Source organism: Opisthocomus hoazin, chromosome 1 (assembly GCF_030867145.1).
Source record: "Opisthocomus hoazin isolate bOpiHoa1 chromosome 1, bOpiHoa1.hap1, whole genome shotgun sequence".
NCBI classification, from domain to species: Eukaryota; Metazoa; Chordata; class Aves; order Opisthocomiformes; family Opisthocomidae; genus Opisthocomus; species Opisthocomus hoazin.
In genome coordinates, this window is record NC_134414.1 from 101,738,774 (window position 1) to 101,810,694 (window position 71,921).

General features: G+C 45.1%; 1 protein-coding gene across 3 annotated transcripts; it reads right to left on the reverse strand.

The window, feature by feature from the left end:
- Positions 1–19,356: 19,356 nt before the first annotated feature.
- Positions 19,357–44,247, reverse strand: NDP (norrin cystine knot growth factor NDP). 3 transcript variants are annotated; one of them, XR_012765066.1, is made up of 4 exons: positions 43,049–43,363; positions 32,293–32,647; positions 20,483–25,143; positions 19,357–19,429 (listed from the first exon to the last, which is right to left on the reverse strand). XR_012765066.1 is itself a non-coding variant. In XM_075430912.1 (3 exons), the coding sequence occupies exons 2-3, from the start codon at positions 32,464–32,466 to the stop codon at positions 24,916–24,918; spliced, it is 402 nt and encodes a 133-aa protein (XP_075287027.1). In that variant the 5' UTR covers positions 32,467–32,647; positions 44,121–44,247; the 3' UTR covers positions 19,712–24,915. The 3 variants fall into 3 exon arrangements, 2 of the variants coding, with proteins under 2 accessions (XP_075287027.1, XP_075287012.1); XM_075430912.1 differs by lacking the exons at positions 19,357–19,429; positions 43,049–43,363 and adding an exon at positions 44,121–44,247 and having other exon boundaries at positions 19,712–25,143; XM_075430897.1 differs by lacking the exon at positions 19,357–19,429 and having other exon boundaries at positions 19,712–25,143.
- Positions 44,248–71,921: the final 27,674 nt, after the last annotated feature.

A 71,921-nucleotide genomic window follows, 5' to 3' on the forward strand; every position in this document is an offset into this window, starting at 1 on the left:
TTGCAGACTGTGATGTGAGGGGCTAGTTTATAGCCATCTGCAACTTCTGCCACATTTTTTTGCTTGGCATATTGCTGATCACCAGTGTATTTTGTCGTCTTGTTCCAGTGACTGTCAGAGTCAGCGGAGAGATTCATGCTGGTGTCAGGGACTGTTTTCTGCGAGCCTGTGTAATGATTTTTATTGTTATTCTAAAACTCCTGAGTTTGAAAAAAATGGTTTGCTTTTCAGGCATGATTTTAAATGAAAAGAACATTAACATGTGCAATCAGTTCACTGAAGTTAGACAGACTTTTGTCTAAGCCACAAAGGTTTCTGGAACTGGGACCTGTCCAGAGATGTCTGGACAAAAGTACAAGAAATATCTCATCTCGTAATTCTTCTGACAAATAAATGTGACTTTTAAGTTATGTCAATCAAGTGAAGGAATTGAAGCAATTCTGCCAGTCAGGTCTTAGGAATTCATAGTCATAAATGCCTTAGCACTAACGTAAGATTTTAATAAATGAAGTATATTTGCATACTGTCATACTTGGAGAATGTGTATAGACAATACCAGAAAGAAATGGCCTTTTTAATATTGGTTGGTGATTTCAAATACCCTGAATTCATTAGAATAGTCAGCATTTCATCTGGAATTGACTGACCAATAAAAATAGTAGAGATAAGCAAAGTAAACACACTATGATTAATTGGCAAATACACGTGGTATTTCTGAAAAGAATCCTGACATTTTCATAGGAGACTCTGGGTTTGTAAACATTATATAGCCATGAGGCTTGCTGAGTGAGGGAATGTATTCTGAAGCGAGATTCTTTGATGTATCTGTGTCTTTTAAAATGGCACTTGGCAGCCGTATCCAAATGAATACTGGCTTTTACTGCATCATGGAATATCATTCCCTTGAGAAACAGGTATAGATTTTACTTTGAAGATGTTGCATAGTGTGGATTAGCACTCCCTAGCACAGCTGCTAGGCTCTGGGCTCTGTAGACTTGGTCCCATGGTGAGTGGTGAGACATCTTGCAGAACCTGATCAGTAGCCACTGAATTGTATACCCAGGACTCAAACTCTTAAAACCTTCTGTTCTGCCCTTGAGCTGTCTCCCGGGGAAAGCCAGCATCATTTTCACACCTCTAGAAGATCACGATGCATAAAACTGTTTTCTAAGTGGCAATGCTATTGCAAACTGTGTTGCAGAGCTAGGCTGGCCGGTAGTGTCTGTATTTACTGATGTTGATCAAATGCTCAGAGTTAAACTTGCAGGATTCACAGGAGCTCCGTGTTGATGGAGGCCAGAGAGACCTCCTGAAGCCAGGATGGCGGCTGCATGCACACTATTTCAGGTGGTACAGATACTGAACATGTTGCTAATCCACGTGAGGAAGTGGTGAGACTTTGGTCTAAGAAGATGTAGAGGATCCCAGCAAAATAAGCAGTGCTGTTGTTCACTTCAGCGTTCTTTTCAGCCACTCTGAATGGGAAGGGAGATGGCAGTCATGGCTTAAACCACAACAAACTCCTTCCAGGGAACTCTCCTCTCTCTGAAAGTTTGATTCATGTCTCCCAGGATCATGCCTGGAATTTTCCATGTCATGTTTTCCTTTGCATAACAGTTTGGAAAGTAAACAGTGTTCATGCCTTGTAAACTGTGTTGTGAATTTTCATGACTAGTTCTCATCTTGTGATATGGCAGCATTGCCATACCTACCTTCACAGTGGTTTCCTATGCTTGAAAAAGAGGTTGCAGAACAGTACACAGCGAAGTGCAGATACATCTTAGATGACGGACTTCATGGTGACAGGAGGTTAAGACAGCACAGATACTGGCACAGGTACTGTGGAGGGGTGAATTTAGTGACATTTAATTGACCAAGACGTGGAATATTCTCATGACAGCTCTTTGGTGGTGTTTGATTTCTTCATTAAGAATAGCTGTAATTTGTTTTCACTTCCCTCTGAAAAGTATTTGCAGTAACAGCCTACACAAGTTGTGCTGAGCTCCAGATGAGTGCTGACCAATGACTGCAGAAACAGGTATGGCACCTGTGGATAGGACACGCTCTAAAAAGCTAATCCCAGGGGTTCTGCAGACCCAGAGCACAGTTCTTCTGTGGATAATCTTGCTGGCATACAGTCAGTCTTATGTGGCCAGGGAACTCACTGTTGGGTTTGAGGACCTTTTAAAAAAAGGGGACACTGGAACCTGGCTCCGGGGTTTATGTCTTAAGATGGCACTGCACATTCAGAATAATCTTTCCCCAAATGACCAAGGTTAGATAAAAAGATGCCATGGGCAGTAACTGTAATTTCTTTAAAACAGTTTTGTAGCCTGCTGGTGTTCATCATTCCACTGACTATAATATGCATCCTGAACACGGATGTGTTCCAGAGATAATGGTGTGGCTCATTAGCTACCAAATAATGTCATTCTGAATTTTAAAGGAAATTACTCTTCATACCCTATAAATGAGTCTTGAGGAACTGTTTGTCTTCAAAGTATGGTGTTCTGTGAGACCATGGCAAGTGATCTGCAGATGATTATGGAGCTAACATCACCTTCTCAATATTTCCAATTAAAACTATGCTGAAGATGCATGGTTGCCTACAGAAATTCTGAGAAGTGACATGGGCCTGAGGGTTAAAAAATCAAGAAATCACCAAGCAAAGAACGCCAGACTCCATAACCTCTGGGTGTTATGGAGGAGTGGAGATAAAATATAAAGGAGTATTAATGTCTGGGGATAGCTTAATGATACAGCATAAAATTTAAATGAGGTCATTAATTCCTCAGTATGGAACAACATTCTTTCTTAGAGGAATTGTTTTGATTATGATTAAAAATGTTTTAAAAAAGAAGGTTCTTCTGTTCATAAATGTCTGTCTTTCTTTGGCTGGTGTGAAATGCATATCCTGCTCTATGCCCTAGAAATAGTGTGAGACTTGAATCTCTTAGTGTGAAGAGACACTTCCCGCACTTACAGATGCAAGGTATATCTCAAAATTCATCCATGCCACACACAGCATCAAATGGTTTATTTCAAAGGCGAGCTGTCACTGCATATATTCTGCAGTTAGCATTTGTCCCGGCCTATCCTGCACTAGTATTATTCAGAGACTGTAGTAATTTTAGTTGTATTTCAACATTATTAGTGCTTTACAAGAGAAATTCTTTGTAAGTATTTGTAGCAGAAATAAAAAGAGGAATATCATAAGATAAACAATTTGTATCACAGGCCTCATTATTGGATAGTTATTTCATCTTGTTAGCATTTTGATCTGTGTTCAATGTAAGACAAACTGTATTGTCACTATTTGCTTTTGAACAGGCAAGCAAAAAGGTGATGTGTCTCAGCTGTGTTATGAAGTACCTGTTCGTTCTCTTTCATGACAAACTGTGGTCTGTTATTACACTCTCTTGACATTCATTCTGTTCTAGCAAGATTCCTCTTCATTTTCCGATATCTAATCATGCGCCCATCAAAGTGTCAGTCCCCAGGGGAGACGGAAGGAGGGGAGAAGCACATATGTTGCCTGTCAGGAGGCAGAGGAGCTGTTTATATTTATAATGAAAGTGATAGAACAACCTGGTTTAAATGTATGAAGGAGCAAAATGGATAATCTCTAGTTTTATCAACAATGAGGTTATTATTTCCTCTATGTGTTTAGCTTTGGTAGATTAGTCTGATCCTCAAAGGTGATTCATACTCCAGCAAAATCAGAACGACACCTCAGAATACAATTAGAAATTATGTTCTGGTTATTACTGTAGTCCTATGAAGCCTCAGAGCCTGAACACATGTCCTATACTTAGATCTCAGTACAGAAAAATTTTCAGTGCTGGCATTTGAAAAGGCCATGGCAATTAAAGGAGATAGAGGCAAAGCATTCAACTAGCTGGTGTATACTTCTCCAGAAGGTTCATAACCTTGGTGATTTTAGGTTACAGATGAAGTAATCTTCAAATAAACTATGAAAATGTCACCCTGTCTCCCTGTTGACGTTGGTCATACTCCTGATCACAGTTATTGTCCAAAATGATCCATAGCATGTTCATGAGCTGTAAGGGGTATTTGTGTTCCCCAGCAGACTACGTAGCGGCGGTCTCTTTGTGACTGAAGGATTTACACTTGGTACAAAAGAGAGAAGAGCTCCCCACAATCGTCCTGTTTCCACACTGCCTCTTGCACTCCAACCAGCTGTAAAATACAGCTGGATGGTGCTAAACACCAGGCAACATGGAGCTGCTCATTGCCTCAGGTGTTGAAAGGTAGCAGAGGAGCCAGTGTCCAACAGGCTCTTGCTGCTGTCTCTCAGAGCAGACAAGGGAAAGAAATATCACAGACCTTAAAAGTAGAAAAAGTACAGTGGGGCACATCTTTGTATTGTATGTTGAGGTACTCTGCTGAACCCAGAGGACGAGGAATTTGGCCTCACTTCTTCTCGGCACAAATGAACGTCTGGTTTTGTAGGGTTTTTTTCCCCCGCTAGCTTGTCTTTGAATTCAGGAGGGGGCATTTTAATGTTGCTTCAGTTGAAAGTCAGCTGTTCCAGGAGCACAGATAAGCAGTTAGGAAAGCAGGGAGTATACAAACATAACTCCCTCTTCTGTTGGGTTTGAGGGAGTGGACAATAGGAGGAAAGGATCATCAGCTCGTCTTCAAAATGGGAGTACTTGCTTTGATCAGCTCTAGTGAAAAACAGGGTTAGTAAATGTGATACTGCATTATGACAAGTCAGTGAAGCTTTCCAGGAGCCTCCTGAACTGGGATCTCAGAGCTGTAGTGCTTTAACAGAGGCAGATACACAGAAAAGCTCACTCATCTTCACTTAACCTTTGCTCTTTGCTGCTACCAGAGACTCCCAGGAGATGACCACCCTGATAGTCAGTGTGGCTTCAAGTGCCTATTCTCTGTGAGACCAGTGTTTACATCTTTTTTTTGCATAGTAGTTACAAGTCATATCCCTGTGCCTCACCACTGCCTTCTCCCCTCAAAATATTTTGTCTTGGGCTGTTTTCTGAGGTTTCAAAACATGTTTTTCCCTGCCTTTTGGCCATCCACTTTCCTAAGTACCTTCATGGCTGTTCCTTTATTCAAAAACAAGATATCTTCTTTTTTACGATCTTGACGCTGTACTTTAGACCAGTGGAATATCTGTTCATTGCTGGAGCATTATAGTAGGGAAGCATTAATGTTGATACTGGCTGTGTCAAAGACCTGACTCCAAGCTTCAAGAGATTTCTAAGCCGCCTGGCGAAGTGACAAGTGTTTTAAGGTCTTTGGAAAGTGCAGAGTATAAACAAGAGCTGGAGTAAAAATGTAAACCAGGAGAAACAGAATCCTGTCATTCTTGGAGAGAAAAAGTGGGGGCAAAAAGAGTAAAAGCAGATACAGAGGTATGTTCAAGACCTTGGGTTAAATCTGCCTCAGCTCTACCAGACATCTGCAGCAGGCACTGAGAGCTCATGCTCACAGCTGCAAGCTGAAACTGGATTTCCTCTCACTGAAGAACAGTCAGGACAAATAGGCTGCCTTAGCCTACACTTTAGCAAGCCAGATGTTGCCAGGCCTCTGCAAGCTGCCCTGCTATGTGAAACAAATTCATGATGTATTTACTTTTTCAAAACATTGTGGCTCTGCTTGCTTTTTAGCTTGGTTTTGATGGCAGCTTGCAAATAAAACTCTCTTCTTCCTGATCAGAGAGTCACTCTGACATAACTTTTCTGCAGCAGCCTCTGCAACAAGGATACACACCTCGATCTCCTCTGCCTAGTTTAGTGGCACAATTTTTTTAAGCCTCTCCTCAGGGGTCAAGCATCATGAACTTACCCAAGAGAAAGATGTTGTGACAAAATGGTCTTGATACACTGTTAACACACAGGGGCAACAGAAGAGACCCGAGGAGATCATATAATTCACTACACCATCCGGAGGCAGGGTCAGCTATACCTAAACCATTATGAATTAGTGCAGGCTCAGGGCTGACCTGCTGGAGAGCCGCTCTGTGGAGAGGAATGTGGGAGTGCTGGTGGGCGACAAGCTGACCATGAGCCAGCAGTGTGCCCTGGTTGCCAAGAAGGCCAGTGGGATCCTGGGGTGCAATAAGAAGAGAGTGGCCAGCAGGTCAAGGGAGGTTCTCCTCCCCCTCTACTCTGCCCTAGTGAGGCCCCATCTGGAGTGCTGCATCCAGTTCTGGGCTCCCCAGTTCAAGAAAGATGAGGAGCTGCTGGAGAGAGTCCAGTGGAGGGCTACGAGGATGGTTAGGGGACTGGAGCATCTCTCCTACGAGGAGAGGCTGAGGGAGCCGGGCTTTTTTAGCCTGAAGAAGACTGAGAGGGGATCTTATAAATGCTTATAAGTATCCTAAGAGTGGGCGTCAAGAGGATGGGGCCAGACTCTTTTCAGTGGTGCCCAGAAACAGGACAAGGGGCAATGGGCACAAACTGAAGCATAAGAAGTTCCATCTGAACACGAGGAAGAACTTCTTCACTCGGAGGGTGCCGGAGCACTGGAACAGGTTGCCCAGAGGGGTTGTGGAGTCTCCTTCTCTGGAGATATTCAAGACCCACCTGGACACAGTCCCGTGCAGCCTGCTGTAGGTGACCCTGCTTTGGCAGGGGGGTTGGACTAGATGATCTCCAGAGGTCCCTTCCAACCCCTACCATTCTATGATTCTGTGTAAACATTTACCTAAACTGTTCTTAAAGGCAGCTAAGGATATACCTTAATGCCCACCTACTGCAATTTTTTCCAATCCTTCATTGTCTTCTGTGTAAGAATTTTCTTCATTATGGATATTAGGAATTTTATCCCTGCAACTGCTTTTTGCATATTTTTAAGTTTTCAGCAGATTTCCCCTCAGCCTTCTCTTCTCTAGGTTATATAACCCTCTTCTTTCAATTCTTTCTCACAGGCTGTGTTTTCATGCCCTCTGATTATTCGACTTTCTCTATAATTTCTCCACTTAGGGAACATCTGTCTTGAGCTCAAACCTGATCACGCTATTCTGGCTGAAGCTTCGCTAACACTGAATAAAGTGGAAGGATTGCTTCGGGTGCCTCACAATGCCACCCAGTATCACATTTAGTTTTCTTATAGCAACATGATGCCATTGATTTATGCTCTGCTGTGACTCACTATAACCCTCGTATCTCCTCCTAGTGAGGGTTTGTATTTGTGCAGCTGCTTATTGTTTCCTGTCTGCTGCATCTTTCAGGTCTCCCTTCTGTTCACTTTGGGTAGTACCTTCAATTTTTCAGGATTGCTTTGAATACTGATTTTTATTTGCTGTCCTGCCTGCTCAATGCCATATGAAAATACAGTAAGTATCCTCCTTATTCCGTCATGTTGGTCATCAGTGAAAATATGGAGGGCTTCAGCTGATGTAATCTCCCACTTTGACAGTGTTTGCTAGTAGCTGCTCTCTGACAGTAGTTGCTTAGTCACCTCTCAGAAGTTCCACCTAGACCATGTTTTCTCATTTATTTGTGAGGATATCACTAGTGAGACTATGTTAAGACTGTGACTTCTATTGATTTCCACAGCTGCTGTGGGGTTGTACCTGGATCTGGGTTCTTTGAGTTAAAATTGTCTTTCTTTGTTTGTTTGTGTGTACGTGATATTGATCTAAACGTGTGTCTTTCTGCAATAAGAATGATAGTAAAAGTAATAAATAAATTATAGTAATGATATTGGTCTTTTTTTTTTTTTTTGAGGAAAGAAATGGGTTGATTCAGCTTGCAGATTGAGACCGGAGAGGACATGTCTACCTATACAATATGTGTCTAACCTCCTGTTATAATCCATGGGCATCTAGTCAGGGCAGTCAGTTCATTCTAGAAGGCTACTCAGCTCATGCAGAGGTACACACTAATGTCTACTCAGGTGAGTTGACTCTAGACTCATTTGTCTCAACTGGATCTCCACTGACTGCAGTGGCAAGTTAGACATAGGGCTGGTTCTGGGTGCCTTGATCTGTGAGCCAAGTCCTGCCTGCTAAGTTCTGTGTGACACACAGGATTATATGCTGTATTCAGTATGTTCTAGTCATGTTTTCGTACACATTTTTAGAGTGCAGAAAAAAAACAGTGAGAAGGGTAATATTTACAGTGCAGATAGGAGTAATGCTGCAACACTGGAATTTGTTAGTGCTGATCTCAGTAAGTACTTGCAGTGGTGGGTAGTAAGCTTTCCTCATCCTGACCTATGAGAACATCTCAAATTACTAATGTTGCTTACATCAAGCTGTGGAAATCAATAGGAAGCCATTGTACAGCAGGACAGCTATGACTTGGTCGCCATCACAGAAATGTGGTGGGATGACTCTCATGGCTGGAATACTGCAATGGATGGCTATAAGCTCTTCAGAAGGCATAGGCAAGGAAAGAGAGGCAGTGGAGTGGCTCTGTATGTTAGGGACTGCTTCGACTGTGTAGATTTCAATGATTGTGCTGTCAATGTGGAGTGCTTATGGGTAAAGATGAGGGGAAAAGCCAACAAGGCAGACATCCTGCTGGGAGTCTGTTATAGACCACCCAACCAGGATGAAGAGGTAGATGAAGTTTTCTACAAGAGGCTGGCAGAAGTCTCACAATTGCTAGCCCTTGTTCTCAGGGGGCACTTTTTAACTTGCCAGACACCTGCTAGAAATACAACACAAGCAGAGAGGAAATAGTCTAGGAGGTTCCTGGAGTGTGTGGAAGATAACTTCCTGACGCAGCTGGTAAGTGAGCCTACCAGGGGAAGTACCTCGCTTGACCTGCTGTTTACTAACAGAGAAGGACTGGTGGGAGATGTGGTGGCTGGAGGCCGTCTTGGGCTTAGCGACCATGAAATGATACAGTTTTTGGCTCGTGGTGAAGTAAAGAGGGGGGGTCAGCAAAACCACCACCATGAACTCTCAAAGAGGGCAGACTTTGGTCTGTTCAGGACACTGGTTGAGAGGGTTCCCTGGGAGAGAGTCCTGAAGGGCAAAGGGGTCCAGGAAGGCTGGACATTCTTCAAGGAGGAAGTCTTAAAGGCACAGGAGCAGGCTGGCCCCATGTGCTGTAAGATGAACCCAACCGGCCTGGCTGAACAGGGAGCTCTTGCTGGGACTCAGGAACAAAAGGAGGGTCTACCACCTATGGAAGAAAAGGCAGGTGATTTAACAGGAGTACAGGGGTCTCGTTAGGCCATGCAGAGGGGAAATTCGAAAGGCAAAAGCTCAGCTAGAACTCAGGCTGGCCACTGTTGTAAGGGACAACAAAACATGTTTTTATAAATACATCAACAACAAAAAGAGGGCCAAGGAGAATCTCCATCCCTTATTGGATGAGGGGGGGAATATTGCCACCAAGGACAAGGAAAAGGCTGAGGTACTTAATGCCTTCTTTGCCTCAGTCTTTAATAGTCAAACTGGGTGTCCCCAGGGTATTGAGCCCCCAGAGCTGGAAGAAAGGAATGGAGAGCAGAATAAACCTCCCATAATCCAGGAGGAAGCAGTTAGCAACCTGCTACTCCACCTGGACACTTACAAGTCTGTGGGGCTGGATGGGATCCACCCAAGAGTGCTGAGGGAACTGGCAGAGGAGCTGGCCAAGCCAGTCTCCATCATCAATCAGCAGTCCTGGCTAACAGGGGAGGTCTCAGATGACTGGAGGATCGCTAATGTAACACCCATCTACAAGAAGGACTGGAAGGAGGATCTGGGGAATCCCCAGGCCTGTCAGCCTGACCTTGGTGCCAGGGAAGGTTATGGAGCAGTTCGTCCTGAGTGCACTCACCAGGCATGTGAAAGAATATCAGGGCATCAGGCCCATCCAGCATGGGTTCAGGAAAGGCAGGTCCTGCTTGACCAGCCTGATCTCCTTCTATGACCAGGTGACCCATCTAGTGGGTGAGGGAGAGGCTGTGGATGTCATCTACCTGGTCTTTAGTAAGGCCTTTGACACTGTTTCCCCCACAGCATCCTCCTGGAGAAAATGGCTGCCCATGGTTTAGATGGGTGTACACTTCGCTGGGTAAAAAAATGACTGGATGGCCATGCCCAGAGATTGGTGGTGAATGGAGTGAAATCTAGTTGTGGACAGTCACGAGTGGTGTTCCCCAGGGCTCAGTTTTGCGGCCAGTCTTGTTTAATATCTTTATCAATGATCTGGATGAGGGGATTGAGTGCTCCCTCAGTACGTTTGCAGATGACACCAAGCTGGGTGGGAGTGTCGATCTGCTTGAGGGTAGGAAGGCTCTGCAGAGGGACTTGGACAGGCTGGATTGATGGGCCGAAGCCCAAGAGGCCAAATGCTGGGTCCTGCACTTGGGTCACAAAAACCCCATGCAGTGCTGCAGGCTTGGGGAGGAGTGGCTGGAAAGCTGCATGGAGGAAAGGGACCTTGGGCATGTTGGTCGACAGCCAGCTGAACATGAACCAGCAGCGTGCCCAGGTGGCCAAGAGGCCAACAGCATCCTGGCTTTTATCAGGAATAGTGTGGCCAGCAGGAGTAGGGAGGTGATCGTGCCCCTGCACTCGGCACTGGTGAGGCCACACCTCGAGTACTGTGTTTGGTTTTGGGCCCCTCACTACAAGAAAGACATTGAGGTGCTGGAGTATGTCCAGAGAAGGGCAACGAGGCTGGTGAGGGGTCTAGAGGACAAGTCTTATGAGGAACGGCTGAGGGAGGTGGGGCTGTTTAATCTGGAGAAGAGGAGGCTGAGGGGGGACGTTCTTGCTCTCTACAACTGCCTGAAAGGAGGTTGTAGTGAGGCAGGTGTTGGTCTCTTCTCCCAACTAACTAGCAATAGGATGAGAGGCAATGGCCTCAAGTTGCATCAGGGGAGGCTTAGATTGGATATTAGGAAAAATTTCTTTACTGCAAGAGTTGTCAGACATTGGAATAGGCTGCCCAGGGAGGTGGTGGCGTCACCATCCCTGGAGGTGTTCAAAAAAAGTGTAGAGGTGGCACTTCCAGACATGGTTTAGTAGGCACGGTGTTGTTGGGCGGATAGTTGGACTTGATGATCTTAGAGGTCTTTTCCAGCCTATGATTCTATAATTCTGTGGTTCTATGATCTATAGTAATTGGCCTTTATCCTGTGAAGAAACAGGGGACTGGGGAGGAAAATAAAATAATAACAGAATAAGAAGCATGCACCAGCAAAACTGTTAAAATTTGTTTCCCTTATAACCAAATTTCCTTTCAAAACTTCTTATGACATGCATGAGAGGGAGGTTTGGATACTGGTAAGAAAGGTCACAAAATGGGGAAGGATTTTTGGTACAGATGTAGTTTCAGCTGATGAAGTTTTTTCTGGAAAACAGCTCTCCAAACAATTTGCTGTTTTACAGATATTCACAACCATCATGGTTTTTTTCTTGCACAAGGAGAGAAAAAGACCAGGAATTTGTGAGAATCCAGCTGAAATAAGAGTAGTTCTGCAGGCTGCAGAATTACAAAGCCTGTCTGGTTTGGATTTAGGATTTGTTTTGTTTTTTTTTTCAAAATGCCCTTCTGGACTCTCCTTTGTCTATAGCATGATTGCTGACAGTTCTTCCCTGAAGGCATCACTTTACATCTCCTCTTCTACCTGTCACTGATTCTTAGCTGTAAAGACTTAAATATCATCTAAGTATGAAGCTGAAAGCAGATGACAAAATCTGCTCTTCAAAAACCTTGGCTGCTAACTGAATGTCTGAACTTTGCCTCCCCTTTAGTTGCCCCAGCTGCATAAACTCGGGTGCTGTAAGACTAACTCTTCTGGCTGAAGTTGCTGTAGACTGGCAATATCGACCGTGTTTGTCCCTGACCAAGCCTCATGTCCACTTACATTAAGTGCAAGAAGGAGCAAGAGCTCATCATCGTGGTATTTCACAAAATGTCATGAAATGACAAAGAGTGTTAGAGCAACTCTGTTGTTAACACACGTCACCACTCTAGCTGTATCATCAGGAGAGGCCATCTGCACACTGACCCTGCAGCCCAGGCTCTCTCTAACCACGAAACTTTTTAGTTCAGCCCTGGGGCAGCAAGCTAGGAGCAGCTGTTCTAAATCTAACCTTTGCATTCAGTGCCAGGGTGTTACGGGTTTGTGTGACAAGGTTTTGGTAGCGGGGGGTCTATAGGGGTGGCTTCTGTGAGAAGCTGCCAGAGGTTTCCCCCATGTCTGATACAGCCAGTGCCAGCCAGCTCGAAGAAGCACCCACTGCAGGCCAAGGCCAAGCCAATCAGAGATGGTGGTAGCACCTCTGTGATAACATATTTAAGAAGGGGAAGAAAAAATACTGCAGTGAAACAGCAGTGAGGAGAGAGGAGTGAGATGTTGTGAAGGAAACAACTCTGCAGACACCAAGGTCAGTGAAGAAGGAGGGAGGAGGAGGTGCTTGAGGTGTCGGAGCAGAGAGTCTTCACTTGCAGCTTGTGATGGAGACCATGGTGAGGCAGATTGTCCCCCTGCAGTCCATGGAGGTCCATAGTGAAGCAGATATCCACCTGCAGCCCATGGAAGACTGTGACCCTGAAGGAAGCTGTGACCCCGTGGGGAGCCCCACGCTGAAGCAGGCTCCTGCCAAGACCTGCAGACCTGTGGAGAGAGGAGCACACACTGGAGCAGGTTTGCTGGCAGGGCTTGTGACCCTGTGGGGACCCATGCTGGAGCAGCCTGTTCCTGAAGGACTGCACCCCGTGGGAAGGACCCACGCTGGGGCAGTTGAGCTTGCAGCCTGTGGAAAGCACTCACATTGGAGAAGTTTGTGGAGAACTGTCTCCCGTGAGAGGGACCTCACACTGGAGCAGGGGAAGAGTGTGAGGAGTCCTCCCCCTGATGGACAAGGAGTGGCAGAGAACCCCATCCCACAACCCAACACAGCCTTCTGCTGCCAAGCAGTAAAATGTGCCAGATGCACACACTGTCGCGTGCTCTTGGGCCATACTATGCCTCATTCTAGAGCTGAAGGTCCATGGGATCCTTTTTGACTGAGATGCGAGGTAGACCTGAAGGGAGCTTCCCTGGCTGTGTGGACCTACACAAAGAGCCTCTGATACAATACTCATCCTGCCATGGTGGCCAGCTGCTCACACCAGCTCCAGCCACGGTAACGTAGCCTAGACGAGGTGGATCCACTGGCAGCCTTATGTCCCGTACGCACCAGCCCACACTGTGTACACAGGGCAAAAGTTGTCTTCAAATAGCTTTTGAAAGGAACCATTCTTCAGTTTGTGAGGAACCTGGTTGTTAACCCGAGCTGTGAAAATGGGGAGAGTGGCTCTGCTGCGCTGGCTCTGTCCTCGCAGGGCTGGGCCAGGTCAGAGGCGGCCAGCCGGGGCTGCAGCGGTGCGGGAGCTCCATATAAAGGTTCAGCCCAGGCCCAGCTCTCCCCCACGCAGGGAGGGGAGACCCATGGGCATGGAGGGGGCATCCACTGGCAGGGAAGAGGGATCCATCCACAGGGACCCATGCAGGGAAGAGGGATCCATCCATCTGCAGGGATTTCATCACGCCTGAGCCTCATGCTGTGCTCCACCTCCAAGGAAAAGCATCGGTTGCTCAGCAAAATGCAGGAGCAGTCAGTAATGCCCTTTGCCTCCGTTGCAGCCAGGTGTGCTGCTGACATGGCGGCATTTTGTATTTATCACCTTTTATTTTATTTCATTCAAGGTCATTCATGCAGTTATTTTGTCTGACAGCAATGGCACTATTGAGGTTTAGACACAAAAAAAAGATATTTATGAATATATAAAAGTAGATTTGAGTGTGTCTCTGTATGTTTCTCTTTCATATCTCATTGAAAGACTGTACCATAAATCATTTCCCACAAAGCTGTGATTATCAAGTCAAGGCTCAAAACTATAGCTTTTCCCATCCTAGAGTAAACAGTCTCACCCTCCCTGTCTCTCTGTCTCTCTCTATGTGTTCATGTACTTGTGTGTGCACATACACATACACATGTACCTGTACCTGTCATTACAGTTTAAGGGAAAAAAATTACAAAGTAGTCATCAGTGAGTTTCCAACACCAGGTCACCAAATAGATAGCCCCATTGTCCTGGACTCTATGGTACCTGCAGATGAAAAGCCAGAATTAGCACATCTTTCAATCTTGGAAACAAAACGCCAAAGAGGAAAAAAGTCTTCAATGCAGAGGAGGATGATGCGTATATTTCACCCCTGAAGCTGTTTCCAGACTGGAGTGTACAGAGGAAAAGAGGTGGACTGCTGTCTCTTCATTGCTCAAGGCCTTAAAGGCAGCAGCAAATATAAACAAAGAGATAACATGGGAGAAATTAGAAAGCCCGGGGATGGGCTGTTCCAGTGTAGGAACTGTCTTGCACTTCAAAGGAAATGAAATATGTGAGGCGGTAGTAACTCTGGTCTCTGGAGTGGTAGTATTGGAACATACATAGCTCATATAGAATTAGAATTGGTTTTAAGTCTGCACAGTCTTGCTGCAGCAGGTCACAGGTTTCTTCTTCCAGCATCCCATTCTCAGTTACTGGGAATGTTTAGACAAGCCCTGTATGTGACAATGTGGAGATGTGACTGACATTAGCCAGGATTGTTTCCACATGTTAGACGTGCAGGGTGAGTGAGGAGGAGCAGTGCAGGCAAAAGGGATGAAGAAAACTTAAATGAGCACAACTTTGAATTTTCCTCCATTGAGGGCAGCTAACTTGTGAACATCTGGTGCTGAGGGCTGCCAATATCCTGAGCAGGTGCGTCGCAGAACGGGATCCTTCGCCCTCTCTTCCCTCCTTGCCTCCCCCATCTCCCTCAGGCAGGAGACGTTTCAGTCCTGGCCAGGGTCTGTTCTCACTGAAGTTACTAATTGCTCTCCTTTGGTGTGTATAGAAGTGGAGTTAAGTCAATGCTGAACACCTTTGAAAAATTCCACTCAGAATTCATTTAGTGTTTATTCAATTAGGTAATAATTGTGGGATCTCTTTAGCTAAAGAAAATCCCTTACTGTCATTTCATCAAAGTGTAGAATTTGGTGTCTTCGTTCCCCCAAGCATCCTCTGCTGCATTTTATCTTCTGATGTATTTTCCCACAGTTACAAGACTGTAGAAAAGAACTACATTTTGAAATATAATTCCAGAGATAAGGATTTCTAGCCACCATAGAGCAATTTTGTTAAAATGCCAATAATTCTCTTTGTCAATATCCTAAAGGGATAAAAACAAGAGCTGGGAAGATCTGCAATTTAAAAAAGAAGAGACCCATAAGAAGTACAGATGAAAAGACTAAATATGGACACATAGCTTCATATCGGATCACCTTGATCCCTTTTATAGAAGGAGCAGCGAAACTTTATGTCTGCAATATTTATTTGGTTCCAGCAAGTGACCCCTGGTGTGACCACCGAGGGCTGTATTTGAGCAGTCAGATGAGGGACTTAAGTGGATTCTTGGTGGGATGAGTCCATTGACTGGAGCATGGCTATCGATGACTACAGGCTGTTCAGAAGGGACAGGCGGGGAAAGAGGGTTGGAGGCATTGCCCTCTACATCAAGAAATCAATACAGTGTGAAGAGCTGTCCCTGAAGAATGGCCATGAGCAGGTCGAAAGCCTATGGGTAAGAATCAGAGATAGAGGCAACAAAGGGAACCTGGTCGTGGGTGTCTACTACAGGCCACCTGATCAAGGGGAGCCTACTGATGAAGCCTTCTTCCTCCAGCTCCAGGAGGCTTTGTGCTCGCAGTTTCTCATCCTGCTGGGGGACTTCAACCACCCCGACATCTGCTGGAAAAGTAGTACAGTGAGCGGGAGGCAATCCAGGAGATTCCTAGAATGCACTGAGGATAACTTTTTACACCAGGAAATTGACACCCCTACCCAAGAGGATGCAATACTGGACCTGATGCCCACCAATGCAAGTGAGCTCATCGGTGACGTGAAGACTGGAGGCAGCCTGGGCTGCAGTGATCATGCACTGGTGGAGTTCACAGTCCTGAGGGACGTGGGTAAGGTGAGGAGTATAGTCAGGACCCTAAATTTTAGGAAAGCCAACTTCCAGCTATTCAAGGAGTTAGTTAGTAGTACCCACTGGGAAACGGTCCTCAGGGACAGGGGGACAGAACAGAGCTTGCAGATCTTTAAGGACACTCTCCATAGAACACAGGAGCTCTCAGTCCCCAGGTGTAAGAATTCAGGTAAGGAAGGGAAGAGACCAGCATAGCTGAGCCAAGACCTGCTGGTCAAACTAAAGGGCAAGAGGGAACTGCACAGGCAGTGGAAGCAGGGACAGGTATCTTGGGAAGAGTATAGGGATGGTGCCCGGTTGTGTAGGGATGGTGTCAGGAGGCCCAAGGCACAGCTGGAGCTGAACTTTGCAAGGGATGCTAAGAATAACAAGAAGGGCTTCTACAGGTATGTCAGCCAGGAAAGGAAGGTTAAACAAAGCGTACCCCCCCACCCCCCTGATGAGCAAGAATGGCAACCTCCTATCAACAGATGAGGAGAAGGCTGAGGTACTCAACAACTTTTTTGCCTCAGTTGTCACTGGAAACCTCTGTCCTCCCCCCTCCTGAGTTGATGGACTGCAAGATGGGGACCAGAGGGGAAAAGCCCCTCCCACTGTAAGAGAAGACCAGGTTTGGGACCACCTGAGGAACCTGAACGTACATAAGTCTATGTGACCTGACGAGTTGCATCCCAGAGTCCTGAGGGAATTGACTGATGTCATTGCCAAGTCACTCTCTATGATATTTGAAAGGTCATGGCAGTCAGGCGAAGTCCCTCATGACTGGAAGAAGGGAAACATTGTGCTCGTTTTTAAGAAGGGTAGAAAGGAGGACCCTGGGATCTTCCCAGCCTCACCTCTGTGCCTGGGAAGATCGTGGAACAGATCCTCCTAGAAGTTATGCGAGGCACATGGAGGACAGTGAGGTGATTTGAAGCAGCCAGCATGGCTTCACCAAGGGCAAGTCCTGCCTGACCAACCTAGTGGTTTTCTATGATGGAGTAGCTACATCAGTGGACAAGGGAAAAACTGTGGATGTGATCGGTCTGGACTTCTGTAAAGCCTTCAACACAGTTCCTCATAACATCCTTCTCTCTAAATTGGAGAGATATGGATTTGATGGGTGGACTGTTTGGTGGCTAAGAAATTGGTTGGAAGGTCACAGCCAGAGGGTAGCGGTCAACGGCTTGATGTCCCGATGGACACTGATGACAAGTGGTGTCCCTCAGGTACTGGGACCGGTGCTGTTTGACATTTTCATCAATGACTTAGCGACATCGAGTGCACCCTCAGAAAGTTTGCAGACAACACCAAGCTGAGAGGTGCGGTTGACATACCTGAGGAATGGGGTGCCATCCAGAGGGACCTGGACAAGCTTGAGAAATGGGCCTGTGTGAACCTCATGAGGTTCAACAAGGCCAAGTGCAAGGTCCTGCATCTGGGTCAGGGCAAATCCTTCTATCAATACAGGCTGGAGGATGAGGGGATTGAGAGCAGCCCTAAGCAGAAGGACTTGGGGGTACTGGTAGATGAAAAGCTGGACATGAGCCACCAATGTGCACTCGCAGCCCAGAAGGCCAACAATATCCTGGGCTGCATCAGGAGAAGCATGGCCAGCAGATCAAGGGAGGTGATTCTGCCCCTCTACTCCACTCTGGTGGGACCTCACCTGGAGTCCTGCGTCCAGCTCTGGAGCCCCCAGCACAGGAAAGACATGGACCTGTTGGAGCAGGGCCAGAGGAGGGCCACAAAGATGATCTGAGGGCTGGAGCACCTCTCCTATGAGGAAAGGCTGAGAGAGTTGGGGCTATTCAGCCTGGAGAAGAGAAGGCTGTGGGGAGACCTTATAGCAGCCTTTCAGTACCTGAAGGGGGCCTATAGGAAAGATGGGGAAAATCTTTCCAGCAGGGCTTGTTGCGATAGGACAAGGAGTAATGGCTTTAAACTAAGAGAGGGTAGAATTAGGCTAGATATAAGGAAGAAATTTTTTACCATGAGGGTGGTGAAACACAGGAACGGGTTGCCCAGAGAGGTAGTGGAGGCCCCATCCCTGGAAACATTTAAGACCAAGTTGGGCGGGGCTCTGAGCAACCTGGTCTGGTTGGAGATGTCCCTGCTCACTGCAAGGCAGTTGGGCTAGATGACCTGTAAAGGTCCCTTCCAACCCAAAGCATTCTATGATTCTATGATTCTATGATTCTATGATTCTATGATTCTATGATTTGGGTGCCTACTGTGATGTCTCACTTCAGGAGAACGATGAGCGATTCAGGCCACCTGCTTGCTAAATTTTGTCCGTCTTGCAACCGATGGTGAAGCAAAGCTGCTTTCCAAGAGCAGTGGAAAAGATCTAGGAGAGGTCTTCGCTCCTCTCTGTCTGCCAAGTTCTCAGGGAGTGGTAGAAGGCTGTGAGGCTGAAGAGAGATGTCTGCGGAATAGAGCCTTGTTTTGTGCCGATATGTACACGTACATGTACATAGGGATATAACAAAAAGATTGAAAGTTCTTACTTCTAATAGCACCAAACTGGTCTTTAATAAAGTTGTGGGGCTGATTGCCCTTGTGAATATTTGACTTCTGCAAAAGCATGGTTCTTTCGTTGTCAGAGCAAAGCAGGCAGTCAGCATGTCGTTTCAATACTTGAAATACTTCCAGTGGATTTTCATTACTATTTGTGTGACTTCTGCAAATCTGATTTCTAATACACTCAGACACCAACCTGGGACATTTTTCAGCCTCAGAATTTCAGACAGAAGCCTCTGTGACCAGCAGAGGTTATCTGTGCCTTACTTACAGGACTACCTGGGAACTTGCATCTGCGTAAAGTCATTTGGCATACTCTCTCTCTCTCCCTTTTCCTCCTTTTCCCGTACTCTGATGGGAGGGTGGGGATTAATAGAGGGTCTACCACTCAGTTTATTGCCGTCATGCTTTAAATGGTGAGACATACAGAAAACTCAAGTCCAAAGAGCAGCCTAATTTTTCTGCCAATGCTCAGAGCACGCTTAGCTCGCTCAGACTGCGTTGTGTTTGGTGACAACCACTTCAGTGGTCGCACAACCTCCCTTTTGCACAGCTCCTTCATGGCAGCATGGTCACCCGAGAGTGGTGTCTGATTCCAGCCTTTCCTCCGCTCAAACCGAGGGGTGACCCCCAGCTGTGTGACAGCTGAGGTTTGACGCTTTCAGGGGAGAGGGTCTTCCACCTCTCCTTCAGAGTATCAATTGTTTTGGAAGCAGGACTAGACCCAAAAAGACAAAGTCTCTAGTGCTTAAGGTAGGGATCTGAGGCAGATGAATCCTGGCATACCACTTACTGCTGCTCCCCAGATTAATCCTCTTTTTTATACAGTGATTGTCTACACCACAAAACACCAGTGCTAACCTCCTTTAGCTTTTGTGTTATGAAGTCTTGAGGTCCGTGTAGAGCTTGGAATAGCAATTGTCAGACGAATGAAAACAGCTCTAACTCGGGATTAGCTCTTTAATTCTTCCTAGAAAGAAAATGAGATAAATATATGTAGATTACTTGGGAATGTGATTAATTGTTTTTAAAATTTTGTTTCAATGGGCTGTACTGTTGGTTGGCATCCAAAGGAAGCAATAATTCTGACTCGGACAAGTGATAGATGTCCTGTTGCCTGTTTGTACATATTTTTGATTCCTAGACCACTTCCAAATGATCTGTTAAAAAAGGCAAACCAAAACATTTTGAAATATGCATTCTTGGTGCAGGCCAGACAAGATTATTTATTCTCATTAGTAAACTCTGATCTTTTGTATCTTGATGTACATAAAGTGTCTTCTTCAAATCACAGAGCCACCAAGGACCATTTTCAATGCATTAGCCTGCTTACTAACAGAGTTTGCAGACTAGTGATTATCTGTCCTCTCCCTTTTGATCCGTAGATATTTTGACCCCATGCTTGAAAAATAAAAGGGATAGATTGAATAATTGGATTTCCAACCAGCTTATTTGTACATGTGTAACACAACAAACTTAACTGATCTGCTGCTTTCCAACACAGCCTGCTGCACTTTCATAAGAGTATCTGTCTCCATACCTGTTAGCTATAATGCAACCTATCTTATAAGTCTGTCAGTCATTTTTGCCCTAGATATAATTTTTTTTTTCTTTTTCCACAGCCCTTGTATTTTAAATAACTACAAATAAGACTCACCCCCCACACACACACACACCCTCACACTGATTTTTTTAATGGCATTGGACTTCTCAAAAGTACTTATGGCCCAATTCAGAGGAAAAAATCCCTGCTAAACAGAACTCCTAGAAGGGCTTAATCCTGTTTCAGACAAATTCAGTGAGAAACTACCATCTTTAAACATGTAGGACTAGGCACTGAAAAACCACTCTACCCACAGAAGGGAGCTCAGGGATCTCGCTTTTGTCACATCAGATCCTAAGAACAGAGGTTAGACACATAAAGCAGTAGAACATCAGACTATACCTGTGAGACAATAACCTCTCATCTTTTCTTTTTCTCTCTTTCACAAAAATATTCTGGCTGCAAGCTACACAGTCCTACCTGAGTTTCAGGGCTTCATGGCAGATGTGCAAGGGTTTGGTGAACAGGTCTCAGCTGAGGCCCAGCACAGGCTGTGGTGGACCATGGATGCCAGCGAACTTCACCTCTCCGTTGTTGCCATGAGTGCTGTGAGAGTAGTTTACAAAATCCCTGCTGAAGGCCACCAGGAGACAGCCGGGCTCAGTACCTCTTGTCTGATGGAAGTCTCCAAGCTCAGAGGGTAAGGTGGGTGTAAGGAGAGTCAGTGGCGACAACTCCAAGAAAGCAGTGAGTTCTTCAGTTTAAAGATTTGTATAAGGCTTGAACCAGCAAACCTTTTTTGTATCTATGCATCTTCAAGCACTTAACAGTCCCAGTTAAGCTGGGAGCTGAATAATTAAAATTTGCAGGGTCATGGGCTTGTTTATTCTGGGAACTCACAGATTATTTCTGATAGGCACAAAATGCAGTGGCATTATAAGGCTTTTCTAGCAAGCAAAGGGTACCAGCAAAGGTCTAGTGTTTCCCTCTGGTGTCCATGAGTGCAGTCACTCCAGCTGAATCATACCACCACTGCTGAGACAGATGGCTTTCAAAAGTAAACGAAGCTGGGCTCAGAAACCCAATCAAAAGAAAAGAGGGCATAGGGTGGTGACAATCAAAATTCTGTATCTTGAGCAAACCACAGGATGGTCACAGCAGAACCAGCCTTTTTGTGAGGGAAGATGATGCCTGAAGGGTGAAGTACAGTAAAGGGAAAAAAGGAGAAAGCCATCTCATTCAAGTCCTAGCGAGAGTATTCTTCAGCAAGGAAAAAGATGCACAACATTTTCTGGACAACTAGACATTGTCTTTTCTCCTGTTCAATCTAAGAAGTGCTTACATGGTAGTTTGACTTGAAAAACAGAGCTAAAGTATCCAGAGTGGTGTCAGGCTAAGAAATGAGGAAGCCATTTCATCTCCCAGCACCATTTAGACTCTTTCTCACCATGAGCCAAATCCTGTAGTTTTTGCCTGAATCCTCATTTTCTTTTGCTTCAATATGCCTCCTGAATTTTGACACAGGTAGTGCTTGTGTGCTTCATTCAACACTGAGTTGCCTAAAATATGGATTAAAAGGTATCAAAACAAGGATTTATACCAGACTTTGGGGCATTTGGTTTTGAAGAATAGCTCTACCTTTTCTTAAATGTTAATATGAAGATTGCCTGACAAGGCCAAAAGGAGAATTTGAAAGTTGGATTCATTGTTTAATATCCATTTCTAGCTGTTTACAAGTATGTTTTGCCTTGTCCTTCCCATTTCTGTTTTATTCCTTCCATGCATTTAGTCAACTCAACAGTTAAATCAGATAATGTTGAATTCACCTCAACATTTATGCCTGGCAACAGCCTTTGTGGTCACAAGGCGATGATTTCATTAAAGGAATCAAGCAAAATTGGAAGGAATGTGGGGTGTGAAAGGGAAAAAAAAACTTTTGTTGAAACATGAATATCTTCCTTAAGACCGTTTTGAGCCATTATAGCTCTGGCACTGTGATAGTGAGGGGATGCGGGAATAAATACCAGACAAGCTTTTCTCTCATTATAACTATTCTGTTTTTTTTCTAAATAGGCCCAGGCATAGTCTCTGCTCAAGCCCCTCCTCTCTCCTCACCAGAAGACTGGTATCAGGTCCACACTGCTCTGCCACATCCCACAGGCATGCAGAAGCACTGCAAATCGTCACCCAAATTTTGTGTCACAACCTCCCATCGTCCCATTTTGCACCAGCAGAGAAGGCCAGTGGCAGCGCGACCCAGGGCAGGGCGATGATGCTGGATATAGCAGCTACCCTTAAAACATTCCCCATTCCTTAAATAACTGCATAGCATTGCTTGCGTGCAGCAGTCTATACCCACGCTTAGAGGTCATGCATATTTTGCAGTATAGTTATTTGGTTGTCAAAGGTATTGCTAATGTTTCAGATAAGGACTGGAATTTTCTATATATAATTAACAGTAGGGGGTAGTGCTTTTTTGGATAACAGGATTTTTGGATGCTGGAAGTTGAAAGAGATTGGAAAAGGGACACGCATATGATCTTTGATAGAAAGTAGTCTGGTGATAATGCCCAGCTCACGCTCCCATCGCTTACCCTGTGATGTTCAGGCCATGCATCAGATGTGAAAAGAATGACTGACAGTGGTGAAACAACGAGTGGTGTCTAATGAGCTCACCGGAGCTCATGACTCCCGGTTTTGACATTTTAATCTGAACCTGCCAGCTTCTAACAGTTTCATTCACCCTTTTGTTTGCCTACAGCTCTGTGTTGTTGAAAATTGGCCATCTGCAAGTCATCTCGTAGACGGTCCTTCCTATGTACCACGAACCTCTCTAACCAGCATCTGTGGGTGTGCTTGACCCCTGTTGTTTTCCACTTCTGACTGACAACCATCCAGCTCCAGGATGTGGCTCACAAGGCTGTCACCTGCCTGCCTTCACATCCCGTACGTACACGCCATGAGGAGGCAGTGGCAAAGGAACCTGGCTCTGCCCAAGCAGCCGCAGTAACTCCCGTGTAGACCACAGGACGACCTCCCTCCCTGGCAGTCCTTGGGGATCCACTGCAGTGCCAGTGTGCATCCCTGAGCTGCTGCGTATGGCATTTGGTGTGGACAGACTGGATGAGCTGCACAGGGGGGCCGAACGCTGGGCTCGGGAAGGACTTCCCCTCCACACCATGGGCCCCATCAGATGTTGCTGTGCAGGGGAGCCGCTCCAGCCTGTCCCAGAGAATAGCTGTGGGACTACGCACGCGGCTGCTGCCGAGGGGTAGAAACTGCACTGACTATGAATCCTTACACAGCAAAGATGCTCCTGACACCTTCATGACTTCTGTCAAAAAATGGTTTACCCAGGTTTATGTGAACATTCCAGTCATACTGCTGACTGACTGGATATACTGTCATTTAAGGGGGTAAGAACTCTAATGTGTTGGCTGTTCCCTTTCAGTCACAAGATACGATGACTGAACACTCCTGAAATCTCATGTTAATGGAGGAGGGACAGAGTCTCTCTACAAATACCATTCTGAAACTTGGGATCCTTTGCTATTTTGAGATCCTTTGACTCTATCAATCCCTGCAATTCATTGTTCCTTGGAGCATTTCTTTCTGCAATGGTCCCACAGGGGAAAGCAGTTTATGGCTTTACTTGCTCCTAGCAGAGTAGCACTGGCTACCCCTGCTTCAGGTACAGGTGAGGTCTGGGCCGGCGCTAACCCCACCACAGCCTCTGACAGCTTTGTGTGTGCACAAAGTATGCTGTACAATTCCCCAAGCAGTTATCAAGCTGGATGGTGAGCCAACAAGGGCCCCAGGTACCAGATCATTAGACAAATTGAAACACAGTCTTTGTGGTCCAGGGGATAATGCTGGGACTCAGACTCTGCCTTAAACTTCCTGTGGGCACATCATTGTGATTCCCCGGTGTCTGGGATTGCCTGTCTTTAAAAGGCAAGATGGTACTCACTCAATGGCCTCAGAGCCATAGATGAAAATAAGTGCTAGGTTTGGTCATTATTCTGGTGGCTCTGGCTCTATATATCAAAAGGTCTACCCAAGTTAAGAAAAGATTCCATTTAGTATGTGTCAATTTAATCTTTGATTAGTTTTCAGTGTTTGAATAATGGATTTTGTGACAGACGTGATGTGTCACGTTTCCAGGCTTGTAGAGAGGAATAATGAGTCTCATGACCTTTCACTTCTCAGGAGTTGCTCAACCACTGAACTGTGATGCTGCAAGCTGCAAATAATCACTTCAGCTGGCTAGAGCTGGGTAGTCCCAGCTCTACATTTCATATCCAGTTTACTTTTTAATGATTTATTTGTAATTTCTGCTAAACCACAGTTAAAGTTATCCAGCGCTTGGCTGCTAGATCAGTAACAGATAACCCTTGCCAACAACACAGTTTGTTTTGAAGGCAAATATAACTAGGAGACTGAGAATAAATTGTTAGGTTAAGAGGTCATATGTGGCAACTAATGCCCTGTACGTGGGAACTAATGCCCGTCTTCTGTCCGAATGCCAAATTCCAGAGCGCGGTGCTGTCATCCGGCTGACCTTCCTCTCTTTGCCCCTGCTGCCCTTGGCCTAAAGTAAAAGCACCTCTCTGTAGTCAGAGCTGAGCCTGAAAAAGAAGAAGCTCACAAAAATATCCTTTCAGAAAAAAAGAAAGGCTTCTTAAAAACAAGTCCTCTTGCGTTCGCCTCCGTCACAACCCACGCTTTGGTACCGGCACCATCCAGGGCCCCAGGGTATTTTACTCTTCAGCTCTCAGATGCAATCCAGCCTGTTTAGTCCTGTTCTCACTGCAGTCTTGTGCTGGGAGCATCAGCCTCACCTTGGGTTGCTTCTTGGGAGCCTTGCCCAGCAGCAGCATCCCAGTCCCTGCACTGCCGTGGTGGGTACATCCCTATGAATTGCACTCCTCACAGTGGCAGGAGAGGATGTAGCGGTAGGTGGCAGTGAGCCGCATGCCCCCGGAACATCGCAACCGCATGGCCTTCAACTTGGAGGTCTGGGGCCGGCAGCAGTGGCAGGTAGAGCGGAAAGGCTGCTTCAGGACTGTGCTGAAAGAAACCATGGGCTCCGAGCGCGATGTCTGGCTGCAGCGCCCTTCACAGCGAGCCAGCAGCACCATCTGCGAAAGAAGAGAGACGGGTTAGGAAACATGTCCCCACGGCTGCCAGCACGCAGCCAACACTGGCAGGTGGGTACCTCATTCCAGTCTGGCTGGTCTTCCTTCACCTACTGCATCTCCCCACCTCACCAAGGGCATCCAGCCCTACGCAGTGCCTTGCCCCTGAGCTGTGCCTGAGATACCAGGGAAGGTAACGCGGGCAGGAGGAAAAGAGAGTCTCCTCCTGGAGTCCTGGGCACTGACACTGATAAGGCCCACGGCTTTCTGAAAGCTGACCTGGGGCTCGAAATGATCACAGCCAGTGCTGCTTTCCAGGCACGGTGACTGTGACTGTGACTTGCTGACCCCAGGTTTGTGGTGGCCAAGCCCTTAAATCATCGTCCAGACTGATACTTCAGTTGGATGTTTTCCAACGTTTTGAGTGTATATGCTAGATCAGCAGAACTGGTTCTCAGTCCATGTCTCAGGTGCTTAGATATATTAATATATAAAATAGAAATATAAAGAATATTCTCGGTTTATTGCTTCTAAAGAAGTAAATTTATATCTCCCTCCAAACATCACCTTGAATATGCATTTGCAACTATATGTGTGTGTGCGTATACTTGTAATTGCATCAGTTGTATCTGTAAAATATATGCACTGCATAGCATAAGGCAGTGAAAATGTAAACAAGATGAACTCGTTACCAAACATGAGGATTCACTAGTGAGGTTTTCCAAAAGTGGTGCAGGCTCCATGGTTCTTCTTCCTCTGAGTTCACCAACTGAGCTGTGACCAGAGCAAGATAACTTGCACAACAGGAGGCACTAAGGAAGCAAAGTCCGTGAGGAGTCACCTACTTCCCTTCCCAACAACACCTTGTTGAGCAGATGCTATGGATGGAGTCTCTTAAGCCCTATAGAAAATGTGGAAAGTAAAAGGATCTTCTAAAGCTCAGGAAACCATGTGGGTAGAAACAGCTGTTATCTCCTTGATAAGTGTTGAACAAGTTTAAACAAACTCTTACACATTCACAGAGACTGAAATATTATTGAAGCCCAGATCAGCTATTTCACATTAACCGGCACAAACTTCAGAATCAACTTATTGTATCGTCCCAACAAGGTCAAAATGTGGCAGAAGTGAGAAAGTAGCCAGTAAAACAGTTGTAAGTGTATCCTATTACCCAGGAAGAATATCACATTTTAACCATGCTACCCATATCTCATGTTTTTTCCAGAGAATCTAAAAGGATAACTACAAATGTGACAGCAAATATTTTACAACATTAAACACTTCTGAGCTTCTTTCACTACACGTGATTCTGCAAATCTCCAAGTCTTGCAAGCAGGTATATCAAATGTTTAATCTTCTCTTTAGTCAGAGTCTTGAGGAAAGATGAAAGACAGAGAGAATATTCCTAGTATAAAGTACGAAATAGCAGCACTGCCTGTGTCCATGGGAAAGGCACTGATCATCCATAAAGCACATACTTTGTACAGTACTCAAAAATGACTCTTCCAGAGTATTTGAATGCTAAGTTGTTTGCTTGGAAATGTATTAATATATTAACAAGTATACTTCAGTCAGCACAGACAGGTCTCAAGGAAGATGTCTTCATGAGTTGATGATTAAGGGTTGGTACCATCTTGATCCTTGGTTTAATTAAGACATGGGTTCTTCTGGCTCTCCGATAAATTTAACGTTCTTCATGATTTGTAGCATAATTTTATGGTCTCCTTCCTGTGATGCTGCCTATTCATAAGCAAATCCACTTCAGCTGTTGGTAGTGATAAGGTGGGAAAAAAACTTCAGTGTACTATTGAGCCACATCCTGGCTTTAGATATGTCAGCTGTGTCAAGCTCCTTAATACCAGTGTCTTTTGTGTATATGAGAACGGGGAAAGGGACAATTGTTACAGTGCTATCAACACTTTACTGACGGATAAAGATCCACTTTTGTCCCCTGGTAAACAAAACTCACTTCCCGTAGTGACAGGCAGGCAGCTGGTGAAGAGCTACACAGGTATCTAATCTTTCCTGTGTTGCAAAGGAAAGACAGCGGATTGGGACATTTTAAAAAGTTAGTTTCCTTCCCAGGATCTGGACAGCTCATATTAGGTCTCCCACTTTGACCAGTTCACCAGACTGTGTGCAGGCTCTGTCACAGGCTAGTCCCATGCCCTCAGCTGAAGAGGAGAGTGAGGCACAATCCAACAGCTGTTGGCAACTGCTGGAAGGGGAGTTACAAGGACAAGGACAACGAAGCCAAACACTCCTCAGTAGTGGCAACAGGGGACGTGCAATGGCCACAAGTTGCTTTTTGGGAGGTTCAGAGACCCTCCAGAGTCCCTTCCAATCCACATTTCTATGGTTCTGTGATTTCAGCCCAAATGTGACAGCACACATTGCTGTATGGTGGAGATGACTTCTAACGATTGATGCTTCTGGAGCTGGAACAGTTAGTCATTTCTGGTACTGTTACCCTAAGGATTTTTTACGGCATGCATCTGCTCCTGCATCTGCAGGTACTTTCAGAAATGCCAGGGAAAAAACCAAACCAACCCCCGAGGAATAGGACTAAGGACTACAATGCAACGGCGTAATTATAGGGCCGAATTATTTGATGTGCCAGTATCAGTGTCTGAATACGTTTCTTATGAACAACAAGCTTTCTAATGCATAAACAGTCAATATTTCTTCAATGTGCAGCTGCATTTATAATTGCATAGCAAGGCTTGTCTTTAAAAATATGTTTTATTCTCAAATTGTAATCTCAAATTTTGCTGGCTACTTAGTTTTTTGTGAGTGTGGTCAGTAGTCATATGATGTAAAATTACACAGTGTTGGGTTTATGCCCTAGTTTTGGATGACAGTGTACATTTTTACAAATGGCGCAGCACCATGGGCATCAAGTCAAACTTGCGACATAAAAAATTTGCAGATTTCCCATTTTAATAGCTTGCTAAACTTCTGGGCTGACCTGAAGTCCTAAGCAACATTTAACCTTCCCCTCCTCATAAATCCAGGACAGCACCAGTGGATTTTGGCAGGTGTGCAAATGAGCTGGAAATAGCATATACTTTAAAAGCTTTGCTTTGCCATTTAGTCAATCGCACCAGCTGCTTATTGCATTGTATACTATAGCGCAATAGAGATTATCGCCTAAATAATTAGTAATGCTATGATGGCATAGCACAGTAATACAGTGGGTGTATATATAGTAAAAACGTGTGGGTATTTTATAACCTGATACGTGTGCCTCTTGTCTCCCCACGTCCCCTGTGCATGTGAGGCCGTGCGTGTCACCTTGCAATGCTGGATCCGGAAGCACAGCGCGCTACAGCGTGGGAACTGCGGGAGGTCTCAAGTGTATGAGCAGCTAGGGAAAAACAGATTTTCTTACCTAAAGTCACCAGTCTCATAGGTATCTGGACAGCCACAAAAGAAAGCAACCTGAATGTGAGGCAATGTTTGGCTCTGATCTTTTGAGCTGTATTCTGGAAATTCAGAAGTTGTGAACTGGTTTGATATTAACAGTGTTTGTACTCCTCTCCGGCAACAAGCTGAGGCCCAAAAGCAGATGGGCTGAGATGCACGAGAACAGGCTTTCACACAGTATCCATGGCCTGGCTGCAAGCAGGCTTTGCTGAAAACCTCCTGAGCTACCTCATGACCAGATGTCTTCAAACATTTGCTAAATCTTTCTTCATCTGGTCTGTGTCTCTCAGGGCTGGATTCTTTACTGCGAGGCTGTCAGTGGTAGCGCTCTTCTGGCACATCTGGAGGAAGCCCTTGTGACAGGCAATACCATGATTTAGGAGGCTCTAGTTGCAGCAGCGAGGTGATCCAGCACATGGAGAGCCAGTGGGTCTCCGTGATAGAGGTCAGGTAGAATCCAATATGGTCAGGAAAGGCAATACCTCAAGAGCTGACACAAACATTTCCTTGAAGTCAAAGGAAACACTGTTTTTCAGGAACAAATGACCTTCTTCCATCCCTCTTTTGTGTCTCCCTTATACATTCTGTTACTGTAATGGACTACGTTTCTGAAAGCTTTGGAAACCTGTTTTCAACATCTGTCTGAGGTCACAAGCAAGAGGGATTTTAATGATTAAATTATATTAGATGGATGTTTCCAAATGTAACAAAACTACTTCCCGTGTGGGTGCAATTGGCAACATCCACAGAGAAGCACAGTGGACATAATCCTTTTTTAACCAAGATGGACAGCAAACGTAATATGTTGTGCAATTTCTGAAGCCATTTTTAACTTCTGTAATTCTATGCTGCACTAAAAGGGAAAACATGCAGAGTGAAAAAGGATGGCTCAGTGGAACCAATATATCATGCCAAAAAAGGGCAAAGTCTCTTCCTGACACCGATTGTCAGTCCAAGCTCCACAATGGAAACTCAGTGGAAACAAGAAGTACCACAGTTCCCTCAGCTACTCCAACAGAACCTTCCTTTTTTTGACTTGTTTATATTTCATCACAATATATATAGGAACAGAGATTACATCTAATTTTCATTAGCAAATATAATATTGGTCTGTGTTTATGTTCTAGATCCAGAACAGAAGCCGTATGTCTAGCACGATGATTCAGATCCCTGAGAATTTAAAAAAAAAAGCCCAATTTAACAAACAGAGACAAGTTTTCTAGGAAATGCCAAAATTATTTCACTTTGTATGGAAACTGTTTTCATTTCATTTTCCACTTCATGAGAAATTCCATACAACTTGCAGTATTGTTTAAAAACTCTTTGGGAAGCCAGGAGATGTGATAATATTTTCAAACATGATTTCTATTAAAGACTTGATTTAAAAAAAGTCACTGACATTTTTGTAGTCAGAGTTACATATGTTTATGTCAACAGCTTTTTTCTCAAAGATGAGTTTTGAAATAATATGGTTTTCATTACAATGCATTCTGTGTTCTCATTTCCATCAGTCCCACTCCTAAAAGCCTGATTGCTTTTCTTTGTCATCAGGGATGCTAAGAAATTGAGTTGGTGGTGGGTTTCCTTCCTTCCTTCCTTCCTTCCTTCCTTCCTTCCTTCCTTCCTTCCTTCCTTCCTTCCTTCCTTCCTTCCTTCCTTCCTTCCTTCCTTCCTTCCTTCCTTCCTTCCTTCCTTCCTTCCTTCCTTCCTTCCTTCCTTCCTTTCTTCCTTCCTTCCTTCCTTCTTTCCTTCCTTCCTTCCTTCCTTCCTTCCTTCCTTCCTTCCTTCCTTCCTTCCTTCCTTCCTTCCTTCCTTCCTTCCTTCCTTCCTTCCTTCCTTCCTTCCTTCCCTCCCTTGGCTGTGTAGGAAGCAATGTCCTGAGCACAGCAGAAAATCATGGCCAGAGGTGAGGCAAGGGCTGACTGCGGGCAGGCAGGAATGTGTGGAGCTGCGGGACTGGGACTGCAGGGGCAGCAGCCTCAGGGTGAGTGCCCAGCTGGCCCAGGGACAGAAAGGCTTGGCTGTGGCAGTGGCCGCTGGAGAGCTGGCAGTGATGTGCGGCCAAACGAAGGCAAAGACATGCTGTGAGAACCTGCTGCAGCCAGGAAACGGTGGTGGGTAGATGATGGCCCTTGGGAAAGGAGAGACCAGGAGGTGTCAACCCTTTGGCCCTGGGCCAGAGAAGCCCCATCCTTCATCCTCCAGGACTGAATTGCCTCTGGGGCTAGTCTGGGACCTGTTATGTTTATCCTTTTTTGACTGAGGCACCGTGCCAGGACAGTTATACTCTGCGTTTCTCACCACACTAGCGAAATCACCACTTGTTACTCATTTGCTCTTCTGTATGTAGAGGGGCAAAGGGGGATCCTACCCAAACCTGGAGACCAAAGGGCCTCTGAGGGCCACCTGCCATCTTGCCTGTGTTACACACCACAGCTCCTTCTGCCCTCTGGCAGCACAGGGAGCCGAGAACGAGGGCCAGTCGGGTGCAGCATTGCCCTCCTGGACAAAATCATCGTGGTAGCCATGGCTTCTCAGGTGTAATCGGTGGTATGAATTGCCATGGGAGGGGAGGGCTGCTAGCACCCCCCTGCCAGGATGTAGAAACCACCCACACTTTTCACCTTTGCCTTACACTGGAGTCAACTGCAATAAAACCAATTTTGCACAAACAGATGCATCTCTGCAGCTCTGTCTGCTGATTCTGGATGTTTCCTGGATGGTAAGAAGATCTAGTCTAGGCTAAGAGCGAAGCAAAAGATCTTTCTTCAGTCGCAAGTAATGCACGATTTTACTGTTCGAACTCAAGAGCAGCAGGGCGAAAGCCTCCGATCTCCCACCCGCCTCCCATCACTCTCTTACCCAGCACAGGGCTGGTGAAAGCATTGCTGCTGGCAGATGTTCTGTTAATCCAGGGATGTGGGTGCATAAGGCAAAGCCACTTTCTGTGGGGCACAGGGATGGGCCAGGCGGAGACTGTACATCTGAATAGGCACGGGGTTAACTCAGCCGCAAGAAATTAGGACAAGATGGATGGGAACAGTAAGGATTTTCCCATTGTTTTTCCCCATTCTTTTTCTCCACACAGTGAAATAAATGACTGTAGGCTACATGTGCGGGCTACTAAACCATTCTGACACAAAATTTTTCAGGCTTCAAATCTCAAATGAAAGGCAATCTTGTTTTTCTTTCTGCTCCTAAGCCCTACAGTAATATCCAATTGTCATTCTGCATGAAAACAAAGGCCTTGAAACCAAATGGGGAAAAACATTAGCAATGTTTTTCACATTCTTTTTTTATTACCATTTTACAGCTTGATTCTTTATCTCAGTACTCGACCTCCAAAGTTGTAAGTTTCCATACTCTGGATTAAACACTCGCTTGAAGGAGGGGGTGACTGGGATGGTCTGAACTTCAAAACTGGTCCATCTACTTGGTGCTGGTGGCTGAGACCCCAATGTGCTCCTTTGAAGCTAACCATTTACTGCATGTTTGCTTTACCATCATGCTGTGTTTCTCCTTTTGAAAAGGTGAAAAGAGACTCAAGAGCCTTTCTCTCCAGCCCCAGTTCTGATGTATGCGCTCAGTTGTTTCTACACCTCTATGCCTCTGCAGCTGGATTTTGGTAATAAGAAATTTGTGCAGAGAAAAATTACTCAAAATGGCTCATTTTAACAACTCTGCCGACACAGCACCCTGCTGCGAAGGGTTGAGGAAGGTCCTTACCTTTGAGCTACACTTGTAGAGGGGATGGCTGATGGAGTCGACATAGTGATGCCTCATACAGCGGCTGGGGTCGGAGTCGATCATGAAGGAACTGTCCGTTTTACTGTCTGTGTCTCCCATCATTGCCAAGAGCGAGAGCATGGAAATCGAAGCCGCAAGTACATGTTTTCCCATTGTCGAGGAACTTCTCACTGATAACAGCAGAGGGAGGTAGAGTATTAAAAAAACTCCAGATACGGACAGCCAGTTCCTTTCCAGGATGGTGAAAAGTCTGGTTTAAGTCTCTTAGCTGTCATTCTTCTTCTCGAGTTGGAGTTTTCGGAGATTGTAATCCGTCAAAGAATCTCCTGCGTAGCTGGAATAAAAACAAGATAAATCACAAACCTGACCAAGAAGAGCTCTGGAGAAAAACAGACATAAATAATGTTAAGGCACACAGGATTTTTGCTAGCCAAAATATACTCTCTGAGTGAGCATCATAGCCACAGTAGGTAGACTATATGGCATTAGGAAGCAGATGTCAAGGCCTTGTTACTTCAGGCATTGCTCTATCATTTTACTGGGGAGAACCTTTTGACCTTTAACATCACAAGGGGTGCAATGCCAATCTTTTCCACTCGGTGATGTCTCTAATGGGTTCCCCTCAAAACTGGTGATTAGTAACACATCAGGGATTTCTGCAAATTGAAAGCACTGCACATCCACTCAAAGTGTCAAAGGGGGGCAAAGCTAGGCTGCCTCCTGCATTACAGACTGGAATTTCTGGCCTAGGTAACACATGGAAGGGCTGGAGACAGGTTAAACCCTGGATCTAGGGGCTATGTGCCGGTCTCCTGTGGCTGCTGTGCTGCAAGGACAAGGGACATCCCCAGGATGGAGGCATGCTTATGGTCCAAGCCCAGGAACCAGCATAGCTGTATGCCAACAAGCTTGCTGAGCACTGACCTGCACTGCATGGAGGACTGCCTAGGTCTCTGGCCGCCCTGCCTGCCTGAGTACCAAACTCACATGCACACGGGTGGGCATGTTTTACCTGCCTACTCATCAGGCTGCACTTGCTCAGTGTCAGTCTCTTCCCCACTAATTAAAGAGCAGCATCTGAAAAATACACCATAGTCCGTAATATCAAAGTACATCCCAACTATCAGTTGGGAAAAAACATATATGCAGGTGGAGTCACACAGATTACCACTCAAGCATCTGGATTGCTGGTGCATGTAGAAGACCAGGAGATCCCCCAGAAAACAGGTGAAGGACAACCCCCAAAACACTGCCCAGAGCTCTGTACCAGCAGGTAAAGGAGGGCATCTCCCTCACCTGCTTCATCGCAGCCCCTGGATTCTTCTCACATGGGTGTCTCAAATGGATGATTTGATTTTGCTTTTCCTGCAAACAGCTACAGCTTGAAAGAGCTGTGAATTATCCATCTAAATATAACCCGGTGAACCAAAGGATAGTCATAAGCAGAGTTAGAAGTGTGAGGACGTCCTGAAGAAACTTACGATAAAATAGTTCTCTGGTCATGCAGAAATGCTCCCCTAGAGCCTCTTGCCTATTTAAAGAGCTGATGATTGCCTTATACAAACATCTTACAAAACTGTTTGCTGGCGATGCTCTAAACCGACTAATACTCATCTCCCAAACAGCCTGAAATGACGAGGCCTCCCCACCAGAGCACTTGATGATTTGTGTAATGCTTTATAGCTTGCTCGAACACTTTTGTGAGAGGAGTGCAGAGCAGTGAGAAACACTTCCAGAGTTCATCCAAGTTGGGAGTCAGGACTTGTCAGACTGAAGTGACATACAAAGTCTCATGCTGGGAAGAAACGTAATTAGGGATGCTTTGTATACTGGACATTTTTAAAAGCCTTTTTTGAGTTTCAAACTATTGTTCATGTGCCTAAGTAGGAAAGGAGAAATGATATGACTGCAGATTTAATAGACAATGTATTTTGTTTCCCCGGAGTCTGACCTGTAACCTGGTGTATTTTCCTCAAACAAATGTTTTTCAGTGCATGTGGCATTAAAAAAATACTATGTCTTTGCAGTATAAGAAGCTTAAACAACACTGAACACTTAGCATCTCAGATACATTTATGCACAGTCTCATTCATGTCAATAAATATCTCTCCAAGCATTTCAGCAGGGTAAGAGAGAAATCTCTCACTCATGGGAGCTGGGACATACTCCTTCCCAGAAGTGAACTGTACTACTCTGATTCATGCAGACGATGCCCAAGGATTAGCTAACAGGAGGAGTGATGCACTTTTTTTTTATACTTAACCTTTTACCTACATTCCTATTCTTCTTTATAAAGAGGCTGACCAAAACACGCTGCTTGGCAAGGGCTCTCTCCAACATAGTTAATCAGTATTACACACCCAGTAATTCCCTCTCTGTCCAGATAAATTTACTTGATATTGGACGGTCTCATCTCATGTAATATTACATCCAGGTATCCCTATTTCCCACTCTCTCTGTCCCACTGTTAATTTTGTGCTTCTATATCTTTCTATGGTTTTGATCAGTATGATTTAATACAGTGAGAGAAGTCTGGAGCCCTGGCTCGGTTTTCAAAGGCTTATCTCTCTAGTTTTCTTCAGGAAATAATTGGATGACATAGAGTCCGCCTCATGAAAACAATCTGAGAAAGCTGGAAAGAAGCAGGGAAAAATGTGAGAAAAGGAAGATGTCTGTACCTTCTTCAGGATAAGCACAACACAATACAAAAAGTATTAACACTTTCGCAATCTTTTATAATTTCCCTGATACTTCCCTGGCAAAGAAATGTAGCAGGCTTTGGTAACAGAACTTTGAAACAAGAAACAAGTACTGTTATCACATATTTGTTAGTAAAAAGAGAGACCATGGATGTAAATGTGACCCATTTTTTGTGAAAAAACTCTGTGCAGTTGTTGATAGACATACTGGCAAAACGAGTGTGTAGCTATTGGAAGCAGGACTGCAGGCAACACCGGGCTATTTGCACATACCAGTATCTCCTGACGTACCTATATGAAGTATACACATAGACTGTGCAAGAACATATGCCATATATAATTGAGATATATGGGAAAAAATTCTCACAGGGACATTTAAACATATAGAAGTTCGTATGTAGATTTTTGATTGCATAAAAAAGTCTAAATATTTTCACTCAGGTACATGACATTTTCCATTTCCAGCTGATATTGTGCAATGGCATTTCACTTTAAATTAGCATTCTTTTTTTAAAAAAAAAAGGTTGTATACTTCTCAAAATGCTGTCTGAAATCATAGAATCCTAGGCAGTACATAATATCAGGTGTGACATATGTAGCTTCTACTCTACCCTTCTGTCCAAAACCAGAAGCAAGTACATCTGTAAGCATTAATCATTATAGCTGTACTTATGACGACCTTTTGTTTCATTTGGAAAACACACTTTTTTAATCAAAATCAACAATTTCAGCTGTTTTTAACTCAGTTTCTTTTCGTGTGAAAAACTGTGGTAACCAGCTCATCTGCCAAGCTAACAAAAAGGAAGCTAAAATGCTTCCTCTTTACAACGTCCTGTAAAGAAAAAGATGCAAAGGTGACTTCATATTCTCAGACTGAAAATTGGCTACAAAAATATTTGGCCTAGCAGTGGATGAAAAATCACTACTTTCCATTTTTTCAGAATTCGCTGGTATGGGCATTACACATTGCTAGTAACAGGCTTACGATGCCCTTTCCATATAACTACTTTTCAGGAATTCATAAGAGATGTAACTTGCTGAAAGCCGCTACAGCTGTTACCTGAAACTGCTACAGCTGTTACCTAAAAACTGCAGGGAAAAATAGAAGACATCCTGAAGAAAGACCATATGAACATACAATCCATGACTGTATTGCACATGGATGTAGGGGCACAGTTGGGGTTATTTTTCCAACTTTGTGTTGCTATTAACTGATTTTTGAATGCTGAAATAAAGATTTCTTATCATAGTCCTAGTATCATTTAGAGAGTGGTGAAGGTTAGGATTTTGTTTTGCTTTAAGGACAGAAGAAAATTCCATCATCTGGAATTATTTAGCCAGTCACTTTGTGAGAACGTAAACAGCAATTCCCTTTTTGCTATGTATCTTGGAAAAAATAGAGAGCTGAGCAATTCTCCAAAGGTCTATTGGATCTGCACTGCTTTTACCCTGGAAGGTAGGAAGGGAGCAATGGAAAAGCTCTTTTACGGTGTACTTCTACTTAGCTGTTCTCCGCTTTTGACCCTCCTGAATTAGGCATGCACGTATGTTCAGCTTGGCCTTTGTCTGCTGTGCATTTTCCATGTTTGAGACTCCTGCTTGGCGATGAGGGTACAATTCAAGTCACTTAATGCCTTTTATGTTTCAGACTCTGCCAAAATCCCATTGGAGCAGCCGCGTGTATATATAACTAAGCCTGGCCTTGCATGCTGTGTATATTCAGTAAACACAATTACTTGGATCCTACCATGTGGTTCACTCATTCTGAATTTGTTATGTAAACAGAAGAGTTACAAGACTACTCAGTTTCTCCAAACTCCAGCCCTGAAAAAGTGTCGCTAACCACACATATGTATATGCCTGTGTGCGTGTAGTTTGCCGCTGCTATTCTGGTAAAAATGTCACCAAGATATTTATGAATCCAAAATGGATTTCTCGAGATCTTTATCTAACCTGGAAACATTTGGGCCAGAAAAATGAGGATCTGGGGGCTTTGCACTCCAAGATCTGGAGTGGAGTGGAAATGACTATGTTGGGCAAGCTACACCCTCAGGTTACACCGGGGTTTGTTCTGCAGGGTTAAACTCCCCACTGCCATGAGAAGGTCCATGAAAGCGGCTGGGGATGGGAAGGGTGGGAGGAGAGATCTGCGCTGGAGCCGACCCACAGTCCCCCAGCCCCCGGCATGGGGTAGCATTGCGGTGTCCATGCTGCTGCCACTGCCTGGCCACGGTGCTAGCACGGTGACCCATCGCTGGTATTTCTGACTGACAGGTCTGAGCTCTTGGGGAACTTCAGAAACCACCATTTCTGCTCCTGCAATGAGCTGCCGAGGCCTCAGCTGGGCTGTCAGCTGGGGGCCCCTGTGTACAGAGCTGCCCCATGCTCAACCACAGCTCCCAGACAGCAGCAGCAGCGGGCCTGCCCTCCTGCCAGGGCTACCCTTGTGAAGGGGTATCCCTCTCCCAAAGCCACGTGTGGTTCTGCATGTCCACGCCTCAAGTCTCGCTCTAAGGCCACGTGTCCGCTGGGACATTAAAGCCCACTGGAGCAGCTCTCCAGCCCTGTGGCCTGTGTTTTACCACGCCTGTGTGGCGTGGTCTGTTCCCAGACCTCTCCAGCCTCCGCAGCACTCGGGTGGCTTCCAGCCCACGCAACCACCTGCACCATCACCAGGAACTTCTTGGGAAGCACTGTATGCTGTGGGACAAAATGGTACAAGTGACCATTTGAGCAATTGAAGAGAACAGTTATCTAGTGGGAGAGATGACCTAAGACACTGTGCCTGATCCTGCTTTCTGTTGAATCAACTCAGAGACTTCATCAGCTCCAGTGTACGTTTTAGCTCTGTAAATAAATGTAATCGTTGTCTCATCTAGTTATTTTACTGTGGCCTTTTCTGCTCCAGCAGTGAAGTAGCTGGGCTCCTATATGCGCTGTCAAAACCCTTGCTCTGCTCTGCAGCCGCCTTGCTAAACACCTGACTAAGTCACCGAGCGGCCATGTGGCAGCGGGGATGCAGCAGGTGAACACGGGGAACTCCAGTTGTTTGGGAAACACCTCCATGCAGCACTTACACAGGTTTCTCCCACTCCCGAGACAGGGCAAATACCAAACAAAATATTTTGAGTGAGATCCTGACACGTCTAAATAAGTGAAATGCTTCCCTGGGACCTTGTTGTGCTAAATGAGCATCAGCCCTGCTGACATCCAGCTGTGCCAAAGCTTATTCCCTTTGACACTGAGGGGAGTGTTCTCACCCACCGTACAGGAGCTCCATCCACCCATTACACAGCAGGTTGAAGGGCAGAGTGCGCCTGCACAGAGGGTACACGTGCCAGTGTAATTACAGGCACTCCTGGCTGGAGCTGGTGGCAGCTGGTGGGCAAGAGGAGAGGGGAAGGAAAACGGCGGTAGAAAGGAAAACAGACTCAAAAAAAGGTGCTTAAGCCTCTTCATCTTGGTGTCCACAGCAGGGAAGCACATCTTCTGGTCCTACTGAAGCTGCCCTGTCCTACCACCTGTCAGCCAGCAACTGCAGAGCACTGTCCCATAAAAACCAAGAGGAGAAAACGGACAATACCTCTGAGCAGTCAGAAATGTCAAACACGTTGATGATAGTTGAAAGGAGCCCCTGGACCTCATTTTCAGCTGTGAGGCTTCGCTAAGTCTTTTAATATTTCAGGGGATGAATACCTGTGACTGTAAGCAGACTAAAAATACAGGAAGACCATGGTATTTGAAGCATAGGAAACAACACAGTAATTGCAGCAAATATAGTGGAAGAACTCACTGCTGCAAGGACCCCGAGGAGCATCAGCAGGCATGGAGTGAGCACGCATGGGACTGGTTCCCTGGGCTTTGATGGGGCACCTTGAGTAAGGCCCCCACAAGTGTTCACGCGGCGGGGACCCGGTGCATGAGGTGGAACAAATTAAGCTGAACAGTACTTGAGCTGGCTGAGCTTCGCTCTCCTTTTGAAGTTTCCAAGAATATTTCCAGTCCTTCAGGTAGCTGGGAGAGGGGGAGCTAACAGCCGGTTCCTGCTAGGAGGTTGAAACAACAAAGTCTAGTGGGTACTGCAAGCTGGCGCCCCGCCAGCAGACAGGTACAGGCCAACGTGGAGAAAAGGTTTTTAATACACTCGCAAAGAATAACTACTGGCGGACAAAAGAGCGCTTGTATTTTTATTCTTTCCTCTTCCTGCTTCCAGGAAACTTTAAATAGATTGATTAGGGGCGTGTATGGGATCTCTCTCTAATGAGCTAGTAGAGCCGTTTAATGGCGAGGTGATGCCAGCCCTGGATTTTTCTTTATTCTTGTGTCTCACTGAATATTCGAGTAGTCATGGTATTGAGTCTGGGACCGGAATTGAGAGGAATACAGTTTTCAAGTTGCTCATCCAGAGGGTGCTGGAGGGGACCACTCCTTGGTGAAGCACCAGGTGCCGAGCCGAGCTGTCTATGTAAGGCCACCATCCCTCTCAGGAGGCAAACCAGCAAGGGTGGCTGCTGGCTGAACTGAAAATACTCCCAGCCAAGCATTAGCTACAGGATCTGCTTCAGTAATTACCTCTACTTTAGTCTTATGACCCAATACAAGGCAAAATGACTCTTGGCCAAGTTACAGGTTGCTGAGAGGTCTAGGGCATTCGGGCATGTGTCCTCTACCTGTTGGAGTGTGTTGCAAGCAGGTGGGGAGTTTTTGTTCTCTGTCTTTTACATATTTTCTAGAGAACATAAAGGAGTGCAGTTATCAATGGATGCAGGAGTAGGAATGGGTTTCTTGTTCTTTAACACTAAGCAAAGACATCCCTGCCACTGGGACCAGCAAAGAGTGCCATGCATGCTGGAGACAGCACATGATTGAAGGGGATATTCCCTCTTTTCTGACCCTAGGGGCAAAAATCTCTCTTCTTTTGTACACAGGCAAAATTCAGACCACCATCCCCATACCTCGGCCTCCAATAATTAGGGAATCTAAATATTTGGCTTATGGTAACAATTTTATGGCTTCTAACAAGGGGAACAGCGTTGCCCTAGGTCCCACTCTCTTTGAGCCGTGCTGCTATGACAGTAATGTGATTGTCACTGCCATGGTATGCTTAACCTTTGCCAAACCAGAGCTGAGGCATTAACTCAGATCCTCAACTCACATGTCTTAAAGGGCAACATAACCTGTGCTGCCTCCGCACTGCCAGACCGACACAGTTTGAAGTTCAGTAATAATAAGCACGTAAATGTGACAAGCGTAAGCTGTAACAATGATGGATGCAAATAGAAAAATAACAAAGAGAAGCTGAAGAATAGCTATGCGGTGGAATTCCTGGGAGCAATGTCTCCATAGCATCAGCAGCCTGATACCCTGACACCAGAAGAAAAGCTACACTCGTCTGTGGAAGAAGGGATCTCCATACCACGCAATGAAATTCCAGCAAACAGGACAAGCACTGATGGTGTCTGGAAGTGGTAGTACCACTGCTACCCAGCTAATAGTCTGAATTAGATTATGTGAAAAAAGAAGGAATATATAGACGGCCAGCTGCTCAAAGGCTTACTACAACCTTGCTTTTATTGTTCTGCTAAGTTAGAGGTGGGGCATCAGAGGGATTCCTAACATACCACTACTGAGAAATTTTAATATGTTCCACACTGACACATATAAAAAGGAAATAACAGCTGATCATAGTCAGTGGAGACTGCAGCATCTCTTCATATGCATGCACAGAAGTGTGGGCAAAGTGGGATTCTCTTGGCCAGTGAGACTCAGGCACCCGAGCTAACCTGACACCAGCTGAACCTTTCTCCTGCCATTGAGCTGAGTTTCGGTGAAAGGGCTGTTGAGCGGCGAGCAAGACAGCAGGAAAAAAGGTGATCTGGGCATGGCTACTCGCCCCATCCCAAGATACCAGGACGCATAGAAGGGCAGGGGAGATGAGAGGCTGCACATTTAACACTGATGAAAAGAAATACATGTTTACACAACCGACAATGATCCAGGGGAACAAGATATCACAGAGGACAAAAGTTTAGCTGGGCTCACAAAAGGACCTGTTATGTATGGGAGGGTTACATCTTCAAGGATTTTTTTTTTTAAAGAGTTTTTGGAAGGGTTATAAACTCTCAGGACTCTGAGAGTTTAGTTGATGGGATTAGGGAAAAATCCTTTGCCACAGCAAGTTACCCCGTAGCTGCCTGCCATGGGGTCTCTGTGTCTTTCTTTGATGTGGCCGCTTCCAGCCTCCCTCAGGAGGTGTGTTATTCAAATAACATGGGACTGTGGCATGGTCTCATGTAGCAAAACTTCTCTAAAACTTGTAGAGACAAGTCTCTCCTCGTACTGAGTAGGACATTAGAGGCAGAGGAGTTAGTAGTATTTGTAATACAACTATCAAATATTTATAATTGTATTTACAATGGCAGTACTTGGGAAAAAAAAGGGAGGTATTTTTCTTCTACTTTCAGTTAAAGAAATAATCTGCCAGACTTGTTGCAAAAATAGATGTCTCGGTGGCTTCATGCAAGCTTTGCACCACAGAGAGTCAACTCTCTCCAAGGTCCGAGAACAACCTGGAGCACTTCCTACTGCATCTGAGAGCAGACAAGCTGGGAAGGGGACACAGTCGGCCCCAAGGGAAACGGGGAATGAAGGGGACTCCAGGAGGACTCCCTATCAGATGATTCACCATGGGCATCAATGCCAGCTCCCAAGGAGGTGGCTCACTTCCTTCCCACCTGAAGAAAAGAGATTGCAATCCTGACAACTCAAGCAAGCAAGAACACACAGATGCTATCACAAGCCTCGATGGCACATGAGGGGTTGTTCCAGTGGGGCAGACGGCTTTTGCGGAGATCAGCCATGCGTAGGTAGCTACCGGGGGTATTGCTACTGCAAACTGTCACAAGACTATCCGTAACATGTATCCTGCTCTGCAAGGGGGAATTGTCCGTGTACATGCATCTGATCAAAAACAGGCACTGCGCAAACCCAGGAAACCTACATGGGATACCTTCAGGTAAAGATCTGAGCTTGTGACTAGAGTCAGCAGCAGCAGCCCCTAATTATACCTCTTCACTAAATCAAATTGCATTTTATTTTGTAAACTTGAAACATCTGTTCCTTCTGCATTTACTTTTAACTGGAAAATCTTAAAGCATCTTCCTATAATACCAGTATTGCAAATAAGATTTCATTATGCCAGCAAGAGCACGACAAGGTATATATTGGGAACCCCTGATTCAAGCTGGCAAGTAATTACTCACCAAATAGCTCTATTTAGGTCGAGGGAATTATTCATGTGTATAACTGCTCACAAATACAAGTAAGGTCCCACAGTCTGAGCAAACATGAGCATCATCAGTAATTCAAAAGGAAAAAAAAAAAAGAGGTCCTAAAATGTATATGTTCTTTTGAGGGGGGGCAAATAATAGCACTGTGATTATTACAGCCGCATTTATTGACCCCACCAGGCAGCTGGGTTGCTTCTATTAGAAAATAACTTTTCAATAAGGAACTGGTTTGAAGTGAATTTGTGCCCACTGTTGGTTTGAAATAATTATTTGCCTGTCCTTTTCCAATATGCAGAGGTCTCACCTCTCAGCCACTACGACAGTTACGAGGCTTTAGGAAGGGTTAGTAACATTTAGCATACAGGGAACACTTTTTTCATCTTTAAAGAGCTGCAGAAACCTTAACAAGTTATTTGTCATGCCATCTGTCCCAGGCAGAAACAAGTAAGATGTGTTATGGGGAGGCTATGGGAGAAATGCGAATGAACTTGAGGGGTAAGATGAGAAATCTGCCTGACAGTCCCACAGGAGTCAGTCCACATACACTGTCTTGCAAACTCAGGTTTGACACAAGAACAGTAGCCCCCTCCCCCCCCAGCACACACTCTGTGTGAGCCTGCCTTGCTGACACTACAGCAGTTAGCTAATGTAGTACCGAGATTGCTCTTCACGTGGTTCAGCTTTGCTACTCTGTTTTTCTGCTACTGGACCCATTCATTTGAACTTTTATAGAATTAATTCACTCACCTGAATCCTAGCAGGCAGAAGGGGCTTGCTTCCTCAGCTGGCCTCTCTCGGGGCAGTGTCCATTCCTGCGCCTCACAGTTACACTGCACTGACACTTTACTGCTGGGCTCATACAGTGAAACTCTTCTTTTGTCCCAAAGACACAGAGAACAGTTATGCTCCTGCCTCTGACGCTGATACACAGCAAAATGGTCTGCCAGCAAAGGAGGAGAGCCTCCCTCTCTCCTTCAGCAGGCGGTCCGGGGTCCTGCAGCATCCTCCCGTGTCAGCTACCGACTGCACAGCCACGCTGCATTACGTGTCGCGCTGACGGGGTCGGCTACCTACTAAATATACCCCTCTGCGTTACGGCAAAGGCAAACACCATGGCTTTCCTCACAGGTTTCAGCCAATCAAGAGTGTATATTAAATTTGTCCTAATCCACAACCAGTGCTGTCCAGTCCACAGTAAATCTTCCCAGAAGTTTGAAGAAATAACAATGCGCAAATGAAGAGTGCTCTTGTGAAGCGTGACACACAAAGCTAGAAATAAATATTGCCTGTTGTTTCAAATTATTCTAAGCACTCCGGCAGATGACTGGCAAGGGAACAGCATGAATAAGTAGTGATAAAAGTAAACAGTCCAGCTTTAAACTAGCAGGCTTGCCTGTGTTCATAGAGCCCTATTGTAATGGGACAAAGAAGGTGCTGGCAATACCAGCGCTCTCTCGATGAATTCAGGGCAGAGTCCAGCACGTCCATTCACTCCAAAGCCGTATAGCTAGGACCAGCGCAGAGCTGCAGACATGAGCCTGGCACGCTCACAAGAAGTGATGTTTAACCAAGTTGCTCAGAAGCAGACGGGGCTACCTATTTGACTGCGTACAGGCAGCCTTCAGACAGGAGATACAGTTAAAGATACAAGCATAAGAAGGAAACACGGGTACTAGAACTGTAATGATTCCATATCAACACATTTAATTTAAAAAAAGGTACAAGGAGAACATGTGTTTGTCAGATAAAGGGTTTAAGCGCTCAGTTTAAATCCATGTAATATTAAAAATCTGGAGGAATCTCTTATTTGTGTGCTTACCTTTGGAAAATGCACCGCTTCTTCCTCCCCTCAAACTCCTCAGAGAGCTAAAAAGAGGTCCTGTTACTTACAAATGCTTTTGTTCTTCTGTCCCTCTGTCACATGGCTTGCCTTTTATATTTGCAACACACAAAAGTTAGGGCTGTTGTTAAAGAGAGAGAGGGAGAGGGAGAGAGAGAGAGAGGGAATGTCAAATGGAAAAGTGCCATTGCAGTCATATATCAATCAGGGCAGCGGCAGCAGCAGCTCGCTGGCAAATGGGAATTCCACAGAAATGTGAAGCTCTTGTTATCTGAGAAATCACAAAACACCACCAGCCAAGCTCGCCTCTGCAGGGACTTCTTATTATTGGCAAGCCAGGAAATAGAAGGAAATGTAGGCGCTTTTTTTGTTGTTGTTATTTTTTCGGATCTGGAGATGCATACATTGTGGCATATGTAAGCCAGTGGAATATAAATCTTGAACTAAATTCCCTCCTAAACAAATGCACTGTGTGCGAGATAAAGCAAACCGCCGAGAAGAAAGGTAAAAGAGCTGAGTGAAGAATCTGGAAGTAACGATTTAAAAAATTCGATATCTGTTTGCACTTGGAAAATATTCATAGAAGAACTACCTTTTCCCTGGATTACTCATCAATGTCCTTTTTTTCTGACAGGCTTTTCTTAGTTTTTCTTTAACTGTGATTGATCTCAGATATCCTTAACTCAAGCTGCGCTGCTTCACTACAATTGGTCACCTATATCATCTGACATGCCCTGGCTCTCCAGTTGGGCAAGAAGACAAGCATTTTCTGTATAAATACTTGTCTGCAAATCTGCAATTCCAGTGCTTCAGATAAGCTGCTCTGAAATTCTGAAGTTTCGCTCAAACTCAGAAGTTTGCTCACAGAAGCACAGCTATTTAAGATTTCAAACGAACATTATCTTTCTGCTTTGTCCAAAGAATGTGAAGTTTGAAAACGATTCTCCTTCAAACCTTTTGTATAAATATTGCATCTTTTATGCAAATATTAATTCCATGAGGGGCTGAAGGCAGACTCCATCCACTGGAAAACCTGAATTCCAACAAGCACATTGCAGCTCTGGATGCACCAGACCCTCTTCTCTGCTTCCCCGGAGAAGCACGTTTCACTTTCCTGTGGAGTGCCTCCATCATCATCCTGCAGTGTTACAGGATGCACAGACCCTGTCTAGTTAATTAAAAAATAGGCGACATAGCTGGCCATTCACAAGCTGGATCTGTTCAGAGGCACTGGCCAGCAGATGGACGGGGTCCTGTGTCGATTGTGTTTGAACTCTAAAGGAAAGTTGGTATTTGATGGATGATGTTATTAGCTAAATGTCTTATGTGGTATAAGATCAAAGAACAGATGGAAATTAAGCCTTAAAAATAGAATATTCTAAAAGGGGAATGGCTTGTAGATGAGTAAGCATCATGGAAACAATAAAGGAGACATTCTTTGGCTTGCTTTGCTGCAGAGCCAGGTTTTGCAAGTGGGATAAACAAATGGTCTACTTAGGACTGAGATTCTCAGGTTGTGAGTTTTGCTGCATGTTTTTTTCCCTCATATTCAGTGTTTACATTGTTTTGCCTCATAAGTCAGTACCAGGTTTCTCTCACTGACCATACGTGTACCAGCTCTTTGCCTCCCTCGCAGATGACACCGCGGTTGCCCGAAGTAGGTGATGGCAGAACTCACCAGCATCTTTGTGTCGCTACAACTGCAGGCTGAAATGTCACCGATGCTCTGGTGCTACACTTACCTTAAACAGATAGACTACATATAGCAATATTTTTTAATTTAGCCAGCACCCTCTTTTAAAATGAAGGCTACTGGCCCTTTGGTCATTATGCTGAAGGGTTGTGTCTCTTTTTCCACTGGCAAGAAAGTGGCTCACGTATTCCAGTTGCTTGCACTAAGGACCTGTAATGTGTAAGGCAAAGGCATGGCTAAGCAGCTCCTGGATGAAATCCTCCAGGAGACAGTGGATATCCTACTCACGGTCCTTCTTGAAAATCATGATTAAGATTTTTACTGGTGCAGCTTAGGTTTCTTATCTGTGCGTTATCCACAGGTGACAATATCTGTATTATTTATTTGTTTGGTGCTAAGCATACTTTAAATATCCAATCATTATCAATAATACCTCAGAGAGTGGTATTTTTGAGAAACAGTGCTCAGCGGTTTGTTACCACAGCTACAAATCCCTAATACAGGAAAATCTGCAGAGACTGGACTAAAATTTTTTCAAAAAGTAAAGTGGCTTGCAATTTTTTATCTCATTTGTGGCCTTCTGAATGAACTTAGACATGATCACAAGCACAAAAGTAGAAGCATCAAATGTAGCTTCCCCTCACCTCAAGAACACTATGGCCTATAATTTTTTCATAGCTGTTCATCAGTCTTCAGCCTCTCTGAACCACTGTGACTTAATCCCACCCATAAAAGCAGTCATTTTAAAGAAACAAATGAAAGCTGAAAGCGCAAGAGCTCAGCGCTTAGTTTTGAAAGACGATTAGACATCTGAGATGACACCAGCCCAGATATTAGATAAGATTTCCAGAAGATCTTAGGTATCCTGCTCCCATCAGTTCTGATCTGAGTTCCCCTCAGAGGGAGTTTATCTCACTTAACATTAGTTGCCTGAAAAATTAAGCTTAGGCTCTCCTGGCAGCAAATGGAGAGTTTCCACCCCAAATTACTTTCAGTTGAGGCCAGTTTCAGGTCAGCATCAACAACAGTTTTCCTGTCTGTGAACAACCAAGGATATTCTGCTGACTCAGTAAAACTAGATGAGATAAATCCCTCCCTCAGGGACTTGGGCTGTAATTTTGAAGAGATGGAGATCCAGCTCTGCATGGAGTTCTACCAACCTCCCTGATTCCATCTTCACAAAATGCATTGCAGGTCTGCAACCCAAATTCACAGGTTTCTTTATTCCACCACTGTATGACCTACAAGACTCATATTTGTCCTTGGAAAAGCATCGTACTACCATTACCTTCAATTCAGTGGGACTGAATTGTCTGCTCTGTTGGCATCATCAAGCATCATGTTGCTTCTTCAAAGGAGCAGGATTTCACTTCTCCATCGTGTGCATATTGTGAAATGCATTCAGAATTATGCAGCAAAATCAATCTTTGGTTTTCATCTGAAGGATTTTCCAGTGCTGCCATTTTGTAGTCTCCCCCAGACAATTTTTATATTTATGTTTATATTTATATATTTAATTAATGTATTAATTTATTTGTTATTAATATATATTTATATTTATAGTCTGAGATGGTGGATGATGGACCTCCATATCATCAAATGTACTGTCAGAACAGGCACTACTTGGTATCTGTGCTGGTTGTTGTCTGTGAAGAACATGAATGTAGTATACATGCAAGGATGATTTTAAAATGTAGATATGTAAACAGACATAAGTATGCACACTATTGCTGCAAGCATTTAGAATGGGCAAGATGTATAGGAATACAGTACAGGGAAGGGTGATGCTTTGTTCCATTAGTGAGTTGAAAAAGGTTGATTTATATTTGGGGCTTGGCTATCATTTTTTTGCAGTTGGGAATGTAGGAGGAACTGATAGAGTTGTAATGATAATCTACAGCAACAAGCAACATAATACTAATAAAATGAATATATACTTTGTGCAGACAAGAGGTACCCAGAATTCTAAGAGGAAGTATTATCTATAATTTTAAGTTTTCAAAATAAGTATTAGGGAAATAATATTCCCAGTAAATAAATTACACACCTACATACATCAATACAGGATCAAGGGGCAGAAAAGTCTGTTTAGGCACTCTGAATTTTTGATGTCTTCTGTTACCCCTTTGTGCATTCTTTCAGATTCATCTTGTGAGGATATTTAAATACGTGAATGCACATATTCTTATGTAACCTAAATGGGCCTCTTCTTTCCATGTTTATATGTATCCATGAATGTGTGTTGTTAAGATGCAGTATCTGGAAATGTTTATTAAGTGCCTCACACGTATGCCATTATCACAGCAAGGCTCCCTTCATCTAGGGAATAAGGCTGCTGTGAAGAAGACGGTGAAAATTGGGTCTGAACTATTTGCTTATTCATTTTACCACAGAAGTCAGACATATTGCGTGTGGACTATACTTGGACTTTCAATTGACTTGAAAATGTGGTTGCAGCAGGACCAGAAGTTGGTGTCCCTTTGTCCCTTTGGCTCAGTCAGCAAGAAGCGGGAGCAGGTCAGGTAGTCCCCTGCGGTGTGCTGCCTACAAGGCGCAAATGGTGTTGGAGTATCAACGCTGAAAAAAGACAGGTTCAAGAGCCTGACAAGGAAAACAATGCACCAAGGAGAGATCTTGGGTGGCAGTCAGGCAGGGAAGGTTAGCATGAGTGATTCAAGCACATGAAGTTGCTGCTCTGTCCTCCTAATGAAAATTGCTGCCTGCTGTTAGCCACACTCGGGCTCCCCTGCACTCACCACAAAGCCGTGATGAACAGGTTGTGTAGGACAACGAAGAACCTTGGATTTCTACATGTTTTTAAGCCTATGTTCCTGATGGTTACCCACTCAGGTTCTGCCTTTATATTACCTTCAACTCCCTGTCGCCTGCATCTCCTGATGATGTGCAGTGTTCTGCCTTGCCTTTGCTCTCTCCCACAAAATTTTCAGCTGCTTTTAAAGCCCCTATAAGACTGAGCAAGGGCAGTATGCCCTCCATGGCTAGTAACCACATGCTCATCATCCAGCATGCTGCAGCTTCTTGCCTCCTCAGACTGCCAAACTGTGGATGCTTCAGTTTCCTTCTGCTGGACAGCAACAGGATGCAACACTCCTGCCTAAGCGCCACAGCTCCTTACATACCCAAGAACTTGTCTAGAAACTTTGCTTCTCGCAGACCTTTGCTTTGCTGTTAAAAATGGTTGAAATTGGACAGCTGGTTGAAATGCCGATGGGAGAGACTATCATCAGGGCAGAGAGACAAAAAGGCAACTCAATCCTATGAGAGAATCAGAATTAAGACAGTAAAGATGTCTTTTTTCTACCATAAGACTGCTGGAAAACTGAGTCTCTTTCTCTTAGGAGAGACTGTGGCCACTATAATCCCTGTCCCCATCACCTCTGGAGTGACTGGCTGCACACCTCTGGCCTCCTTTGCCACTTCTTTGTATCTAGTGGAGAAAGAGGAAAGCTACCATGCTTCTCTGAATCTCAGCAATACGAATCAACACTTCTGCAGACACTTGTGGGATTTATCCACCGGGATTTATCCACCCTTGCTGAAGTCAAATGTCTCGGTCCCACCTTGGCTCCTCTTATTGTCAGTGGAAACCACAAGTAGGTACTGCGTGAAGGGCTGTTCACTTGCTGATGACAGGACCAGGTGGAATTGCCTTTTGGCAGTATCCATTTATCTCTATTAATAACAAAGTGAGCCGAGAATGACTGGTTCAGATGTAGTCATCCAGCTGCTGGGTGCCTTGATTAGGGCAGATTAATTCCACCTTTAAGGTTGTTTCAAATTATCTTACAAGCATATGCAGTAGATACGTAACATACCAGATATCCACAGCTGTACATAGGTCAATGCTAAATATCTTGCTTTTTTCGTGAAGGCTGCAGGGAAAGTTTAGTGTCAAACAGTGTGGGATAATGGCACTTGATGTGCAGTGTGTAATTTGCAGTGTATTTCTTCTATCCCATAGAGGCAGAAAGAGTCTCTCTGTGAAGACTTGTAGTCTGTCAAATGCTTATACAAGAGTCAAAGAATAGTTATGATCTGTCGTACAGAATCCCTAAACCACACTGAGAAGCAGACTGTATTAACCCCAGTCTCTTGTAGGAAGGAGTTACAATCATGACCCCCAGGTTCCCAGTGTGGAGTCTGGGACCTTGGGGTACAGCTTACACATGGTGTCTCTGGCAATTTCTCCCATGCTTATCCAGTATTTGCTGGAGCTCCAGCTCCCCGTGTGGGTGATATATGGTGTGTCTTGGGTGCCAAAGCTGGTCTCTCTACCCCACCATCCCAAACCACAAACAATAACATTTCTTGTCACTCCAATCTTCAAAAAGGGCAAGAAGGAGGACCCAGGGAACTACAGGCCGGACAGCCTCACCTCCATCCCGGGAAAGGTGATGGAGCAGCTTATCCTGGAGGCCATCATGAAGCAAGTGGAAGAAAAGAAGGATATCAGGAGTAGTCAGCATGGATTCACCAAGGGGAAATCATGCCTGACCAATCTGATAGCTTTCTACGATGACATGACTGGCTGGGTAGACGAAGGGAGAGCCGTGGATGTTGTCTACCTTGACTTCAGCAAGGCTTTCGACACAGTGTCCCATGATATCCTCCTAGGGAAGCTGAGGAAGTGTGGGCTGGATGAGTGGTCGGTGAAGTGGATTGAGAACTGGCTGAATGGCAGAACTCAGAGGGTTGTCATCAGCGGCGCTGAGTCTAGTTGGAGGCTGGTAACAAGTGGTGTCCCCCAGGGGTCAGTACTGGGCCCAGCCTTGTTTAACTTCTTCATCAACAACCTGGATGAAGAGTTAGAATGTACCCTCAGCAAGATTGCTGATGACACCAAACTGGGAGGTGTGGTAGACACACCAGAAGGCTGTGCTGCCATTCAGCGTGACCTGGATAGGCTGGAAAGCTGGGCAGAGAGGAACCTGATGAGGTTCAACAAAGGCAAATGCAGGGTCCTGCACCTGGGGAGGAACAACCTCATGCACCAGTACAGGCTTGGGGTGGACCTGCTGGAGAGCAGCTCTGCGGAGAGGGACCTGGGCGTCCTGGTGGACGACAGGTTAACCATGAGCCAGCAGTGTGCCCTGGCTGCCAAGAAAGCCAATGGGACCCTGGGGTGCATCAAGAAGAGTGTGGCCAGCAGGACGAGGGAGGTTCTCCTCCCCCTCTACACTGCCCTAGTGAGGCCTCACATCTAGAGTACTGTGTCCAGTTCTGGGCTCCCCAGTTCAAGAAAGATGAAGAGCTACTGGAGAGAGTCCAGCGGAGGGCTATAAGGATGGTGAGGGGACTGGAACATCTGCCCTACGAGGAGAGGCTGAGGGAATTGGGCTTGTTCAGCCTGAAGAAGAGAAGGCTGCGAGGGGACCTTATAAATGCTTACAAGTATCTGAAGGGTGGGTGTCAGGAGGATGGGGCCAAGCTCTTTTCAGTGGTGCCCAGTGACAGGACAAGGGGCAATGGGCACAAACTGAGGCACAGGAAGTTCCGTCTGAACATGAGGAAGAACTTCTTCCCTCTGAGGGTGACGGAGCACTGGAACAGGCTGCCCAGGGAGGTTGTGGAGTCTCCTTCTCTGGAGATATTCAAGACCCGCCTGGACAAGGTCCTGTGCAGCTTGCTGTAGGTGTCCCTGCTTTGGCAGGGGGGGTTGGACTAGATGACCCACAGAGGTCCCTTCCAACCCCTACTATTCTGTGATTCTGTGATTCTGCTGTTTCCTGTCCCTCGTGTTCCTTGAGAGGGCAGAATTTGACAGGAAGTGCTAAACAGTGTCCAGTGGCACAACCAACAGTTTTGCCTGAGTACAAACTGGGGTTAATGTTTCTAAATGTGGTTTAGAGTAGCTTCCCTCACCAAGGGTCAGATCCTGAGGGCTTCCTTGTAGCTTGCAGATCGCTGAGGGTCAAACTGTAGCTTCATTTCTAGGATGGTTTATACGAGAGAGAAAAAACACTAACGAAGGTGGCAGGAGTATCTCCACTTAGTTGATAAGGGCATCGTTGCCCTCCTCAGTATGACACCAGGTTAGGACTGAGATTTGAACATTTTCATAATGACAAAAACCTTCTGATAAATTCACTTAGAGTAGCAAAAATGACATGGCAAGATACAGCCAGATACTAATAATGGCAACCTGATTTTGTTGCAGTCTCCTGCCAATACCCACATGATGTGATTTTGTTGCAGTAAAAGTGCAATAAGCAAAGTGGAGGAGACGTATTTCTATGCTATTTACTATGAAAAAATAAACCAAATTAATTTTTCTACCTCCCAGGTTTGTGTGGCCACTCCTTGTGCAAAATCTCTTGTTTTAAAAGGAAGTATTAAATGAAAGTCAGTCTCAGGTGAACAATTTGGGTTAAAACTGCAGGGTTGTTTGCTGTATGTGAAGTAGCTGAGAAGAAATGCTATTTAGAGCAGCAAATTGGTGATTCATAATTGACATTTACTCCAGTTACCCTCCAATGTGCATGCTGTACTTCATGTGGAATTATTATAAGCGAAGAAAGGCCATTCCCTTGAGCAAGTTCAAGTTAATGTTTAGGAAACCATTTAAGTTATTATTAGGACAAAAGTCATTATGGTGGAATGGTCAGATGCTCAGACTGCACCCTCAGCTGCAAAACCTGTGTATTTTAATACCTCTGCAGGTAGCTCTTCAGACATGTGGTCGTTTTGGCCAATTCACTGAAATCCCGGCTTCACACATGTCCTCAGTCAAAACTCCCACCTACTAAACAAGGCCAGAAACAAGTCCTCTTTTGGCACTCTCTGTGGGCAGCTTTCTAATTACGCTGAAATCCATGCTAGTCTCTAGTTTTACACACATAAGTCCCTTTGAACTTGGATGAACTCTTGGAGCCCCAGCAGTTGGTGGGAGCAGGGCCACAAGGACGTGTCTGTACACAGCTGCAAGCGGACCCCGGCTTCAATGCAGTAGATGCCTACACTGGCAGATGCCAAAATTGCAGAAGGCAGCTTGCTGCAATTCAGACTTTGGAGGGAGACAGCCCAGGGGCTGGATCCTCACCTAATGACAGACGGCAATGTTCTGTGGCTTTTGGTGAAACCTGTGACCTTGCGCTAGGTGCAAATTTGGTGCCACCACTGCCTGGTCCTTGACAGCTGGATGCTTTTCCTTCTGGTGTCCACAGCAGAGGTGAAGCTCACTGAACTTCCCCAGAGTACTGCAGCTCATTCAGTCTAAATGAATATACGAGCTTAATTATTCCACCATACTGTAAGCCTAGAATAAGGAATTGAGTAGATCTTGTTATGGATTTTGATGTGAGTGAAGTTTTGGGATCTTACGCAATTTTTAATGATTTTTTTTTTCATATAAAAGCAAGAACATCTTTCTGATATACAATATGCCTCAAACTGCAAGTGTAAATCAGAGGCAGACTTCAGGTACAGAAAGATCATAAAGATTCACAAGGTTATAAATTTAAGCACCTTTGAACTTGAGAAAAGCACTTTAAACCACTGCCTCATTATTACCTCTAGCAAGGAGGGATTTGGATTCCTCTCTACAAAGAGAGATGCTCTTCAATTCCAACACTGTGTGTGACCAAGGACCCTATAAGAAAAGCCAGCCTCTCTCCATGGCTGGTCATGTTTCTGGGGCCCTGCTGACTGCAGGGGATGCTCAGGGTACAAGGGGGTGACAGGTCACAGAAAGCCAAGGGGTTCGCCGTCCTCCTTGGCCCTAGCTTGGGCTGTGGTGAGCAAGACAATAGAGGGACTTTTTGGATGGCGAGAACAGTAGTGCACAGCCTCAGGAGCAAAACAAACTAAGAAAACATTCTTTGTGCGAGACCAGAGGTGACAAAAGACCTGACAGAGTTGAAACACTCTGGAGATGGAGAGGACACCAGAAGAGGGTACAAACTGTGGTGTACTGAGAGTGAGCTCAGTAAGGGTAAGACAGGTTGCCAGCAAAAGGCAGGAAGGCAGGAAAAAGATCCATTCATTGGTGTTTCTGAATAATCTTCAGTTCTGCCGGGCAAAGAAACCATTGTAGAAATGTGAGTCCTGTACTTCATCTAAAACCTAAAGAGATAAATAAGAGGTTTTCAAATAGACAGTACAAAAAGGAAAGTTTGCCCTCACGTGGCAGAGCCAAAGCTACAGCTTCAGGAGCTGCAGGAGTGGACCCTGGCAAGAGCCTCCCTTGCAAATGCTGCATGGGGCAGAGCCTGGAGGCTACTGCAGGAAGAGAATTAACTCTGGAGAAAGGAGTTAGGATTTGCCAAGCAAAGAAAGTCAACCAGAATGGACTGAGGCTGATGAAAGGATGGGCAGAGACTCTGAGAAGAGCCCTGAAATGGAAGGGCAATCTGAGTCTACTGTGCTGGGAGACAGTGAAAGGCCACATACGATACACATGCCTTGGCAAGCCACTGCTATGCCCAGCATTTGGGAAAAGATGGAAGAATAGCTACAGATTACATTGTGATTACATTGTCTGAGAAAGAATCAACATGAACCTATGGTCCACAGCACGGCGAGGAGGATGGTGACAGCACCATTAGAGGGAAGGGGCTTATTTACAAGAGCCATGAAAAATGCTGTGGCACAATATAAAAGGACAACCAGCCCCTAGGCAAATGGCAATAATCAATTTTTGTCTGGATAGTGCTGCAGAAGCTGATAAGGTGTCTGACAGGGTTATGAGCACTGAAAGAAAAGCTACAGGCAGCATAAGGTAAGAAATGAAAGGGCTCAGAAGCACTATTCTCCACTGAAGGAGATAAAGGCATGCACAAATGAAAGAGAGAGTTCATAACAGTGTCAGGGCTTTTTAAAAATGTCACATCCTTGATCTCACCCCCAGGGTGAATGCTCTGGAGTCAACACGGTAGCGGAAAAGGCTGAGGGACTCCAGGGAGTAGAGATGGTCTCTGCGAACTGCAGAACAGAGCACAAAAGCACCTCACCCTCCCCATCCCCGCTCCAGGGGGGTGGCTGGAGCCTTTTGCCCCCAGCCCGGGGTGAGGGCTGCAAGCGCACTGCTCTGGGCATCCACGGTCCAGGGAGAAACTCAGCCCTGGAGGGTCTCCGCATCCATCCACAGGAGGAAATGTCACTTCCTGAACAAATAAGGAAAATGAAGTCAGTACATGAACAGAGCACGTTTTCCTCTCCACCCAGAGGTGAATGTCTTTTAGGACAGTTGATACCACACGCTACACCTGACACAGCAGGCAGTGCTCTTGGGCAGGAGCCAGAACTGAAACAGAGCATGCATTCAGCACCCTAATTTCAGAGATGTCCTTGCCTCACTGCCTGGTGAGGCAAACTGGAGGTGTTTCTCAGGAAAAGAGACCTCTCAAGCAAAAACAGCTTTTGACTGCACAAAGCTTCCTCGTCTCAATGCACAATCTTATCGTCTAAAGGGAAGAACATCTACGGATCTGAGCTCAGGAGATGGCTCAGCCTCACAGGTCTGCAGCAAAGCTAACAATGATGCCAGCTCCATGCAACAGGAATCACGTGCCTGGCAGCGAGAATAGCACAGCGAGGGTGCAGGCAGAGTCTGGTAGGGCTGAAGTCATTACTGATACCTCTATTCCAACGGACAAGGAAAGGTGCAAAGTACTCTTGGGATGGTGACCTGTATGGGGAACCTACCTGCAGCACCAACAAGCTGATAGGGCTCGTGGACAGCTCTAGTCAGTGCTCACGGTGTGTAAATTTTTAAAAAGACTTATTGAAAGAGGGAGAAACCTTTAAAAAATCATTGACTCTGCACCGTTGTGAGAATAAGCTTAAAACTACATTTCTCATAAACACCTCCAGGCAAATGATGAGTGAATCCCATGCCTGGAGATCAGCATTTTGTGTATCATGCTCAAGGTGCCTGCTAATGTCTCCAAGAGCAGAGAGCAGATCCGGATGCCATTGCACAGAGTGCAGACTGCGATTGCCAAAGGCACTGCCCAGCCTTGCAGACAGCAGTTCAAGCTGTTGGCCAGGGTGAAGGGACCAGGTTTTTCCACTACCTAGCAAGCATTAAAAGGACATTTTTCATTTCTAAAAGAAGATTTTAAAGGTTCAAGGACACAGAAAGGGCAGTAAGGGTCTTGGCATGTTGCTAACAAGAAGAGGTTGGTGCAGTAAGCTCAGGTGTGGTTTCCTGCTGGTCCGTGCTCCCTACATGTTATCCCACTCCTTGTCTCTCTTCTGGGCCACCCCAGCTGGCTGCTTCTAACACAAGTCTCACAGAGAATGAAATAGGACTTATCGATGTTGGTGTGAGCCCATGGCCTTCGGGCTGGGACTCAGATACATTGATTGAAAATCTCTGGAAAATAGGTAGAAAGATTTGAAGTTTGCCAAAGATGTTGTACCTGATGTAAGAATATCTGACAAGGGCACAACCTCGTAGGGGTGAGTCAGACCCTGAGGCACGGGTTTGGAAACACAACCAGCCATCCTTGTAAGCCCCTACCCAGTTTGTCCTGTTGCAGCGGGCTGGGGCTGAGCTCCAGATCTTGGGACAGCCAATGGGTTTGCTGCTTCCTAACAGCACTGGTGCAGGTATCTGAGGCAGAGTCAGCATCTTCACTCAACAGTAAAAGGCCCTTCAGAGGCTCAGCAAGCACCACTAAATAGTACATTGCCTGTGTGACATTAACTCTGTGTTGTTGATTCCTCCTTGTTAGGTTTATTGTTTAACCTGGTAGAAAAGAAATAAGAAACTTGTTTGGGACACTTTTGTGGGAGCTAGATGGAATTAGGCTTGTGAGATGCAGATTTCCTTGCTGGGCTATGCTGATCATTTACAACTCGGCCACCGACTCAGCCACTTCATGAACGAATACATGAATAAACAAATTAATTACACAGGTCTATGTCAGATTCCTTGGTTTCTGATCTGCACAGAATTGGCTGTGACTGCCAGCAGCTCTGCACTGTGGACTGGGTCAGTCAGAACTGCTTCAAAGCTCATAAAATCTCCAGTTATTCACCCCCTCCTCAACTGTGCTTTCACAGTTCCCTTGGCTTCACTGAGACCCTGCTTAACTACAGCCTCTGTAAGATGAGGACGGGGTTGCAATCTTCTACCAGCCTGTAACATCTATTTGCAATGACTGTAAGAGATGCTTTGGAACTCAAGTGCCTCATCCTGCTAAGGTCATGCCTTCAGTTTCAAAAGACCACTTTGGAAAGTAAAGTGGCAAGGCTGTAGCTCTAATTTGCAAAATACTAGGGCTTGCATTAAGTTTGTCAATGAGAGTCTCAAATTTACACCAGCACTAGATTTACCCTTCCGTTTATAAAACGATAGGGTTTAATTTGGTATTTTCAACACTTAATGATCCAATAAATCCAATAAATGGGATGGTGCATTTGTGTTGTTTCAGTGCTTGAAACATAGTACTGTCGGATGCTGATTTCTTGTGGTAAGTTTGGGAAGAAATCATGGCTGTGCTCTAGGCTTTCTAAAAAACTTCCAGAGTTTGGGTACATGGTACTTGCAGTTTATTGTACTGTTGTACAACACAAAAAAGAGATGGTCAGTCTGTAGGAATTGTTGCCATTTTGTCCTGTTGTTGTTGTTCTGGCTTAAAACAGGCAGCCTTCAGAATTAGTTATCGAAAGAGAGATACACTCATAACCAGCGAGACTGATAGTGTTAGTGATGCTGAACCGTGTATGACACAGTATGACACAGGAGCAGCAGCCATAGAGCATACTGTCAGTGCTATGAAGGCACTGTGAACTGTGGACACCGTAAGCGCGCCTCAGCCTCTACTGTCACCACTGCAACTCCCTGTGCGTGCCTGAGCTGCCTGTCCCCAGATTTGTCATCTGCAAATAGTCATGCAAACTCACTGTTCTGGTGTATCCAGACATTCATGCTGTATGGCCACACTGGAAGTAGGTCAAGTCCATTCAACTGTCTGGAGGTCCAGGAGCTGTAGTGTAGACAAGACACAGGCATTTTTGGTACTATGTCTTCTAAAGCTCCTTGCAGCACAGTTAGGTAACATGGCAGGAGAAATACCCATCCTTTCTTCATCCAAATATCTCCCCTGTTGACACTGGGGGTGAACTGCAGCTTCCAGATCTCCCACAGGAGTGAAAAGTCATGGTGACAATCCACTCAGAAAGTGCTGTAGTGCCAGAGCCCTTAGGCAGGAGGGCTTTGCCGCCATGGCAGGGCAGCAGGGACACCAGCCCTGGCTATGGAGGGCTCCAAACCTCAAAGCTGCCTCCAGGAACACTCCTCCCCACAAGCGTGGCTGCTCATCACCACCGGCATCCATTGCTGGTCACTGTTGGAGACAGGGTGCTGACTGGGTGGACCGTGGCCTGGCGCAGCTCAGCCATGCTTAGGGTGCTATGATTGATGTGGTAAGACATGTTATAGCATGACACAGCATGGCACAACAGTTTACTGCATGAAGTGAACCAAATGATAAAGTCCAGATGAAATGCTGTTGCTTCTTCAGGACATAACTTCTCAGAAATATTAAAATCAAGTCTTCTGATAAAGAAAAGCAGTGTCATGGTTTGTTGATTTTGTTTGTCTGGGGATTTGGATTGTGGTTTTTTTTCTGAAATTGTTACATTTCCACAGAACGTTTCATTTGCATTTCTGCTGTATTTTCCTGGGGAAAATGCTTGTGTTAGAAACCAGAAATGATCTCTTCTGGAGTTTTATAAGAGTAAAATTACAATTCAGTTTTTCTGTAGTTGTAAATCGTATCTATTTATTTCAATGGCCTAGTCTACAGAGCTCGAGAGGTCAGCTCTATCTATCCAGTTTGTAACAAATTCAAGAACATCTTTGTTCAGCACAGCAGTCTCAGACTTCTCGCAACACTCATGCATTGATGTCTCTGTATAAGCAGTTTCTTTCATTACCATTGCCAATTCTGATTTTCCAGGTGAAGGCAGCCACCTTGCTAAAATGCTGAAATCATTTATCACCTGTCATGAAGGAGAGAGTTTGTTGGCATCCTCCTGTGTAGAGAGATGTGCTTTGATCCTAAAGTATTCCATCTATGGGATATAAAGACAAAGCACCACCTGCTATGAAGTTTAGAAGACTATATAAAATTTAATTTATGTACTTTACCATCTTGTCTGGCATAGGAGCATCACAGAAGAGAACAAGAAACAAGAAAATTTGTAACTGTTTTGTGGCGGGCGCAAATATATCTAATCTATGACAGGGAGCTAATAAGATAGTTTTTCTGCCAAATAAACAACTCCTCCCAGGAGCTGTGTGATGGCTTTCATACGGCCTTAAATGAAAAGCTTGTCTGTAGTCAACAAGTCAACATAATGCTACCAAACCAAAACTATGAAGATGCAGAAGATCTGATAAACCTGTCTGGTAATTCTGATGCGTACAAAAGAACTAAAAATCTAAAAATAAGAACTAAACTCACCAATCAACAGCTAATTAATCTGCAGATCTTCAGCTGGTAGAAATCCATCAGCAGCAGTACCCTGCCACCTTCCCTGATGCAATGGAATGGGCAGGAGCATCATCTGGAGAGAAAAGCTCTAGGGCTCGCTAATACACACCACCACGTCCAAGACCCTCTGATACTCCAGAGTTGCCATCCAACTGGTGGTGGGTCCCAAAAGCAAACCAAAATCCTGCTGTTCATCAACACTTTCTAGATGGGCAGGGGCCATCTTAAAAAAAAGTGGTAGAGAAAAAAAACTGGTTGGTGCCAGAGGAAGCCGGTGAAACGCGCTTGGGTTTTGGTGGTGCGGTGGCAGAGATGGGGCAGGCCCAGCACCACTTCGCAGCCACTGTGCTGTGTTGGTCTGGGTACAACCCCTCATGGCACCCAGAGCATCAGGATCCTTCACTTCCTCTCCTTCATAAACACAGTACTTCTGCAGGGCAGTGTTTTTCAGGCACAGACCAAAGACATATTAATTGCAATGACTTGGGGTATTCCATTGTCATCCCTGCTGTGTCCCACAAATTGTTTGGCTTTATATCTGGGGTTAGGGGGTGAAGGTCCCTGACTGATAAACAACAAATGCCTACTTGGCGTCATGCACACTGCAACACTCAAAGGTAAGACACAGCAGGGGCTTGTGAATCTCATTTGAAAGATTTCATTCTTGTCTTCAACTCACACAAAGGCAGGGTGTGAACAATGCCTTCAGCCCTCATGTGGGAAAGTCTGGCTGAAGCATGGTCTGGCATCATGCTTCACCCCTACGAAGAAGCAGGGGTCTGGCAGGGTCAGCTGGGAGAACTGAATCCCCAGAACTTACCTCCCAGCTTCAACTTTTGGGCCCAGTGCTCTCCCCAGGAACACGCTGCCACCCACAAAGCAATGGGCCAATTTTGGCATCTGGGAACTAAAACCACATGTGAAACAGGAGAACAAAAGGAGATGGTTGGAGCAGCTCTGACTTGTGTTAGGCAGCAATGGGCTTTCTCAGGAGGGCACTTGTCCCACGGCCCAGGAAGGGAGGCAAGAAAAGGGCTTGTGCCACCTCCCAACACGTCCATGGAATGCCTGCACAGTCCAGCCACCGGCAGGGCACCACATGCCAGGGGCCAGAAAATGACTGCTTTTGGGGAGCTATGGGATCTTGCCGTGTTGAAACAGCAGGTCATTTGTATATGTAGGTCTGGAAAAGGTGGATGCAGGGTTGGAAGCTTTTGGGAATCATTGCGTGACTCTTTTTAACTTGGTTCATCTGTACTGCCATATCAGTCCTTTTCCAAAAACAAGCTAGAGCCTTTAGATCAAATATACAGAGATTGGGTAAATTTTTCTCCTCCTTTGTGGCATAACTGCAGAGGCTGTACACACAGATCAATGCATTGTACAGTTCTCATTTAGATTCAAGTACAGTGCCAGTAACTGCTAGCAAGCGTTACTCAGCCCTTCAAAGTCTACTTTTTTTCTTGTTTGCTTTCCAAATGAAGGCTATATTTCAGTCCCTTTTTTGGTGGGGAAAACGAACCCATCTATTGCTTTTTTCTCATTTTTTTTCTACCCTCGGTAGTGAGCCCCACCCTTAATGCAAGGATTTCAAAGGAAGTCAAAGTGATTTTTTCATGTTAAGAATTTGCCCAGACACTAAACATGTTTAAAAGACATCTTCCATTTTCTATATAAATTAATTATCTTATAAATTAATAACCTTATAAATTAATTTATCCAAATACGGTTCTGCAAATCTGTTGTCAAGAAAAAAAATTCCAAGTTGGTGTATTTCCTTTGCACCATTTCTTGCTCTCTGTTAAAGTTTGAAAACTGTTGTTGGCTTTTCCTGTAAAAGGAACAAAAATGATTCAACTTATTGCTGGGTCGGAGAGCAAAGTGTTCAGTAGTAAAAGGGCAGAGAGATAGTAAGAGCAAACAAGGCAAAAGAGGCTTGTATTTACTGAATCTCTAACTTTCAAGTGTCCAACCTGCAACTGGTATTGCCAGCCAAGCCCGACATTTCTACATTTTCTCTTGACATTAGAAGATTAACTAAATCATATTCACACGAGATAGTACCAGCATACACTTGACTCCAGACTCTCCCAACCTCTTTGGACTTGTCGCCAAAGCGATACCATGGAAACAGCATCGTGGAGATGGCAGGGAATACACACCCGTACAGAAGACCATCGCTATTAACTAATCTCTTGATTTAAGGGAACATTGACATAATCTCCAGCCCTGCTTCCCTTCTGTATCGAGCAGTTGCTCTAGATCTGCATGCCTGTGCAAACCTACCTGACAGACATGTGCTTGTTATCTCAGGATTTGTATTTTGTTTGCCCCTTAAAATTTTAGTAAGGATACAATTAAAGATACCAGTTAATGGCTGCTGCTTGTTTCATAAAGTAAACATCAAGCAATTGACTGGAAGTAGAAAGTCCATAGTGCTTTGTTGAGGTGTGATTAGTAAAACACTAAAAGTCTACTCAAAGGTACTCCGTTTTCTAAAGGTTTCTGAAGTGTATCTGAGATTGGCTTGCAAAAGCAGCATATTGACATTGCCTTTATTTGTCATTTAACTCTTGATCCTGCTTCTTGTGGCTGCAAGTTTATTTCAGCAACTTTTCTTGATCGTGGTTGAGAACAACCTCAAGGCTTTCTTTTTCCTGAGGATTCCCATCCTATATGGCAAATGAAAACAGATGCATGCCAGAAATGGAGGGAGGGAGGAAGAGGAGGGAGACAGGGGTAGAGGGAGGAAGGGGGGAAGAAAGAGAAGGTGCAAAGAAAGGAAGAAAGAGAAGGAAAGAAAGAAACGGAAGGAAGCGGAGGAATGGAAAGAAAAAAAGAAAGAACATGAAGAAAAGAAAGTGCAAGCTTTTTTATAAATTTGATTTAACATCAAGTTCTGAGCCAAACCTGTTTTACAGAATATTTTTCCTTGGGGGCTTATAATGCAACTACTATGGAGAAATCAGCATGATCTGACACAGCATGAACTATTCAGCAGCCTGCTAAAAATACAAATAGCTCGCAATGACAGGAGAATCAAACTGCAACTGCCTGGAATGTGAGATTATAAAATGTGAGACTATAAAATATCTCAACTCAGATTGAAATTCAATATATTTGTTAAAGTTGTCAGCAAAGTCACAGAGACTATTGGAAAATAGTCAGTGCATTCCCTACAGTTGTTGACAGCAGCCTTTGGACAAGGCAAGAAGCTGCAAATTTAAAATAAAAAAAAAGAAAAAACACCAAAAAAAAGGGGGGTTCTGATATCAATCCAAATTATTCAGAAATGGAAAATGTAATGGGAAGCAAGTAGTGAAAAGCCAGCCCTTGAGGGGTGAACAAAGGCAACCGCAGGCTGTAACACTGATGTCTCAAAGGCAAAAGGCACATTATCCTCACCCAGAGTGGTCTTCAGAAGGTACTCTGGTGTAAGGCAATGCCCTTGCGAAGCCTGTGCTGCCTAGGCACTGCAGTATTTAAAGGGATTTGCTATCAGAAACTCTTTGATTAGGTAATTTTACAATCACCAAGTTAAATATGAAGGAGACAACTAGCCAGCCTGCCAAGCTAGACACTAGTGTTAGTGAAGGTACGCAACAGGACTAAAGCATCCCTATTCAGTTGAGCAGTTAAACAAGTGTTTAGTTGAGCACGAGTTAAGCATTTGCTTAAGCAATTTAATACACTGAGGCCAGATTAATGAAATTCAACTGCTATTCATCCCGCCACACAAAAGCGTCCTCCATACCACAGATATGAAAGCAAATAAGATAAAAGGAAAAATGAAGTAAGAAAAGAGGTGCTACTTACCTGTGCTATGCATTTTGTCTTTTTTATGGAGCCATTTGTAAACATTCCTAAGCATGGTTTGTATTAAGGCTGGATCACGAATGACACCTACCATGCAGCTGTTTACATCTGGCTCACAGGTGTTTGGCTGGTGTTTGCCGGGAGCAGATGGATGCCTTGGAGGGACCTCTCACCACAGCCAGAGAGGAGGAAAGGGAGAGGGTCTTTACTGTTCCCTACCTCTGTTACCTCTCTGTTAAGCCCCATGTTATGAAATGCTAGTCAGCTTGAACAGAAATACTAGTTGGAAAACTCTCCTGATGTTCCTCTAAGGTAGTGAAAAGTGCAGTAGTGAATACATGCAGGAGTACAGGGCAAGTCGGCTAGAGAAAACAGAGACCTTAACAATATTGCATGGCAATTAGGGTAAAGCCTCCAGCAACAGGAACTGAAGGTACAGCCTTTGGCTGCGCTGGGATTGCAGTGTCTGTTGTCTTGAGCATGTCCTGCCCCAGGGCCAGAAACGGGTGCATTAGACTAAAAAGTTGTCAAATGCTCCCAGGTCCCTGGCAGTGTAGTTCGCACACACACGAAGGAGCCCCCCACGTGGGTGTTAAAAACCATCATGCGTGATGAAGAGCTTACCGCTTCAGTTCCCCACAGGCCGAGCAGCCCATCCCATGTTTGAAAGCCCATTCACCATCATCTGCTCAGAGACTAGATGCTAGGTCTGACACTAGGCAAAGCTATCCAAACCTGTCCAGAGAGCAGGACTTTCACCCACCTGGGAATGTCAAGCCGGTGAAAAACACGGGCTGCAAGGAGGATCCAGCACCACATCTTGCGTGCATTCTCCTGCCCGTCGTAGCAGGAGAGGGGAAAGTTATGGGGCAGGAGGAACGAGCAGGAATTCACCATTTAAGACAACCAGTCTGGCACTTTCAGAGCCAAGTACGCTGCGGCTTTGGCAGGGGACTTTAGTTCAAGAGGAACAATGCAACAGACATGGGTGTAACAAAGAAACCTTTGTGAGCACGACTGGCCTGTAGCACAGGACAAGGGCTTCTTTCCAGGCTGGCTGTATGGAATACCCAAGCAAGCAGCTTGCCCAGTCAGAGTAACATGACTGAAAATCCCAGTATATCCCCCGAGCACCCTGCCCGCACATCTCCTCAGCCGCGCAGCGAGTTCCTCCTTCGTGGGAGGATCCGAGCAACGAAGCGGGGTGAGGCGGGTGGTGGGGCAGCAGGCAGGGCAGGGAGCTCTTTGCACGGGTGCACATGCAGCGTGGGCAGCCGGAGCCTGGCTGCTGGCTGCAGAGCTTGGGAAGCCCTGCGGTGCACAAAGGTTGCACAGAGACAACAATTCCGAATTCAGTGCTTTTGCTCTCCTGAGCCAACACGCAAAACTCCCCCAACTCTGGCAGATCGACTGCTTCCAACTTTCCTGAAGAATTATCACAAGACAGAGAAACGATCCTCTGCCCTTCCTCACACAGAAAGCTGAGGATTTTTTCCATGGGCTGGGTAATACGAAGCACCCCAAATTAGCATTTGTATTACTACAGCCAAGCACCGCCTGTGCAACAACATCCCCAGAGAGAGCATTGCAGTCTCTCTTAAGAACCTACAAAATAAAATGTAGTCACAGATTCCCAACCCAAGAATACCACCAAACTCACTCACCTAATCTCTGACCCCACCAATTTTTTTTCCAGTACATTCAGGCCATAGACACCTAGTTTACCTGAAAAATACACCAAGTTCTTTACAATAACTTCACGGAAGATTTTTCTTTTTAAATAACTATGTCACCAAGCCTACGCTTTAAACAACATTCAGAAATCACATGTTCACCATCTGGATTGGAAACCTGTACTTTGTCTTCAATTCCCATTGCAAAGTCAGTAGTCAGCGTTGCCATCAAGCTGTCTTTGACATCTTCTTACACCTCTATCAGCTTCACTGGCACTGTCATTAGAGAAGTGACACACTAAATCTTCCACGCACAAGCATGCCTGCAGATCAACACAGGTATCTCCACTGAGTTTGCAAGCCTTCAAAACATACTACACTGTGTCTCAGAGCAGACTCTCAGAGACCACTAGTCACCTGGAGGAGAGCAATGATGGCAGTTACTTCATTGTTGTAAGACTGGGTTTTGCTTATCAAGGAAACTACTCTTACCTTACAGTGAATGAGGAGCCAGAAGCTTGCTTCAATGCAAAAAACCAAACTAACCAACTGACTCTACCCCTCGGTTTTCACATACTAAAACCTAATGGGATCCACATGGAAAATCAGCAAGCAACCACAACCAGCTTTAGAAGACCATATGTTTTGAAAGAAATTTCTCTCAGCATCTAAATTCCTAACTTTTAAATAGCCGCTATCCTCAACAAGCTCATAATCGGAAGCAAAACAAACTGACCCCCCCCCCCCTTGACAAATGAACAGCAACAAGCAGAAAAAAAAAATAAATCTGTCTGCAGCCCTTGCCACGACCGCCCTCCAAGCAGCCCCAGTGCAATCCACATGCTGACCATGAAATGTGACACACTACACCCGTGCACTACAGGACTTGTGGAAGCTATGCGGTTGGACAACACTTCTGTGCTGGAGTTAACTCTGCTGGACAATTACTAAGGGACCATAGCATCCAGTCACCACGTAGAGAATATTTTTTACTAGACATTCCCTCTGACCTCTCAGATGGTCGTCCTGAAGGGTGGCTTCTGATACAACTCCGAAAGACAACCCTGAAAAGGAAAATGCTTAACTCTACCAGAGCAAAAAAAAGTTATGGACTCAACAAAGTCCATGTATTTCAGGCATCCTTTGATCTTCCTTCTGTCTAGCTGAATGATGCTCATTCCACATGGGCTGCCTGCTAACCTGTTTCACCACTGCTTTGCTCTGAAGAAATAAACATGTTATCGCCTTCCCCTTGCTAAAACCCTGTCTTGGCCCCACAAGCTGCAACAGCCCTATTTCTCTCAAATGACTGGTCAACTAGTACAACTGAGCTGAGCAAAGAGTTATTGTCTCTAACCTGTGTTTTGTCTGGAAGATGATCCTGATGCTTTCTGAGTCCTGAGTAAAGAGCTGTGTGTCCACCAATTTGCCTGTTTGGGGTTTTTTTCCAAGTATCAGCTGGTCTAAAGGAAGCTGGAGAAGAACTTTTCAAGGGCATGTAGTGATAAGACAAGGGGTGATGGCTTTAAACTGAAAGAGGGTGGATTTAGATTAGATATAAGGAAGAAATTCTTCACTGTGAGGGTGGTGAGGCACTGGAACAGGTTGCCCAGAGAAGCCGTGGATGTCCCCTCCCTGGAAGTGTCCAAGGCCAGGTTGGATGGGACTTTGAGCAACCTGGTCTAGTAGAAGATGTCCTTGCCCATGGCAGAGGGGTTGGAACTAGAAGGTCTTTAATATCCCTTCCAACTCAATCCAGTCTAGGATTCTATGATTCAGTATCATGTCTGTCCATAAGCCTGGTGAAATGCATGTTATTGCACTAACCTTGCACACATTTGAGCCTTTCACCCCACAACTGTGCATCCAGGGCTCCTGTGGGAAGAACGTGCTGCGCATGTGCCACAGACCTGCTTCTTTGGGCCATGAGGAGCAGAGCTCAGGTGCTTCTCTTGCCCAGAGGCCTGCACCCAGTGAGAAAGGCAAGATATGCTTATATAAGATGGAAATTGTTAGACATCCTGATAAAGGAAATTTGGGATGGAAAGCAAAGTATGACTCAGATAGGTGGGGCAAAGTCACTGGTCCCATTCTTTGGTTCATAGGGAAGCTCTGCCCCGCTCCAGGGGCTAGGCTGCTCTGTCTGTGCCTCATGGCACCCACGATGGCGGTTACTGTCCCTACCGTGCCCATCCCGTGTCAATGCTTCCCATGCAACGCTCAGCAGGCCCCAAGCCTGTGCCAGGAGCACCGCAACCTTGCGTGGCCAAGGCTGTGTGCCCCTTCAGCATGGTCTCGGCTGCAGAAACAGCTTTCCTGAAATGCACATGAGATGCAGTGCTCTAGTTACTTTCAGGAATGTGCCTCTACCAATGATTAAGTAAAATAAATATTATCTGGTTTTGTATCTGTTTTCATGTTTGCATATGCATACCTGCCTCTAGCCTTGTCTAATGCTTAGACCTGCCAACTGCTCCTAGTTATCAGAGAGAATCTCCGTTTTACAGGGTCACTCTTCACTTTTCAAGAGCCTTTTCTTTAGAGCATGGCTACATCTGCTTGCTCACATTCCCTCCCTAAACTCACAGATACCATATATAGTTACGGTTCCCTACAGAGGCACTTCAGAGACAATTTTTGTCTCGCAAAGAAGTAATGCTAAAAAAAAAAAAGTTATATCTGAAGAATAATAACTCCTGCAAGACTTACTTGGGTGTGCTAGTGAGCTTAGGGTGTCCAAATATTTTTTCTGTGGGACTTAGATGAATTGTCCTCAGCCATTTCATTCGTATTTTCTTTGAGCATATTTTCTTCTCAGTCAGAATAGCACAGCTTCATTAAATATTTCATTTTCAAGCTATTTTTGCTTCATTTCCAAGCTACTGCTTCACAAACTTGTGCAAATTTTCCACTAATTCTCACTGATGCTGCCAGTGGCATCCGCAGAAAGGTGCTTCCCCAGAGTTCAACCTGTGATCTTTAGTGAGTCCAACAGTGCTGATTTTTATTGGACCATGTTTTTCCTTTTCCCCCACCCAAAACTCGCAGCTATGACATTTCCTGGGCTTCCGCATCTGCGGAAACTCCTGTTGACCCTCAGGGAAGAGACCAGCGCTTGTGCTCAAGAGATGGGCACCTGCAGTGTGGCTTCCTTGCCAGCCCATTTTGGCATGCTGCAAGGGAAGCATTGGCAGAGCTTGTGGCTCCAAAATGAGGGGTCTTCCTCTTCAGTCTTGTCAGCAGAAAATACTGAGCAGGTGGTGCTACTCCCAACAGATTTCTCCTTACAGCTAAGACAAGCTTTGAGCTTGAAGAGGAGAGCAGCATCCAGTAGCACAAAGGAGAACTAAACTCTGTCCAACTTTTGCTGGGCGAGAGCAAGCTCATAACTGTCCTCAGCAATAGAAGTCCTTCCACCCACACAACTGGTTTTGGTTAGCTGGGTCCTTTACACTATCTTGGCTTATGCCAACAGATAGTTTGGCCTAGAAAACACACATTGTTGTAAGAATCACAGGCAGCTCTTAAAAATGGCTATGGATAGGTTGCGTACTTTGGGCGTTTCTGAGAAGGGTTCAGAGGCAGCTCCTCTGCAGCCGTTGAAAGCCTCAAGACAGCTGCATCATGCAGGTAAGTAGACAAATTTGCACATCACAGCGTGTAGCTATGAGAAAGCTCCCCAGATGCTTTTTGTACAGGATGTGTTTGACGGTGCCTGGGGCAGGACGTTCTAGGCAAAGCTGAATGAAATTGTCTGCCATTGTTTCCCATGGAAAAAGGACGTGAGGACACACAAGCTACCTCAGTTTCCAGGCTGGAGTAGCAGCTACAGTTCACTACCACCCAAACAACTTAAGAAAAAATAACTAGATTGTCACCTTTTGAATATTTATAAACTCTGTGTGTCAGGATCCAGATGAGAGCTATGTGAGGAGCCCTGCAAATATGAGACCTATCAAGTGTGCTGAAGCATTTGTTGGCCCCAACACTCAGCTAGCGATTTTGCCAGTAGCCTGAGCAACAGTGCTTCAGGTTAGATTATCAGAAAAACTGGTTCCGAACCTTTCAGTTGCACCTGCAGCATGGCGCTTTCCAAATGAGTTGCAGGTGCAATTAAGATCGTTTGAATTTCTCTTCACCTGCCTTGCATGAAGTTCAGTGAGAGGGGCAGCCCTTGGGGGTGCTTGTGGCAGTTGTGGAGGGTGAGCAGTCCTCAGGGTGAGGGCAGAGCGTTTGCTCCCCGTTTCTTCTGCTCCCTCCACCAGGATGTCTTCATTTCTGGGTGATGCATGTCAAGTCCAGTGTAGAGGAGGGGACAAAACTCTTCCTTGTGAAAAAGCTTGCTTAATGAGTAGAAGATTTGTATCTGCCAGAGCTGCGAGGTGGAAAAAAGGAAAAGAAAAAAATAAAAGATGTCATCCAGTGAATCTTGAGAGCTGTCACCACACCAGCAGCAAGCCGCCAGAGCCGTGAGAAACATTTTCAGCCCCAGGACACTGCAGGACACTGCCAGGCCAGGCAAGGCATGCTCACCGCTCTTTGGCCACGCACTCAGAAAAGAAAGAATCCCAGTTTCTGACAAACAAGCCGTTGGCAGGGCGCCAGCCGCCTGCTTTCCGAGCACAGAGAAGCAGGAAAGGCTGCTCCTCGGAGAAAGACTGGACCCAGGACTGTGAGTCGGTCACTGGCGACAGAAGGATTTAACCCTTCCAGGGTTGCCCTTGCAGAGAGTTGCAGGGAAAACAAGTGTTCCCAGGCAGGTGCTGAAACTCACCAGAGTGACAAATGCTGGCTTGCACGAGCTGATGAAGCTCACTTTTATGACTCTTTGCCATCAAAGGCCTGTATGCAGCAACTTCAGAGCAGACAGCCATCTATTTAGTAATTTGCAGTATGGGGCCAAATCAAAGACACAACAGCAATTGTGCTATCCCCAGGCATTTAGACAAAGGCACTTACCAGATTTCACAGGGTGGTGTTGCAGTCTCCATAACTCTCATGCCACAGTGTGGGCAATACTGCCCAACAGTGCTTTTTAACATTCCTTATTCCAAAAGCTATGCATCATTTTGAAAAAAATTCCAGAGCCAGCTTGTGTAGTGCAGCCAATTTGCTTTTCCTCTGCAGCCAAACGCAATTGATGCTAAACTTCAGATGTTAATTTTTAAGTCTGTTTTTCCCCCCCAGTTTGTTTGTTTCTCAGACGTGTATGGGCATGCTTTGATTTTCTTACTTCTTTTAGCCATCCACAGACCACCCGTTTGCTGCCTTACAGACCAGCACAATGTGTGTACCACAGGCTGAAAAGCATTTCCTTTCCCTTCCAGAGACTGAGTATTACAAAATGCTAGGAGTTAAACTACAGCTTTATATTAAGAAAGAGTAACTGTAAAATCTGAAGAAACTACCTAGCAGGACACCTCTAACTGGTTATAAAGGTAACAGTAAAAAACAAAGGGGCAAAAGAATATTGCCTACTTCAGAGAAAATGCAAAATAAACTTTTTCTCAAATCATACACACTTTGTAGCAACTTGTGCATGCAGGAGGGGACTGATGCAGTCTCAGAAGATTGCACTGTAGTTTTCTAAGGGTATGGAAAGGAATGCGTAAGAAACAAGGAAAAATTATTAATGGTCAGTTTGTCAGGTCATGGTAAGGGACACGAGCCTCACACAGTTGCTACAGCTATGAAGAAGTAACCTGGGTAAGAGTCAACGTTTGATCCCTTGTTGCCTCCTACAATTAATCTAGTCCCCTCAGGCTTGCCCAGGTCCCTGACCTTCATCTCTGCAGTTCCCCGATGCACTCACACCCTCTTGTCACACTGCAGAAAGTCTGCTCAGGGGTCATCCATGCATTATGGATGATACATGCCTTCCTCCGCCGTGCTTAAGGGCCTCAGCGTTCGCTGCTCAGGAAAGCCTGCTACGTGACCCCATGCCCTACTGCAACTACCCATTAAAACACTTACCCTTCGCATGAAATTATAAACTTACTTGGCTTCAAAAAGAGGCAGTGTCATCTGGTTTGGAGCTGTGAACCTTAAAGTATTGGCTGAGTGAGCAGGGAAAAGACTGCTCTTCTCCATTAATATGAAAAAATAATTTCCAGGGTGAAAGCCGATGCAGAGTAACTTGGCCTAGAGGTGCCCATGCTCCACTTTTAAAAGCAGATGATTCTGGTCTGAGTGGTGCCAATGCAGCAAGTTTGGGAAGAATTAAATACCAGCACGTTGTATCATCCCCTTTTTTAAGTAGCTGATAGAACAAAATTTCAAATTACTATAGCAACAGGCTTAAACAATACTCTGGAACTTGTCGATATTTACCCCGTGATCTAATAATGGTTTGTTGACTGTGCTACTCTGCAAGGTTATGGCATTAAGTCAGAGCTTTATTCTTTTAACATATGGTCCCCAGGAACCAAATTTGCTCTTGCGCTTCGTGCTCTGCACTACAGTTAAGTGCACCAACAGTAAGATTCATAAAGGCATTAGTTACTTGTGATTAAATCCCACAGCCTAGGTATGGATTTAAAATTTATGGAAATAAAATTATAGACATAAAAATGAGGTTGCATAGATCCAGATGAGTGTTAACAAGTGGGAAGGCCTGCAAGAGTAATGTGTTATTTTACTGTTATTATAACATATGTTTATCTTTAAAGAAGGCATCTGAAAAAGGTATCGCACAGGGATTTAAGTCACGTGGGTAGGTGCAAGTAGCACAGGATTAGGAGGCTGGGGGACCAGGCTAAGATCAAGGAAATTACATCATTCTCAAATTCAGAAAACTCAGCAGTGAATCTCAAGAACATGGGGGAGAACTCTACCAGAAAACGTTTTAGAAGAGGTGAGCATGTGGATGTTGCACTATAATGTTTTATTATTGTTATTTAGGAGGCGCTAACTCCCTGTGACACCTTCCAAAAATACAGCAAAGGACAGCAGTTCTGTTGGTCAGCTCAAGCATTGCTGCCAGACCCATGTATGGAGACCCACCTCTCGTGGGACAAAATCAGCTCCCAGAATTACACAGAAGATTTTGACTTATTTGGAGCAACGTTTCTTCCTGTGGCACCATTTTTGCTGAGTGTTGGAAAGCAGCAAACTGCTTTTTGGGAACACATGG

Excerpts from the sequence above, each read along its gene's own strand:
- NDP (XM_075430912.1), bottom strand. The coding sequence starts at position 32,466 with ATGGGAAAACATGTACTTGCGGCTTCGATTTCCATGCTCTCGCTCTTG. Across the intron at positions 25,144-32,292 it reads TCTACAAGTGTAGCTCAAAG|ATGGTGCTGCTGGCTCGCTG; the intron begins GTAAGGACCTTC and ends CTTCTTTCGCAG.